The sequence below is a fragment of the Solanum lycopersicum genome, chromosome 5 (genome assembly GCF_036512215.1).
Source record: "Solanum lycopersicum chromosome 5, SLM_r2.1".
NCBI lineage: Eukaryota > Viridiplantae > Streptophyta > Magnoliopsida > Solanales > Solanaceae > Solanum > Solanum lycopersicum.
The window spans coordinates 4,089,801-4,152,710 of NC_090804.1; the positions used below are offsets into that span (position 1 = coordinate 4,089,801).

General features: G+C 31.5%; 7 protein-coding genes, 1 long non-coding RNA gene and 1 other non-coding gene across 10 annotated transcripts; 3 read left to right on the plus strand and 6 right to left on the minus strand.

Annotated features, from left to right (window-relative positions):
- Positions 1-42: 42 nt before the first annotated feature.
- Positions 43-1,534, minus strand: LOC101260046 (probable carboxylesterase 6). The gene has a single exon (XM_004238898.5). It carries the CDS (start codon positions 1,408-1,410, stop codon positions 358-360), a length of 1,053 nt encoding a protein of 350 aa, XP_004238946.1. The 5' UTR covers positions 1,411-1,534; the 3' UTR covers positions 43-357.
- A 6,247-nt stretch (positions 1,535-7,781) lies between these two features.
- LOC101260341 (protein PLANT CADMIUM RESISTANCE 9-like) lies at positions 7,782-9,428 on the plus strand. Its single transcript, XM_004238899.5, has 4 exons — positions 7,782-7,914; positions 8,027-8,098; positions 8,536-8,745; positions 9,099-9,428. The coding sequence occupies exons 1-4, from the start codon at positions 7,842-7,844 to the stop codon at positions 9,176-9,178; spliced, it is 435 nt and encodes a 144-aa protein (XP_004238947.1). The 5' UTR covers positions 7,782-7,841; the 3' UTR covers positions 9,179-9,428.
- Positions 9,429-9,812: 384 nt separating this feature from the next.
- LOC101260638 (putative late blight resistance protein homolog R1B-16) lies at positions 9,813-14,860 on the minus strand. The gene is made up of 4 exons (XM_004238900.5): positions 14,509-14,860; positions 12,986-13,255; positions 10,311-12,579; positions 9,813-10,079 (listed from the first exon to the last, which is right to left on the minus strand). The coding sequence occupies exons 1-3, from the start codon at positions 14,674-14,676 to the stop codon at positions 10,342-10,344; spliced, it is 2,676 nt and encodes an 891-aa protein (XP_004238948.1). The 5' UTR covers positions 14,677-14,860; the 3' UTR covers positions 9,813-10,079; positions 10,311-10,341.
- An 8,475-nt stretch (positions 14,861-23,335) lies between these two features.
- LOC138348458 (uncharacterized) lies at positions 23,336-24,654 on the minus strand. Its single transcript, XM_069297655.1, has 2 exons — positions 23,524-24,654; positions 23,336-23,387 (listed from the first exon to the last, which is right to left on the minus strand). The coding sequence occupies exons 1-2, from the start codon at positions 24,459-24,461 to the stop codon at positions 23,336-23,338; spliced, it is 990 nt and encodes a 329-aa protein (XP_069153756.1). The 5' UTR covers positions 24,462-24,654.
- A 2,971-nt stretch (positions 24,655-27,625) lies between these two features.
- Positions 27,626-29,106, minus strand: LOC112941520 (uncharacterized). Its single transcript, XM_026031002.1, has 2 exons — positions 29,083-29,106; positions 27,626-28,069 (listed from the first exon to the last, which is right to left on the minus strand). Exons 1-2 carry the CDS (start codon positions 29,104-29,106, stop codon positions 27,626-27,628), a joined length of 468 nt encoding a protein of 155 aa, XP_025886787.1.
- A 5,717-nt stretch (positions 29,107-34,823) lies between these two features.
- Positions 34,824-37,350, plus strand: LOC101260934 (uncharacterized). The gene is made up of 3 exons (XR_011221089.1): positions 34,824-35,279; positions 35,894-36,196; positions 37,038-37,350. It is a non-coding gene; the product is annotated as an uncharacterized protein (transcript).
- Positions 37,351-39,515: 2,165 nt separating this feature from the next.
- LOC101261228 (uncharacterized) lies at positions 39,516-40,538 on the plus strand. Its single transcript, XR_011221090.1, has 2 exons — positions 39,516-40,058; positions 40,286-40,538. It is a non-coding gene; the product is annotated as an uncharacterized lncRNA (long non-coding RNA).
- Positions 40,513-46,103, minus strand: LOC101247526 (transcription factor TGA2.3-like). The gene is made up of 11 exons (XM_004239373.5): positions 45,890-46,103; positions 44,856-44,956; positions 44,653-44,738; positions 44,337-44,561; positions 43,095-43,172; positions 42,932-42,991; positions 42,243-42,320; positions 42,057-42,114; positions 41,611-41,882; positions 41,057-41,302; positions 40,513-40,962 (listed from the first exon to the last, which is right to left on the minus strand). Exons 1-11 carry the CDS (start codon positions 45,985-45,987, stop codon positions 40,810-40,812), a joined length of 1,455 nt encoding a protein of 484 aa, XP_004239421.1. The 5' UTR covers positions 45,988-46,103; the 3' UTR covers positions 40,513-40,809.
- A 7,738-nt stretch (positions 46,104-53,841) lies between these two features.
- Positions 53,842-60,589, minus strand: LOC101261516 (uncharacterized). 2 transcript variants are annotated; one of them, XM_004238903.5, is made up of 7 exons: positions 60,301-60,589; positions 58,746-59,212; positions 57,401-57,584; positions 57,060-57,284; positions 56,812-56,928; positions 55,151-55,384; positions 53,842-54,342 (listed from the first exon to the last, which is right to left on the minus strand). In XM_004238903.5, exons 1-7 carry the CDS (start codon positions 60,379-60,381, stop codon positions 54,133-54,135), a joined length of 1,518 nt encoding a protein of 505 aa, XP_004238951.1. In that variant the 5' UTR covers positions 60,382-60,589; the 3' UTR covers positions 53,842-54,132. The 2 variants fall into 2 exon arrangements, with proteins under 2 accessions (XP_004238951.1, XP_069153900.1); XM_069297799.1 differs by lacking the exon at positions 56,812-56,928.
- Between the last annotated feature and the right edge of the window lie 2,321 nt (positions 60,590-62,910).

Below are 62,910 nucleotides of genomic sequence, written 5' to 3' on the forward strand. Positions count from 1 at the left end.
AGAAAATGACAAATGACATGTTACAAATCATACATTGTTATCTAGTAAATATAGATTAGTAATTTATAAAAAAACGATAAATGACATGTTACAAATTATACATTATTCTCCATTGTAAAAATAAATCATAATTCGACAAAAACAATAAAATGACATGTTACAAACCATACATTATTCTTTATGCTAAATATAAACCATTATTTCTTACAAAGACGATAAGTTACATGTTACAAATCATATATTATCTACTATAGTAAACATAGATCAGTAATTCATAAAAAAAATTAGAAAGGATAAATTATATGTATATATAACTTAAATCCTTTGATTTTATTTTGTACATTCTTGTCATCAGATTCAACTGATAAAACCTTTAATTTGTTCAATCAACTCTGTTGTTCTTGTTTGTGCAACTTGAGATTTGCTTAGTACTTGAAATGCATGGCCTACACCTTTAAACATAACATATTCAACAACTTTTTTATTACTAACTCTATTTAAAGTAGCACAAAACTCCAAATTTCTGTCTCTCAAAATATCTAACTCAGATATACACACCAAGATTCTAGGAATATTCCTTGTATCCACCAAATTTACACTCTCTCTCCCAATCGGATTGCACCACGGGTGGTCTCGATTAACCCCCGTGGGCAATGCCAGCCGCCAGTACGTGTCAGCGCTCACATTAGTGAGCGCTGACCGTGGCGACTGGATAATGTATTTTTCGGAGTAAGTCCTTGACTCTCCACCGAAAAAAGGTTGAATTAAAATTATACCTTTTAAAGTTATTGGCTTTAGGTCACCCATTTTTGAACGAAGCATTATAGCTACGTTATAAGCTATGTTCCCACCAGCACTATCACCAACCAAATAAGTAGTAGAAAAATTAACTTTATTTAACCACCGATAATCTTCGTTAGCACCAATTAACACTTTTTGTTTTATCCAAGAAATCGTCTTAACCCCATCGTCGTAAGCCGATGGAAGACGATTTTCGGGGGCTAATCGATAATTAACAGACATAATCACACAATTAGCAATTGATGCTAATTTAGCTAAGAACTCATGGTAACAAATCCAAGATGATGAACCAACACAAAATCCACCACCATGGAAATAAATTAACAAAGGCAATTTATTTCCTTGACATAATGTTTTTGGAACATATAAACGTGCCCAAATATTTGTGTACCTATCGATTACAACATCACTAGAGGTAACACCAAGTTCAAGAGGTAGTTTATTAGTGACATTTGGTACTATTTGAGGCCTTTCAACATGACCATTTTTGTATACTTTAATAAGACCTTCAATTTCTTCTAATAAAACTTTATGTTGTGGATATTCTTTCATTTTTTGTAGGTTGAAATTTGGATCATATTTTATGGTTGTCATTCTTCTTTTTCTCATGAATTCAAGAATGAAGAAAAAAAAAGGATAAAAAGGAGAGTTTTGAGAGGGATTTTTTTTGTTGTTTTTGGTTAATATAATAAGATTATGGTTGATGAGAAGTTGTTTTCTTTATATAGGAGATGAGATTGAGCTAGTATTGAAGGCTTTTGAAGTATAATAAAGAAAAATGATATAATTGTCCACTTATGATATGACAAGTGGCAAATTAGGAAATCGCCACGTGTCTTTACGTGTAGTCTAAAATTGTGGGCTAAGTGGCATTGGCTTCCATTATTCACCCTTCACTCTCTTTTTGAACAGCTAAAGAATTATATCGGTCAAGTGTATAAAGGAATAACTTTAAAAATAATTAGAGATTTAATTTTATGAATATTTTTTGTTAATATAAATATAAATTATTTGTATTAAAAAATAGATAAAGATCAAATTTGATAAGTTTTTAAATATTTTAAAAATTAAATTCATAATTTTATAATTAAAAAACCAAAGCTAACAAGTTTTTAAATAATTAAAGAATTATATAAATTAACTGTATAGTTAAGGAATTATTTTAGACCTATTTCTATATTAAGAAATTATTTATGTTATTTTCTCAAAAAAATTTCGTCTCTGTAAGTTTTAAAGGGAAATGTCGATAGAATTCAATAACTTTACCATTATAATATATATATATATATATATATATATATATATATATATATATATATATATGAAAAATTATATATAAATATTAGATTCAGAATCGAAATTATTGATATTTGTTATTATTGTTTTAATCAATTTATAGATTTATAAAATTTAAATTTTGTCGTTGTGGACCTCACCTCACCCCCTCAACATCAATTTCTTTCACAAGTGGAAAGATGAATCATTTTAGTCAGTCAACTTTTGGATGTTTCTTCGTTTTGAGTATTTGATTGGTTGTTGTGGTTTTGAACGTCTAAACAAAGTGTTTGACCATGTTGAGACACAAAAATATCATATTTAGCTCACACGCATTAATAATTATATAATTTATAGTTCAAAATTATTGAATTGAGTACAAAGATAGTGTAGGTTTAGTCAAACATGGTATTTGTTTTAGCATGTTTAGAATGCTTTAAAATTTATATACATCATTAGGATTAGATATTAGAATTATCAAAAAGAGTCAATTCAGTCCCACCGGATCCAAGTCATACAGGCCAAGAAGTTTGATGGGCTAGGCCGGGTTAATAATAAGCGAGGGGATAAAATTTATCTATTTATTCTAGATACATGCGATTCTGTCTGATAGAGTGTATCTAAGATAAATTAAACCTAATTTTGAAATCATGTGCCTGGATGCACAAAAATCCGATAAACTTCGTAATATTACAACATATCGTGCATCTAAGTAATTAGCTTTACACAAAAGTGAGATTTCTATAAGTTGCCCTTAAATACAACCCCAACAAGTCTCAATGGCCAAGGACTTATATGAGCCGAACTTATAAATCCTAATTTTAAATAAGTTTGAAATATCTATCCCAATCCTACTCAAATAACAAATTAAATTAAATCGATTTTATGAGCTGGATTCATTTTAACAGCTCTAATTAGGATAGAAAATTAACATTTACATTGTTATTTGATAAAATATTTTATTTGATGGATAATACGTAATATATCTTATTTTCAATATATATATATATGATAAAATTAATTAAGATGTACAAAAATTAATTCGAACATCATAATTATAATTATAAAAACAAGACATAAAGTTTGAGATAAGATAGAATTAACGGGACCTAACTTCTGGCTGCATCCCATTAACATCTTTTCAAAGAAACTACATTATTTTGATATTTGACCGTTCAAATATATGAACAATATTCGACATTTTTCTTCCACTACAAAAATGCCTACATGTGGACTTCAAATGGGCAAGTCATTCCTTTCACTATGATGAAACTAAAGTTTTGTTGATATAAATTCAAACATATAATTTTATATGTGGAGTCTGAAAAAGATAGAATGCATATAAATTATAATTTTACATCAACAGTTAAAGTGAAAAATCTTGTTTTCAAAAATAAATTTTATATTATTTATATTTCTTGATCGTTATTATCATTTGATGAATATCAACACTTGACTCATATATAATATCTTCTCATATAAACTATGAAGATCAAACTATATTATTCTTATATATTTTTAAGAATATGTTAATTTATGTTAATTCCTATATTATGCATAGCTGAATATCTTCTATTTTCTGAGATATATAAAGTCTTTATACCTACTATAATAGTTTAAAATACCTTGCTAGTGTAATTTTTTTTTTTTGGAATTTCAGCTTTTGGCTTCTTACCCTTACTTTGATATTTCAGTTGCATTCTTATCACGCAAGGCTCGTTAAAAAAATAATTCTCTCTATAAAAATTTCATTTTTGATCCTGAAACTTCAGTTAAAAATAAAAGAATCATATTTATCGTCCGATTATATACATAAGAGTTGGTGGGATTTCCATGTTTAGTGGACATCCATGGAACATGCTTGTCAATTTTCACATGTCTTTCACCTTAGGGTTTCTAGCTAGGTCAAACTTACACTTCTATCTTAACATGATACACTCAAAAGACTTTGGGATATATATGTATATGCACCAAATATTTTGTCCTTCTAATTAATTCTAGGTTGAATATAAATATTTATTTCTTATTATAGTACTGTGTGTTCACTATATATATGTCCCATTATTTGCTACCAAACATATTAAAAAATATGTTTAAAGCTTTCTCGTGTGTTCTTAAGAAGTCTTTAATTACATTATCCTCCAACAATATGGAGGGTTTTTGGAAACCTTATAATAACATTTTTGACTTATTATTGCACGATTATAACCCTAAGTAATTAAAATAATATTTGGATGGACATAATCTAAAGTTTAATTATTATTATTCGAGCTATGTATGATATTACTGTAGGATTTTCATTATCACGACGTAAACTAATAACATGCGTTGTCCGATTTGCCCCAATTGGTTAAACATATTATTGTCCCTTAGGCTATCTCATCGTCGAGCATAGTAATGCGCATATCATGTGAATTTTTGTTATGTCTTATAAAATTTTTATTTTTTTATTTCATCATGTAGATTCACCTAACTTTTTTGCACTATCTATATATACAAGTTGAAATAACTTTTATGAACTCTCTCCGTCTCAATTTATATGACAACTTTTATGTTTTGAGAGTCAAATAGTTTAAGTTTGACTGAAAATTTGCTCATGAGATCTTCAATCTTTTTGAAATGAAATGTATATATTTATAAACTACGTAAAAAGTACTATGAGTCGCAATAATTGATAATTCAAAATGTTTATAAGATCTATGAATAATTTACGATAAAAAATAGACTTGTTTGACTCTTGAAATCCGAAAGGTGACATATAAAATAGGACGATGATAGTACCACTAAGCCAAGTACTTCCATGCATTAAAAGTTGTGGTGGGACAGATGACAGATCAAATTTAATTCTTTTGTTCTTAATGAGAGACAAATTCGAATCTTTATTAGGAAAAAAAATCTTGATAAAAAATGCTTCATTCTTGTTAAATTAGCCTTACATGAGGCAATTTCAAATTAATCTATATAAATATTAAACACCGAATAGAAAATAAAAATAAGTTAAATCCTTACAAAATGTTATATATTAAGATTTCTTTTAAGAGAACCCCATAAAGTTCTTATGTTCTCTATAGATGTCATAGTAGAATAAGGTATCTTCTCACCTTACGCTCACAATAATTCCTCCTCCTTGCTGACAAAAGCATGTAAATTGTCTATTGGTGATGGGAGAGATGTCCACCAAAAATTCAAACAAATAAATAAAATGCGAAAAGTAAATAACAATAACATATTCAGTGAAATTTTACAGACGAAGTCTGGAAAGGATATATGTTATATGACGCAAAACAATATCTTTATTTTTGTGGAGATAAAAAAATTGTTTCGAATAGACTCCTGATTGAAGTAAAATATTCGAAAGCATTTTGAAATAAAAAGAGGAAAGTACATATCCATTTTCAATCCCTTAAGAATAAAATCTTTTTTTAGTACTTGCAAATTGTGCAACTCCTTCCATTTTATTCTTTAGTTTGAGCTAGGCATCTTCTATGGAACTACTTTATTTTCTAATTTCATCCTTTTTGACTATGTCATTAATGTTTCCAAAAGTAGGATAAGAGAAGACTTTATGTTATGGAAATAATAAGAATTAAACTCTTGCCATCTCAAATTCTTATTCTTGATAGAAAAGGGTATGGAATTATATTCAAATGGCTCATCCATTGGATAGTTTGACATTCCAAACAAACCTCACACGAATGAATTGGAAAAGTCAATAGAGAAATTCGATTCTGACTTCATAGAGTCGATGTTGCTGTTGTCTGCGCATTGGCTATCTCCTTCCTTGATAGGATAAGATGTAAATACTTGGTTCACTATATTTCTTAATCTTCCCATGAATCGTATATGTTTATTTTCATTATGTGCCTATAATTCAAATGTCTAATCAATTAACTCGTATCTAGTCTATCTTTTTCGACCTAATGCTTAAATGTGTCATTATAAAGTTTTACATTGAACTATAAAATATATAGACATGTTTAGTTGATTATTGGCCTGTTAGGTATCATTATTTTTCATTGAATTTGTAATTATTAAACTAAAAAAATTATATAAAATTTGTAAATATTTAGTTTACATCAAGAATTGAAAAAATTAGATTTGTATCACATATGTGGGTTAATACGGATTCATATAAATAATAAATAAACATATATTTTTTATATATTTAATTTGAAATAAAGAAGGGAAGGATATAATTTTTCGATGTTCGTTTATATATATATATATCCTTTCATTCTTTATTTCAAATTAGATATATAAAAAATATATGTTTATCTATAATTTATATGAATCCATATAATATATATATATATATATATACGGTGAAATTATACAAACATTATAAAGTCATAGACTAAGATGGCTTCGTAATTTTTAATTCAAAACAAATTTAATTAATTATATAAATTGCGTTTGGTTAAAGTTGATTATATAAACAAGAGATTAATCAAATCTTAATTAGTTCTCAATTCATACATTAGTGATCTTAGTTGAATAGTACTTGAAATTATATTGCGTGTGGCCACGTATAATATTCAAATATTTTTATTAATTTGATTTAATTAAAGTAGAAGGAATATAAGAGGTACTGTCATATCGTTACTTTGATAATTATATATTAACGTAAATCTCAATGGCACTTAAAAAGAGTTGACAATTATTAATGTAATTAAGTAGATATATGCACGCAAGCTTATGGTTCATTTAAAGTCGAGTTAAAATTTAGAATTTAGAATTTATCAGTTTGAAATTATGACTATTTTAAGTAATTAAATTTGATTATTAATTTATGTGTATTAAATGAATTTCTTAAGATAAATATTAGATTTAATCGAATAATAATTATACTTAATTGTATCGAATTTGCTTCTTACCGTATCTCTTTTATCAAAAAATTTACAGTCTCTCTCAATATATATAAGATTAATTTTTATGTACAAATATTAGAAATTTTATTAGCTTTTCATGTGTATTTTAAATATTTTTTTTTCAAATTCCTTTCGTAAAAATTCTGCCAAATGGGTTAATCTTAACCTGTCAAAATCAAGATATTAATAAAGAGTACTTATTAATTGTCCAAAATTTCGTGATAAGTTCAGGAGAATGATAATAAAATAAAACTTAGATGTAAGTTTGATCAAATCTACTCCAATTTTATATTTATATTTATAGTAATAAATATATATCATAAATCACAATCAATATTATTTTTTTGTTTTCTTCAAGTGACCTTTGAACAATAATTTAATTAAATTAAAGATGCTCTCTTCGTTTGGATAAAAGAAATATCCAAGAAAATGTTGAGCTTTCATGTACTCACTATGATCTTGAATGTAACCACTAAAATATTATAGTCAATATACATTTATAGATAATAAAATAAACTAGCGATCGAGATCGATAAATAACAACAATAATATATTTTATGTAATTTTATTAATGTGATTCGGAAAGAAGTGTTGTATACGTAAATTTTATCAAACTTAAAAAAGATAAAAATATTTACTTTTATAAATCATCGACTCAAATAAAATATTTTAAAACAGACTTTTAAAAAATTAATGAAGAAATCAGATCGTTAGTAAGAGAATTGAAGATTAGAGGAAATATTTATGAAATTTCCTTGTGATTATTTTAGTATACAAATCTTGACATTATCCAAAATCTTGAAAGTATAAAAGGGTCCCTAATGTTACCATAAGTTTATAACTAAGTCTTAATTAATAATCTTCTAACTTTGTATTTCAAAATAACCTATATTCAAAATGACTACAAAAAATTGGCCTATAGGCCAATGGACAACAGATCTCTTTGATTGTTGGGATGATCCTTCTCTTTGTAATTACTTTTATCATAAACTCTTAATTATTATTATTATTTTCTTAATTAAGTTTAGTTATTATTATTATTTAATCTTTTTTTTTGTTGTAATTTTATCTTATTTTTGAAGGTGTGAAGACTTGCTTTTGTCCATGTGTTACCATTGGAGAGGTCGTTGAGATACTTGATCAAGGCACTACATGTAAGAAGAAAAAAAAACTTTTAACATTTAGGGGTTTATTAATTATTTACAAAAATATTTTTTAAGAAAATAAATCTTTTTATAGGTAACCAAATAGGGGCAAACACCACAAAAATGTTTTCTATTAAAAGGAGAAAAACAACTGGCGAATCTCGAATAATTTTTATTGATAAATATATAATTTGAGCTAAAATTAATAAATTTTGCCGAATTTGCACAATACATGATACATTCACCCCATCCATTCGAAATAAATCAATAGAGTTTCTTCTGAATATATTTTTCTTCGTATTAAATACACCAACTGGTCCTTAATTATCAAATTTTACCTAATATCACTAAAAATTAATTAAATACTACTTAATATTTTTTTATTAATAATGATTATACATATTTGCTAACTAAAATGCAATTTATTTTTTTTTTATAAATGGCAGCTAAAGGACATGCTTGTCTTGTTGCTTATGCTATGGGTTCCATTCATTGTGGATGGATTTATGGGAGAAGATATCGAAGAAAATTGCGTGAAATATTTAAATTACCAGAGAGTCCATATTCAGACACTTTAATTAGTTGTTGTTGTTGTGTTTGTGGTATTTCTCAACAATATAGGGAACTCAAAAATCGCGGAGCAGATCCATCTATAGGTAAGAATATAAATTTAAGTTGTATATACTGACGATATAGATACTTATTTATTTGTGAAAGTTATAGAGACTACATGCAATTGTTTTATGAATGACCTAAATTTTGTACAAATGTTTTTGTGTGATATACAACTTAAAACTCTAAACATGAAATTCATATTCATGTAGAGACACCTACTAAAAAAATTTGCTTCAAATATGAGAATTTAGGGGTTTTTTTTAAAGATTTTTAATATCTATGTTTTCCAAATTGATACTTTATTTCTGCTCTTTTCATCATAGTTTAAACGCGATTGCTATAATACATACTTTCTCGATCGGTACAAATTATATGTATTTATTTATTTTTGCAGGGTGGGAAGGCAATGTTATGAAATGGAAACGAGAAGGGGTTACAGTGCCACCAATTCCTACATCTTCCATGACTCGTTAATTAATTAATTTATTTATTTATTAATCTCATCTGTGATGTAATTAATATTTAATACAGTGTGATTATTTTTTGTGCCATGAAGGTTTTTTTGTATAAAAATAAAATAAAATTATATGTACTATCTATTGGAGAGAGAGAGTGTAGAAATGGGTTGTTGTAAAAATAATTGTTTGACTATGTTTGTCAGTGTGGATACTTGCTTAGCTATGTATTTGTCACATTAAATACTAATAAAAAGTTGTTTGTTGAATTAGTGTGACACTATCTTTATGACTTTTTAGTAATTGTTTCGTACGCGGGATAAGATGAGATATTTCAGAATTAAGTTTGTTTGACATCGTCACATATTCCAATGCTCTCCTTACCACACAAAGTGTCCTATTCGAACCCGTGAGGTCACTAAAGATATACGCGAGATAAGATGAGATATTTCAGAATTAAGTTTGTTTGACATCGTCACATATTCCAATGCTCTCCTTACCACACAAAGCGTCCTATTTGAACCCGTGAGGTCACTAAAGATAACTTTACTGTTGCTTCAGGCTTCGAGTCACTAGAGATAATTTAACTGTTGCTCCGGGCTCCAACTTTATTAAAGAGGAAGAGAAAACTAATTATCATCACAATAGAATACATATGTTTCTTATAGTCTCACCTTTCATAAATAAATAAGCAACAATTCTACATCAAAAATTCATTTCAAAGGGGGAGAAAAACAAAGAAAAAGCACAAAACAAGTTACAAAAATGAAGTCACAATCAACAAGGCAACAATAAACATAAGAGTCCGATTGGATTGACTGAATTTAAGAAGCGTTTAAGCTCTGAGGCCAATGAGGTTGCAGCAAGCCGAGGATTTGACTCAATGCAGAGTGAATCCAGTATCAGAATTAACAAAGTCCCTGTGCAAAACGACGTATGATCAGCTGTTTAAGTATCTTAACCAATCAGCCAAAAATGTAACAAAGTGTCGTGCTCTTGAACATGTCATGTGGAAAGTTTTTAGAATAAGAAGTTGTCAAAAAAGGAAAGAGACATTCTTTTTAAAACGAACTGTAAAAGGATAGTAAGACAAGCAAATTGAAACCGAGTAAATAACATGTTTTGAAGACTAAAGCTTACTTGAAACTAACCTGTCAAGAACCAATAAAGCAATATTTGAAGTTACAATCCAAGATCATGAGGGAATATAGAAAGCTTGAATCCAGTGCCTTTATCGCCATCCTGTTCTTTTTCTTGATTCCTTTTTAGTATCGCTCGTGCAGATCTAGCTGCAGACTCACTGCTACTCTGGAGTTCGATTAGCTGGAGGTTTTTCACATCAGCCAGTTCAGCTGGGAGTTCCTCAAGCTTATCACATGATATGAGTGCGAGGTGTTTTAGTCGCGGAAAGTTCCCTGATGAGGCTTTCCAAGAAGTTAGATCAGTCCTTTCAATCCATAAGACCTGCAGACGAGGAAAACCACCGTCCTCTTGCTCCCACGACTGTCCTTTAAACGCATTTTCTTTCAACTTCAGCACCTCAAGTTCTGGTAATAGACCTAATATAGACATATCTTTCCATTCAAACCAAGTGTCTACCAGAGAGAGCTTTTTTAGCTTCTGAGGGAAAATATATGCAGGAGGAAGGTGTAGAGGTTTACTACTTAGACGAGTATCATTTACTAACTTCAGATATTCGAGGCAACCTAACTTACCTATGTTACTGAACAAGCCAGAACCAGACCCGTCTTTACTGGATTCTAAAAGTGCATCTATTTTCCCACGAACGCCTAATTTCTTGAGATTAGGAGTTCTAGTAAAAACCTCTGCTGTGCAACACTCTGGTGCTATAGTTGAAAGTGTTTGTAAGCATCGATTCACCAAGTTGTCCTTGCTGCTCTTGGGGCGCTTAGTAGAAGGCAATGTAGCTGAGGCGTTTGTGCACACATGCCTTAGTCTTGTCATATTCCAAATGTCTGCCTTGATGTCAAGAGTAGCCTGTTGCGTCTCAACGATAAGTGTTTGTATGTTCCAAAGATTCCCAAAATCCGCGGGAATGGTCTTAATCTTGTCAGTTGAGAGAGCAATGTACCTCAAATGAAATAATTTGAAGAACTCACGAGAAAATCGACTGAACTTGATTGATTCAGCATCTAGTACCCTAAGCAATGGAAAGGCTTTCGGGATGGACGGTATTTCATTTGGAGGCATGTCAATTTTCTTCGAGCCAACACATAAGAATGACCTTACATGCTCACCAGAGGGCTTCATTGATAAGAATTCAGGAATCAAGGATTGAATACACAAACGACGATAAGTGGCTAACTCTTGTTTCCCTGGAAAAGATCGTTCTTGCCCTTGTTTGATTTCTTGAAAAAGATTCTCCTCCATCATGGCCTCGTGTCTGCAGAACTCATGCAACATGTCATGAACACGACATGTTTTGATTTGACCACTGCAACTCCTTTGCGTTACCATCACTAAGTTCCTATTGACAAGATCATTTAAGTGGTCCTCTGCTACATCCTCCAGAGCCAATGGTCCTTGGTATTGTATGAATCCTTCCGCGATCCATAAACGAATCAACTTCTTAGCTGGAATTTGAGAACCTCCTGGAAATGCCCCACAGTATAAAAAACACGCCTTTAGGTCATAAGGCAAACGATCATAACTCATTTGAACCAATTTCTTGCAGTTCTCTGGATCTCGATTTATGAGGTGCTCACCGACACTGGCAGCCACCAACTCCCACTCCCTTGTTGTCTTTCCTTTGCCTATCAAAGCTCCGGCAATAACCACTATAGCTAGAGGTAAGCCCATACATTTTTCGGCTATACTTATCCCGGGTAATTCTAACTCAGGTGGACACTTTTCCTTGTGAAAAACCTTCTTCTCAAGTAGCTCCCAACTTTCATCTTTTGTTAAAAACTTAAGATCATGAGGTTTATCATTACAACGCTTCGCCACATTTGATTGTCTCGTGGTCATCAACACTCTATTTCGTTTACCATTATTAGGGAAAGCAATTTTGATACGATCCCAAGCTTCCATCGTCCACACATCATCCAAAACAATAAGATATTTTCCACCTTTTCCAAGAAGCTCCTTCACTTCATTTGCTAAGTCATCCTCTGGTGTATCATCATATTGTTTGGTGTTTCGAGTAAACTTGCTGATAATGTTGAGAAATATTTCCCTTCTCTTGAATGTTTGAGAGACATATACCCAAACGCGGGTGAAGAACTCATACTCAACCTTTGGATCCTTGTAAATCTTATATGCCAAAGTTGTTTTACCAAGACCAGGCATACCAACAACTGGCACAACCTCAACATAGTCTGATCCTCCGATGAGACGATCAATTACAGTTTTTGCTTCATCATCAAAACCAACCACATCATCTTCCTCAACTACAGGGGCCTGTTATAAGATTGTACAGAAGAAATCCATAAAGCATATCAATTTCCTCGAAGTACTAGTTGAGTATACGTGCTTACTAAATCAGCTTCTAAACGCGACCTTCATTACATGTATAGCAACCACATTTCATAATTTATCAAAATCCTCCTTTTAGTTGAGAATACAGATTTCACTGCTCTAAATGCACTTCTCACAAAGGTGGTATACTGAATATACATTATGATATTGTCTAGCTTCTGTATAAGTTAGCTCGACCTTCATTACGTGTATCATTGTTTCAGCAAGAGTTAGAGAGAGTATAATTTTTTTCTATAGTGAATAAGCTTATAGTTATAATGATATATTACTTGAACTATTATTATTAATAATAATAATAACAGAAATTAGAAGAATATGAAAAAATCACCTTCCTCTCTTCGTCACCTCTGTTGAAATTATCATCCAAAGTTATAGCTTGAAGGCCATAAGCGTCATTATCTCTAATTTCCTTCACTCTTTCCCTTATACTTTTGATCTCATCCGCTACCCCTTTGGCTCTAGCCACATGAGTAATATGAAACCATTGAGCAAATTTGTTTTTATCATCATGTCTCTTAGCTTCAACCACAAATTTATCAATCGAATCTTCAGCATCGTTCACAACTTTTCTGATTTTCTTCACCAATTCTTTCAAAACCTGGAAGTAAAATCATTTATTCGATCTTGTATTTATTCCCATCCAAACATTAATATACATTACGAACATGCTTGGCCTTGCACTGTGAACTTGTGGATACACCATTCTTCTATACTCGCAAGAGAGACAGTTATGACACGAGCGATCATTTTAATTAGTCGACAAACAAGAAGAATATTTGCTTTTTTTTGTAGTATCATACTACAGAAGAGAATACCATGTAGTTACTAACTAGAAATGAAAGCACAGAGATTCTTTGATCGAACTTTTGTTGCAAATAAATGGGATAATGCACAAATACCCTCTCAGCCTATGCCCAAAATCTCAGAGCACACTTTCAAACTAGTGTTACGTAGGCCTAAAAGGGATAGAAAATTATTTATAAAATAAGTTTAGGAATAATAGAATCTTAGTATAGTATAAGTGTGTCTCTGATACTTCGGGCATAGATTAATGGGGGTACTTATGCATTTTTCCCAAATAAATTGTTTCTATTACTTTGAACTTGCTTCTGTAGAAATGATATCCTATACTCTGCAGTTACTTTAGTTATGTAAAAAATATTTTCAAAAATTGAGAAATCTTATACAAAAAAAAGTTTGTTCCTTTTTCATCCTCCTATAAAACTTGTCATTATTTATTTCACTGATAAGTATGAATTGATTGTGTTCTAATAAAAAAAAATCCGCTCAAATTTTGAAAAATTATCTTTAAAATTACTATGAAATTTGAACAAATGGACTGGCTCTAAGCCTCTTTTGGGTCCTCCTCTCGCTCGACTTCATTTTTATTCGAGTAAAATGCATATCTAAACACAATCTTAAATTCCAAAAATCACAACTTCAATAACTCAAACTTTCGACTTCAAAATTTATATTGAACCTATTAAATTTAAATCCTAATATTCCCTATATAATTATAACAACGCAAGCCAAGCCTACTTTAACAAATACTTCCTACATTTCATTTACTTTTAATTCTTATATTAAAAATAAATATTTCATTTTAATTTGAACCTATTTCAACAAATCAAGAGAGTTATAACACTTCTTTCCTTATTTCCTATACTAACTACAATAAGCCATTAAAACAAAGACAAAACTACAATTAGCCATAAATAAACTATAGGAATAAGAAAACTCAAGTCAACGTAAGCATAGGTCAAGCAATATGAAACGAACAATAATATTTAAAAAATCAGTTCATATTTTGAATGGCAAACAAATGAAATTATTCCTAAATTTAAGGCAAACCTCATTTTCCCTGCGGGATTTAGCAGCTTCTTTGAGGAAAGCATTAAAGTAATTGAGATCTGTGAGTAGATTTTCAACTTCGCCTTGGATTCCGAGAATCAAATCGGCGTTGTCGATTAGTAACTGCGTCAAATTTTCTAATAAGAACTTTACTGCTACATCCGCCATTGTTGCAGCTCGAGCTTGTTGCAGGTCTTTGGGTTGTTGACTCACAAAGTAGAAAAGTGACGACTAATAATTGGGAATTTTACTATTATAAAATTGATTGGGGCTTTTAGAACATTTTGTCGTTTTTCTTTTTAAGATATTTCTAGGTACAGTTGCTTTAGTTTAATCACATCACATTTTATACAATTTTTGAATCTCGTAAAAATATGTTATAAGCTTTTGGTTTTGAGTAATGTTAGCCGAAAAGTTGAAATTGAATATTATGAAAAAAAGAAGGTAAGATAAACTGTTAAAAAGAAAAATAGTATTATTATTTATCTCAATTTATATGATATTTTGTTTTTTCTAATTCATTACGAAAAGATGTTATCGTTTAAAATTTATTAATAATTTTAAAAAGTTATCTATTTTCTTATTTCTTTGTTTAAAAAAAAATTATGTTGGCAATCTGCATTTTATCCTTGATGACATGGTTTGTTGAGGTGTTCACTATGACTATATCATTTAAAATAAAGTAATTTATTTTTTCATTCAATGTTTTATATTTATATTAGAGTTCATTTGAATTTTTTATTGAAAAGTCACTGCTCCCTAATTAAGATGACTTTATGACTATATTTCGAATCTAAAATATCTTATTAAGGATGAACTTCATCGCAAACCTTGATACATAATTTGCCTACATGCTCTATTATTAAAGGTGATAAATGAACGAGCTGAATTGTATTTTGGAGAATCAAAATGAGTTGAGTTAATAAATGAGCTGATTATTGACTCACTCAAAGTTATTTGGATAAGAACATGCTAAAATTTGGGACGAAACTCATTCCTTTCAATTCTTATTAAGTTTCGATTACTTTATTTGTTGTTTGATAATTTTTCAAATATTAAAAAAAAATAGTTCTTTATCATAATTATATATAATATATCATATAAAAAAAATATATCTTCTCGAAAATCTTTCATGGACCAATATGGGCTAGATATCAGCCCAAAATTGGGCTAAGCTTATAAATGGCCGGGCAAGACATTAAAATGGTCCTGGGCCTGGGCCTTTGAATGTTTTGGAGTTTGGACCAAGAACCCAATCACACATCAGCATGCATTGGAATATATGCTTCTTTTTCTAAAGGGAAATTTTTTAAAATGTCAATATTTTAGCATTTAAGAGGACTCATTAGCAACAATTTCAATATTTAGTAAAAATGTCATTTTAGTTTGTTATGTATATTTTTATTATTTATTTTTATTTAAAGAATATAATTATTTAATAACAAAAAGGAGAAAATTAAGGGGGGAATATTTCAAAAAAAAGCAAGCATCCTTAATTTTTTCATCAGTTACATTTTCAAATTAAATATAAATTTTGTTTTTTTTTCTCCAGAATTTTACCTTTTTAAAATTATATTCATTTCACAATATATTCTATTTATATTTATTATAGTTTTTTATTAGTTTGTACTCATTTCAATAGGTATGCCGAATTTATCTATATAGTCATTTAAGAAATATATTTGTATTTTCATATATTTTTTCCTTATATAGTTATTTTTTTCTTCAAAAATCTTGTATGTATTCATTTCAATATGTATTTTTTTTGTATTTCTATTTATTCTAGTTTTTATTTAGAATTTTGTATAATAATATATAAAATACAAAAAATTAGTATGATGAAAAAGTGAATGAAATATAAGATTGAAAAGAAATAATTGAATATTTGGTGTGCTCATTCTTAAATAAAACACATAACTAGTTGACATACCTTTAGAATAAATACAAATTAGAAAAAAATATCAAATTCAGTTGACATACCTTTGTTAATTTGTATTCATTCCAATATGTATGTCAAATAAAATGTAGCTATTTAAGAAATACATTTGTATTCGTATATATTTTCACTATGTATTTATTTTTCTTTTCAAAATCTTGTTTCCTTTTCTACGTTGTATTCATTCCAATATGTATGTCAAATAAAATGTAGCTATTTAAGAAATACATTTGTATTCGTATATATTTTCACTATGTATTTATTTTTCTTTTCAAAATCTTGTTTCCTTTTCTAAGTCGTATTCATTCGAATACAAATAAACTAATAGAAAGTTGTTCTTCTTATAAATAAAATACATAACTAGTTGACATACATTTGGATGAATACAAATTAGGGACAAATACAAGATTCATAAACCATGCAACATGAAATTTTTAATAAATATAAATATTGATAGTATACATAGTGATTTGAATACAAATTAAAGAAAGCATACCAAATTCTAAAAAAAACTATAAATACAAAACAAACTAATAGAAAATTGTTCGACAACTATCCGATCTTCGTCGTCTTTTTCAAGATCCTCACGAGTAGACAAAGATTCTATATTTGCGTTCTGAATTTGAGAAAGGTTTTGCACACCAATGAGTCTTGCAAATGTTCTTACCCTCTTTCTTCCCTCATTTTAGCAGCGGATCATACATTATATACTATTTGTTAAATAATAAATAAATTAAAGGATGAAAAGTCACCAGAAATTGGTTGATTAAGATGAATACCTCTAGTAAGCCTCTTGGATTCAGCCATTGGAGAGTAAATCATAACGGAAATTGAAACATACACACAATATTTTTTTAAGATTTAAACAAAAATAAAATTAGAAAAGAAATCTGAAAATAGGATAAAGATTAGAGATACCTTAATCAAAGGGATTCTTGTTGATTCAATTTTGGATTAAAAAAACAACCAAAATATATGGCAAAAAAATATTTGCAACTTGAATATTGGAGGAAAATCATAAACGATAACCATGACAGAGAAAAAAAATTAAATGAGAGAGAGAATTAACAATTTGAAAAGATAAATATGAGAGAGAATGATTTTTTTTTCTAAAAAAAAGGATATATAGAATTAATTGAAAAAGAGAGATAAAATAGGAAGAAAATTGGGACACATAAATTTTTTAAAATAATGACATTTTTGACATTATTGCTAATATTTATAAAGTATGGATATTTTTACTAAATATGTTATTTATTTTGACTAATTTACTAATTTTTCCTTTTCTAAAAACAAATAAATAAAATGATTTCACTTATACATAATTATTATATATAAAAATAACACTACACACACATTTAATGTCACGACCCAAATCCGGGCCGCGACTGGCACCCACACTTACCCTCCTATGTGAGTGAACCAACCAATCTAACCTTAACATTTCAATGTAATAACAACAAAAGTAATGCGGAAGACTTAAACTCATTAATAAAAATCAATAATCAACTTCTATAACTCAAAAACTTATCATTATCCCCAGAATCTGGAAGTCATCACCACAAGAACATCTACAATCAAATGACTAAACTAAGAGTATTCTAAAAGCTAAAAATACATAAGAAGCTAGTCCGTGCCGGAGGTTCAAGGCATCAAGACGTGACGGAGGAGATCCAGTCCAAGCTAGAAGTGTTAGCTCACCCTGAAGATCCGGTGTGACGAAGACTGGCTTGAATTACTGTTGAGTCGAAGATGACGGCACGTTTGCTGCATTCCACAATTAAACAAGAAGAAAACAATAAAAGTAGGGGTCAGTACAAACACGGGTACTGAGTAGATATCATCGGCCAACTCAAAATAGGGAACAGTATATATCAAGTATTATCATAAATCAACTATAAAACTCAACATGTAACAACAACAAGTACTATAATCATCAATAAGTACCATCAAATTCACACATGAGGACTCAAGCCCCAATACCATACTCATTTAGGAATCATGTTCGTTAGATTGAGTATATTAACATCTTTCAAGATTCATTATCTTTCCTCCTCTTGTGTCGGTTCGTGACACTCCGATCCCCTAATTCTATGTGTCGGAACGTGACACTCCGATCCCCTACATGTATCGGAACGTGACACTCCGATCCACTAAATCTATGTGTCGGAACGTGACACTCCGATCCACTAATATCATTCTGTAAATCATCAAGCCTTCTCTATACCAAGGCATCCTCAATCACATTACTTTAATTCATCAAGCCTTCTTCTATACCAAGGCATCATCATTAATAATGTATATTAAAGTTTCTTTTCAAGATTTGGGATTCAATATTTTTGATCATGCTTATCTTATCACAATCACATAATCATATTCATGCAAACATACAATTAAGCATATAGTAGGGTTTACAATGCTACCAATACATATCATTCTCTATTAAGAGTTTACTATGAAAGCATGAAAACCATAACCTACCTCCACCGAAGATTAGAAATCAAGCAAGCAAGTTCCCAAAGCTTTGTTCTTCTTCTCGTTTCTCCTCTTTCCCGTTCGTTTCTCCCTCTCTTTCTGTTCTTTTCTTCTTTTTCTTATTCAACCCTCTTTCTTTTACCCTAATTAGTATATAATTAAAAATAAAAGGTGACAATAATACCCCGCTAATTAACTTAGGGTTACCTCTTTTAACCCTCAAGAATTTGAGTTATTAATATAAACCCACGAAGTCTATAATTAAGGAAAGAATAGTCCAAAAACGTCCCTTAAAACTTCACTAGAAATCCGACTCTGCCTGGGATTTGCGCAACCTGTGACGGGCCGTCGTGCCTGCGACGGTCCGTTCTGCAGGTTGTCGCAGAGTTCAGAGACCCAAATTTCCACCAAGGGTCTGTGACGGTCCGTCACACCTGTGACGGTCCGTCCTGCCATTCCGTCACAAAGTTCAGAGAGTTGATTTTCAGTACCCAATTTCAGATTTTCTAAGTATTTTGGGACGAGACCCCCTCGACGATCCGTCGTGCCCATGACGTTCCATCGTGGGGTCCGTCGCTTCTGCTAGTTTTTTCAGAATTGAAGTCTGTTGCTCAAAACGACTAAACGGGTCGTTACATTAGATACCAATTTACCCATCGTTCGTCCCCGAACGGTCAAAAGAAGGAAAACAAGGGCGAAAAGGAGTACCTGAATCTGTAAACAGATGTGGGTATTTTTCTCGCATATCCGCCTCCTTCTCCCAAGTGGCTTCTTCAACCGGTCGATTCTTCCATTGCACCTTGATGGACGCAATCTCTCTTGACCTCAACTTGCGAACTTCTTTATCTAAAATAGCAACAGGCTCCTCCTCATAAGACAAGTTCTCATCAAGCAAAACTAAATCCGAACGGATAATGTAATTTCCATCCCCATGATATCTTTTCAACATCGACATATGGAATACCGGATGTACTCCGGACAGCCCTGGGGGCAAGGCTAACTCATAAGCCACTTCCCCTACTCGCTTGAGTACTTCAAATGGTCCAATGTACCTTGGACTTAGTTTACCCCTTTTTCCAAACCGCATCACCCCTTCCATGGGCGAAACTTTTAACAAGACTTGTTCACCTTCCATGAACTCTAAGTCTCTAACCTTTCGATCTGCATATTCTTTTTGCCTACTTTCCGCCGCTAAAAGCTTTTCTTGAATAGACTTCACTTTTTCCATCGAATCCCTCAAAAGGTCAGTACCCCAAGGTCTAACCTCGAACGAATCAAACCAACCAATGGGAGACCTACATCTCCTCCCATACAATGCTTCAAATGGGGCCATATCAATGCTTGAGTGATAGCTATTGTTGTATGAAAACTCCGCTAAGGGTAGGAAGCTATCCCAGTGACCACCAAACTCTATCACACACGCATGAAGCATATCCTCCAACACTTGAATCGTCCTTTCAGACTGGCCATCGGTCTGAGGATGGAACGTAGTACTAAGGTCCAACCTAGTACCCAATTCCGCATGCAATGTTTTCCAAAACTTAGAAGTAAACTGCGTACCTCTATCTGATATGATGGATAGTGGAACCCCATGCAATCGCACCACTTCCGAGATGTAAAGTTTGGCTAACTTTTCTGCATTATAAGTCACCTTGACCGGAATGAAATGAGCAGATTTAGTTAACCTATCAACAATCACCCAAATGGAGTCATACTTACCCATTGTCTTCGGAAGACCAACCACAAAATCCATTGCAATTCTTTCCCACTTCCATTCCGGAATGGGCATTCTCTGAAGTGTTCCTCCGGGCCTTTGGTGTTCATACTTTACTTGTTGACAGTTTGGACACTTAGCAATAAAGTCAACAATATCACGCTTCATTCTACTCCACCAAAAGTGTTGTTTTAGGTCACGATACATCTTGGTTGCACCCGGATGTATAGAATACCTTGAACTATGAGCCTCTGTCAGAATAGTGTTGATCAAATCATCGACGCGGGGTACGCATACCCTTCCCTTGATTCTCAAAACACCTTCCTCATACTTTATCTTGAATTCTTCTTAGTTTCTCATCATCAAACTGTTTTCCCTTAATTTTGTCAAGAAAAAAAGATCTTGACTCCACAGAAGCCAACAATCCTCCCTTCTCATTTACTTCTAATCTCATCAAGTCGTTAGCTAGAGTCTAAACCTCTCTAGCTAATGGGCGTCTAGAGGCTTGCAAGTGATCTAGACATCCCATGCTTCCCGCTTTTCTACTTAAAGCATCCGCCACAACATTCGCCTTCCCCTGATGATACAAAATGGTGATGTCGTAGTCCTTCAGTAGTTCCATCCATCTTCTCTGTCTCAAGTTCAAATCTTTCTGAGTAAAGACATACTGAAGGCTACGATGATCCGTGTAGACCTCAAACTTAACCCCATATAAATAGTGTCTCCATTGCTTTAATGCAAACACTACCGCAGCCAATTCCAAATCATGAGTTGGGTAGTTACGTTCATGCACTTTTAATTGCCTCGAAGCATAAGCAATCACACTCTTCTCTTGCATTAGTACTGCACCCAAACCCGAATAGGATGCATCACAGTAAACAATGAAGTTCTTACCCTCTACTGGTAAGGTAAGGATAGGTGCGGTAGTCAACAAAGTCTTGAGCTTCTGAAAGCTTTCCTCACATTCGTCCGACCATACAAATGGAACATTCTGCTTAGTCAAGTTCGTCAATTGGGAAGCAATAGAAGAGAATCCCTTGACAAATCGACGGTAGTAACTAGCTAACCCAAAAAAGCTCCTTATTTCTGACACATTAGTGGGTCTTACCCAATTCTTCACTGTCTCAATCTTAGAAGGATCCACCATCACTCCATCCTTAGAAACCACGTGCCCCAAGAAGGACACCGCATCTAGCCAAAACTCACACTTAGAGAACTTGACATAAAGCTTTTTCTCCCTCAACATTTCCAATACCATTCTCAAATGCTCTTCATGTTCCTTCTTGCTCTTTGAGTATACCAATATATCATCAATAAATACGATCACGAAGAGGTCCAAATATGGCTTAAAAATCTCGTTCATCAAGCTCATGAACGCAGTAGGGGCATTCGTAAGACCAAAGGACATCACTACAAATTCGTAATGCCCATACCTCGTTCGAAAAGCAGTCTTTGGCACATCCGTTGCCCGTATTTTCAATTGATGATAACCGGATCTCAAGTCAATCTTAGAGAAGACACAAGCACCTTGTAACTGATCGAACAAATCATCAATGTGGGGAAGAGGATACTTGTTCTTTATAGTTACCTTGTTTAGTTGTCTGTAGTCTATACACATTCGAAAACTCCCATCCTTCTTCTTTACAAACAAAACCGGAGCACCCCAAGGAGATGCACTTGGTCTAATGAAGCCTTTGTTCAATAACTCTTGAAGTTGTGCTTTTAACTCTCTTAACTCCGCGGGAGCCATTCTATAAGGGGGTATAGAAATGGGGCGAGTACCGGGTTCAAGATCAATACAGAAGTCAATATCCCTATCCGGTGGCATACCAGGAAGATCTGCAGGGAACACATCCAGAAACTCACGAACTACTGAAACCGACTCAATCGTAGGTACTTGGGTAGTGTCATCCTTGAGATGTGCCAAGAAAGCTAAACACCCTTTACTAATCATTTTCCTAGCACAAAGAAAGGAGACGATGCGGACCGGATTGGGAGTGTAGTCACCCTCCCACACTAACGGGTCTGTCCCAGGCTTGGCTAACATCACCGTTTTAGCATTACAATCCAAGATCGCAAATTGCGGAGAAAGCCAAGTCATACCCAGAATTACATCAAAATCATCCATTTCTAAGATAACCAAATCTACATAAGTGTTGCTCCCCACAAAGTTCACCAAACAAGACCTATATACCTTTTCAACTACCACAAACTCACTCACCGGAGTAGAAACACGAATAGGCATATCAAGAAATTCACAATGTAAATTTAGACCATTAGCAAATGAGTAAGATACATAAGAAAACGTGGATCCAGGATCAAACAATACAGAAGCCATGCAATCACAAACCAGAAGATTACCTGTGATGACAGCATCAGATGCCTCCGCTTCAGACCGCCCAGGGAAAGCGTAACAATGGGCCCTATCGTTCGTCTGTCTGTTGCCCCTACCATGTTGTGATGTAGTGGCTCCAGTTTGCCCATCACCTCGGCCGTTTTGGTGACCACCATTACCTCGACCACCACGTCCTCCAGAATAACGGCCTCTACCATGACCACCTCTACCTCTAGCTATTGGGGGTCTATAACTTTGTCTGGGACAATTTTTCCTAATATGTCCAATCTCCCCACATCCATAACATTCTCTGGAGTCAATCCTAGGCCCCTCGGAGAAGTGTTGACCGGTCTGAGGTGGTCCCCAACTACAGTCTGTAGTGAAGACTGAATTGGTCGGACTGAGTAACTTCCCGAACCCTGTCCTCTAGTGTAAGAACCATTAAACTCACCTCCCTTTCGAAGCCTTTTTGATGTCGATGTTGGGGTGAAGTCGTCTGGCTTCACTCCTTCCACTTCTATCACAAAGTCTACCACTTCTTGGAAGGATTTTGCCGTTGTCGCTACCTGTAAGGCCGAAATCCGCAATTCTGACCTCAACACCTTCACAAACCGGCGAATCCGCTCTTGAGGACTGAAACAGAGTTGAGTGGCATATCTGGACAGTGCACGGAACTTAGCCTCATAAGCATTAACCGACATCCTACCTTGCTCTAGGCTCAGGAACTCATCCCTTTTCCTATCCCTCAAAGTCCGGGGGATATACTTCTCCATAAACAAGCTAGAGAATGAGGCCCAAGTCATAGGTGGTGCCTCTGTCGGTTGACACTCAACATGGGATCGCCACCACATTTTGGCGTTCCCTTGAAACTGATAAGTCACAAACTCCACACCAAACCGTTCTACTATACCCATCTTGTGTAGTAGCTCGTGACAGTCAACCAGAAAATCATAAGCATCCTCCGATTCAGCACCCTTGAAGACTGGAGGTTTCAATTTCAAGAACTTACTGAAAAGTTCATGCTGATCACTTGTCATTATAGGCCCAGTAGTCAGACGTGGAAACGTGCCTATTTCCAATGGAATATCCATGCGGGGAGCCATAGTAGCCGCATGTTGTACCTCCGGAGCCTGAGGTGCTGGTGCAGAAAACACTGGGGGTGTCTGGCCCTGATCAGATAACCCGCTAAGATAAGTCAGAACCTGATTGATCATCTCTGGGGTAGGTTGGGGTGGCATTTCCTCATTTTGCACTTGTTCATTCACCCCATCCTCCCCCTCTCTTATAACTTCCTCAGTCGGTGAAGGAGTCACCGCCCTAGTACCAGATGGGCTCGGTGCTCGTCTTCTTCCTCTAGAGGACGTCCTCCCACGACCTCTTCCACGGCCCCTCGCCGCTGTTCTTCCTCGAGCCACAGCCCTAGTGGCTGGCTCAGTTGTTTCTTGTCTGGCCGGTGTTGGTGTTGACGTAGTCGTTGCTCTAGTTCTAACCATCTGCGAAAGAGAGTGAAGATGGTCAGATACCAATTTGTATCGCCTAGATACCAATTGGACTCAAGTAGTAGCACGAAAGAAAGAATGAAAGAGTGAAATTTTTTTCCTAAAGTCTTATAGTCTCTCAAGGAAAAGTAAAGGCGTCCCCCTACCGTTCCTTAAGACTCTACTAGACCTGTTCTTGTGTGATGAGACCAACGAACCTAATGCTCTGATACCAAGTTTGTCACGACCCAAATCCGGGCCGAGACTGGCACCCACACTTACCCTCCTATGTGAGTGAACCAACCAATCTAACCTTAACATTTCAATGTAATAACAACAAAAGTAATGCGGAAGACTTAAACTCATTAATAAAAATCAATAATCAACTTCTATAACTCAAAAACTTATCATTATCCCCAGAATCTGGAAGTCATCACCACAAGAACATCTACAATCAAATGACTAAACTAAGAGTATTCTAAAAGCTAAAAATACATAAGAAGCTAGTCCGTGCCGGAGGTTCAAGGCATCAAGACGTGACGGAGGAGATCCAGTCCAAGCTAGAAGTGTTAGCTCACCCTGAAGATCCGGTGTGACGAAGACTGGCTTGAATTACTGTTGAGTCGAAGATGACGGCACGTTTGCTGCATTCCACAATTAAACAAGAAGAAAACAATAAAAGTAGGGGTCAGTACAAACACGGGTACTGAGTAGATATCATCGGCCAACTCAAAATAGGGAACAGTATATATCAAGTATTATCATAAATCAACTATAAAACTCAACATGTAACAACAACAAGTACTATAATCATCAATAAGTACCATCAAATTCACACATGAGGACTCAAGCCCCAATACCATACTCATTTAGGAATCATGTTCGTTAGATTGAGTATATTAACATCTTTCAAGATTCATTATCTTTCCTCCTCTTGTGTCGGTTCGTGACACTCCGATCCCCTAATTCTATGTGTCGAAACGTGACACTCCGATCCCCTACATGTATCGGAACGTGACACTCCGATCCACTAAATCTATGTGTCGGAACGTGACACTCCGATCCACTAAATCTATGTGTCGGAACGTGACACTCCGATCCACTAATATCATTCTGTAAATCATCAAGCCTTCTCTATACCAAGGCATCCTCAATCCCATTACTTTAATTCATCAAGCCTTCTTCTATACCAAGGCATCATCATTAATAATGTATATTAAAGTTTCTTTTCAAGATTTGGGATTCAATATTTTTGATCATGCTTATCTTATCACAATCACATAATCATATTCATGCAAACATACAATTAAGCATATAGTAGGGTTTACAATGCTACCAATACATATCATTCTCTATTAAGAGTTTACTATGAAAGCATGAAAACCATAACCTACCTCCACCGAAGATTAGAAATCAAGCAAGCAAGTTCCCAAAGCTTTGTTCTTCTTCTCGTTTCTCCTCTTTCCCGTTCGTTTCTCCCTCTCTTTCTGTTCTTTTCTTCTTTTTCTTATTCAACCCTCTTTCTTTTACCCTAATTAGTATATAATTAAGAATAAAAGGTGGCAATAATACCCCGCTAATTAACTTAGGGTTACCTCTTTTAACCCTCAAGAATTTGAGTTATTAATATAAACCCACAAAGTCTATAATTAAGGAAAGAATAGTCCAAAAACGTCCCTTAAAACTTCACCAGAAATCCGACTCTGCCTGGGATTTGCGCAACCTGTGACGGGCCGTCGTGCCTGCGACGGTCCGTCCTGCAGGTCGTCGCAGAGTTCAGAGACCCAAATTTCCACCAAGGGTCTGTGACGGTCCGTCACACCTGTGACGGTCCGTCCTGCCATTCCGTCACAAAGTTCAAAGAGTTGATTTTCAGTACCCAATTTCAGATTTTCTAAGTATTTTGGGACGAGACCCCCTCGACGATCCGTCGTGCCCATGACGTTCCGTCGTGGGGTCCGTCGCTTCTGCCAGTTTTTCCAGAATTGAAGTCTGTTGCTCAAAACGACTAAACGGGTCGTTACATTTAAGATGTTAAATATCAAGTTATAAATAAACTTTTTAATAATAAACTACTTATAGCATATTATTATCAAGTTATAGATCAAGAAAAAATATATTATTCTCATTAACTTTTTAAAATAATAATTAACTTATTTAAATAATTACATTTATTATTCAATTACCTTATTTAAGCCAATGTAGTTAATTAAATTTATTATTTTAAGTTACCTTTTTTAAACAAAACTCTTAATTAATGTAATTTAAATTAAATATTATATAGTTACCTTTTCTAAGATAACTACAAAATAAGGATTTTATCAATATCTAAAACAATTACAGTTTTATTTTTAAAACTGTAAAACGTTATCTAAAAAAAAATTATATTCCCCAAATTTTTGTTCTTCCCCAAATCCTTTAAAAATCATTACCTTTGCACGCCTATCAAAATTATTCACCAAATTTCGCACGCCAAAATTTTTATTTTCACCAAAAATTCGCTTAAAATCGCTTCTCTTTTAACAGTCTTCTTCAAGAATTCTCAAATATTTGCATTCAAATCTTCATTTTTAGCACTCAAATCTTCAACTCTTGCGCTAAACAAACCGTACAATGTCGAAAAGAGGCAATGAATACTATACACTTTCAAATACAAACAGAAACAGATATTAATTATATTACTGGTATAAATAATGTATTAAAAATGTATGAATTATATCATACAATTATACATTAATAAATGTGTATCACCTTCTTGCATACATTATTCATACCAGTAATATACATACAATTTGTTTCTGTTTGTATTTTGAAAAAATATATATTTCAAAATACAAACGTAAACAAATTGTATGTATATTACTGGTATGAATAATGTATGAAAACTGTATGAATTATAACATATTATAATTTAATATGTATAACATAAACACACATTATTTTTTTATATGCAAGTATTGAATTTGTATAAATGTATAAATTTTGTATGTAGTCCCCATTATGAATGTAATAACTGAATAAATGTTATATGATTATATGAATTATTATTGTTAAAATTTGTTAATATATGAACAGTTGTATATACAATTTATGACATTTGTATGAAAAGTAATTTTATTCAATAAAAAACATTTTATAACAATGTAAACCCTCAAAAACACAGATTTAACAGTACGACATCATTGTTTTTGTACAGGATAATTTGAACAAGTCTTCCTATTGTGTCCAACCTGATGGCATCTACTGCATGTGCTTTTTGTCCTCTTGAATTTCACATCTACGAACCCCTTCCACCGTTCAAGTTTGGGTCTTCCTGCTACTCTTTTTGGACCAGGCAGCATCAATTTAGGATTTGAAATATAACTTGGTATATCCCATGTACTCTCGCACGGGATAGGCTCGACAGAAATGACATAAGCATCTTTGAAATTCTTGAGGCTATAAAAAGCAGAACAGAAATCTGCTTCATGTAACTTCCTGTACCGGAGAACAACAATTGCATGGCCACACGGTATCTCATAATGTTGAAATCTTTCGCAACTACACATCCTTGTGTTCAAATTTACTATATATTTCTTTGATTTCTCAGCTACAACATGCAGATCAACAGTTGAAGGTATCACCTGTGGAAAAAAAAAATTTATACATGCTGCAGATTAGTATGAATTAAAAATACAATACAGTGAAACACATACCCTCATATTGCACAACAACGTAATACTTTTCTCTAGATAAATATCATATTTTTTTGTCAGATTAGATGTAGCCTTATCAGCCTCATCATTATGCTTGTGAATCCACCTTTGAATTAAAATTACATTCAGTGCATCCCATAATAAAATTATAAATTTATTCATACATAATTAATACACACTTCATACACAATTTATATACAAGTCACTGTTTAACACACACTTTGTACAAAAATAATACACACTTCATACACAATTTAATACACAATTACTACACTGTTTATACACTATTTTAATTTAATACACAATTAATACATTATTTATTACACACTTAATACCATTTTATACAAAATTAATATACAAATCATACACAATTTATATACAAGTCACATATATATGCAATAATAAAATTTTAAATTAATACCAAATTAAAACAATTTTTATACATACTGCATACTACACAATTAACTACTACATACAAACTAAAATACACTTTCATACTCAATTTATCCAATTTAATAAAAAAATTAATATACTGTTAATTCAAAATTTATACAGAATTCATATATATATTAAAAATCAATAATATCTACGTACTACTATAAAAATTGACTTTCGTATATATTGTTCATACACTATTTATATACATTAAAATACAAAATGTATACATTATTAATACAAAATGTCAGATATTGTTCTACTGTTTCAAAAACAAAAAATTTGCAAATTGATCAAAAACTGTAAACTTTTTAATTTTAACCAGTAATCACATTTAACATCATTCTTCGTTTTAATTACACATGAAAATACATTTAATATTAGGAAATATTTATTAGTGGAAACACTGAATAAATGTATCACAAAAAAAAATATATCAATTGAACATATGCAATATAACATGGGAAAAAATACGACACATTAATAAAATATTAGAAAAAACTAACCTGATGAATTTCATTTGCCACCATGTTTAATTAAAATTGACATAAATTTCTCCATCAAATCAAATCTAAACTTTTTCAACCTTCAATTTTAATTGTTTTCCCAAAAAAAAAACGATAAAATATGACAGAATTCGAATATATGAATATACATAAATTTCTGGAAAAAAATGATACACGTTTATGGAAAGAAGATAACAGAATACAATTTTTTAAGGATAAAAAATCAAAACTAATTATCATTAAAAACGGATTGAGATAATTAAGGTGCATATCTATAATTAATATATTTTAAAATCTCTTAAAAGGTGCACATTTTGTTAGCAGTTAAAAAACATTAACTACATTCACGGAAATTATCCAATTTTAATTAATCATTTTTTTATTTTATTTTTCATCCTAATTTTACAGAATAAATATTAACAATATTTTAATTTAAATAAATGCTATAAGTTGATATATTAAATGTTATAGAATGAAAATCAAAATATTATGCCATAACTTGAGAATATGACTACATAATATGCTATATACCTAATTTACACTTATTATATTATATATTCATAAGTCATAATGTACAAAATTTCTAATATGATAAAAGTCGACCTCATAAATTTACATCAAACATAAAATCAATGATAGAGCTAGTATTTTTGTAATCTAATGTAATAACCATTGCAAATCAAATGAAAATGGAAAACAAAAATAGGAAATTTCACACGAATTTCATAGTGTTAAGAGCTAATCACATCTTATTTCTATTTTTTTTCTAAATTACAAAAAATTCTTAAATTTGGTGGAATCCGGATACATCTCAAAACGTCTCAATACATCGAGTTCCGGCCTCAACATCTCGATATGTTTTGTGCATCTCGATGCATCGCGCACGTCCCAATACATCACGTAAGTGATGTATTCGATCGATATATCACGTAAAGTTATCTGACCAATACATCGTGTAAAATTCCATAAATAAAAAGAGTTGAGGTTTTTGAAATTTCTTCGAATGATAGGAAATTTTTTTGAAAAACTAATAAAATAAATCGTGTACTTATATATTTTTTTTCCATAAAAATATGACGAACGAACTTACACTAATAAGGGAAAGGGGTAATTAAATAAAACCATTTATGACCTGTTTGCTAATTAGGTAAATTTAGCCTCTAATTAAGGTTGATGGTATTTATTTATTTTTGTGCTCTTTCAGATTATACGAGGGCTGGCGGCTGTTATTAGATAAAACTCGTTCATTTTTATTTGTTACGATTTATATTTTTCAATTAAATAGTATAAATTATAGAAGAATATTTTAAAGTTATTTTTTAAATTATATCAATATGAAAAAGGTATATCTGTCTGTATGATGTTCCAATATTCAAAATTTTAGATTAACTTAATTTAATTTAATTTTAAAAATTAATTAAATTAAATCTAAAAATATAATTTGACAAATAAAAAAAAAACGTAATATTAAAATATAGAAAAATGTATTTTAGTTTCAATGGCACATGTTGTTTGCCTTTTAATATACAATTATTTTGTGTCCATAAAATATGAGTGATTAGTTACTTTGATGTAAGCATTTCTCATTGGGTATCGTCAGCAATGTCATAGAGTATGATGGAGTTTCGATTTTGGTAATTTATGATTAATAAATAATCTACATTATTTTATTTCCTAACTTGCTGTGACAGAGCATAGTCATATTTTTTTTTAAAAAAAAATGAAAATGGTGTTAAAGAATGACAAAAGTCTCATATTGGTTATTAATGAGATGTGTGAACTCATTCTAAGGCTTGGACAATCCTCCTTCCTTTGAGATAACTTTTGAGGTATTAGTTAGGCCTAAGACCTAATTTCACATGATATCAGAGTAGGATCCGTCTCAACCGATGTTAGGATCCCCAAAATCAAAATTGTCTCACACCAGATGCTAAGTTTTTGGGGTATCAATTAGATGTAATGACCCAAAAGCTCCTCTTTAGAATTTTTGAATATTTGTTTAACTTAAGTTAATTAATTTTAATTGTTGGATCTAAAGAAATAAAATGGGCAGAAGATAATGGTTATTGTGATTTTTAGATTTGAAAAATTAAAAATTATTTCAATTTTAATAAGATAAATGGCAATGTTGCAGTAGTGTGGGTTGTTGGTGTGTTGTGGATAAGATAATCACAAACACGGAGGGAAGAAGATGAACAGTGTTTTAAAAATATTATTTTGGCCTGAAAAAAGCTCCTCACGCTGACTTTAAGTGTATTACACTCACCATATCATGTCAGCGAAAAGTGTCAAAATAACACAGAAATCCTACGTGAGGGGTTTAAAATGAACATTGCCCAATTAAGACGTCTAAATGAAATTTCGTGCCAAATATAAGAATCACCGATGGATAAGGCATTATAATATTAATAGTAAAAAATTTCAAAGTATAGTAAATATGAATAGTTAAATAAATAATTTTTCTTTTTCCTGATTAATTCAGGCAAAAACAATTACTTCGTTTATCTTGTTAACATGATAAGACATTCGATGCATTTAATTTAGTTCCTAGCCTTCATTGATCGATGCAATATTTTTTCTATTTCACAAGCAGAACACATAAAGTCATAATACACGAAAGATTAATTTACTTCTGACCATTTGTATTATGATAGCTCGACAAATAACTAAAGCTTTTTTTAGTTTTATAATCTTAAATATGTCACGTTATTTTATAGGGCTATAAAACTTGTCATCGACAATAAAATTAAAATTTTAAATTAAATTATTGAAAACCATACAGCACTATTAAAAAAATAGTGTTACGTAAATTATTGGTAGAAGCAAAAAACCAATAATTTTGTTTTATTTTTATGTTTCGTATCAAATGGTGCATGGAATAGGGAGCAGGCGGCTAAGGATGTTTAGTTGGATTAGGACCCTACACTAATTATACATTACTACTATTATCTTAAGTTTGTAATTAATTAATCTAATTAAATATTAATCGCGTATGGACTTGAGAAGAAGTCCTATTTAATATTTGTAAATAAAGTCTAAAGTCATACGTCTTGCCAATAAATTATCATAGTATTCAAAAATACTAGGAACATTTGACACTTGTATGATGAGTAAAATGATTTGTTAATAACCAACCTACTAATTTTTCTATGAATTTTTTCACACCTAACTTGAAATTAAACGACTTGCATAACAATATGACATAGATTCGAATTATGTATCTCCCATTTGTGTATTATGGACTTTTGAGATAAAGATTTTTTTTTTAATCGTCGATGTAAAAAGGTCAATTAAGCAAAATTCTTTTTATTGGAAAGTAGGGTGTAGTTATGAAAGAATTGAAATGTTTTCTTAAAAAATAATTGATTTTTTAACTTATTTAATTTCTAATATGTACAATAATAACATCATAACATAAATATCTCAAAATGATTATATCTATGGAATTTGGAAGTATGGACTAGGAGAAATTAATGAACTTGAAATGTATATTTATAAACCTTATTTTTTCTACTAGAAACGTTATTTTCCTAACTAGAGTCAAATATATCTATGTTCAGAGAAATCCTAGTAGTTTAATAGATTGATTTTATAAATTATCACCTTATTAATGAAATTTTGACTTTTTCATTTGTGAAATTAGGTCTTAGGTCTAATGTCACGATCCAAAAATGGACGTGAATGGCACTCGTCTTATCCCACCAAGACAAGTCAGCCTAAAACCCAATATCTAACAAAATGTGGAAGTAAATGACAATCCAATAACAATTTCTATTATGAAACCAAGTCATATTAATTCAACCCCCAAAACCAGGTTGTCACGTGCACAAGCCTCTAATGTAAATATTAGAATTTGAAATAAAATAGAAGTCTAACATGAAGTTGTTTTTCAAGTAAAACAAAGTCATAAACTGGAGTAGGAAAGTTCGCTGAGATGACAAACAGCTACCTCACAATCCTCCACAAGATGCCTCAGAAACGAAGAGAATGGAAGGTATCACAAAAATCCGGGCTTGTAACCTACAAAAATTTGTAGAAGCAAGGGGTGAGTACCAAACCACGCGGGACCCAACAAGCAAACCTCTAAACACAAGTTAAGTGAACAAAATACAGGTACTCCTTACACCCTATCTAAACCTCCACGCTATAGCCTAACAGTTTACCAAACACACCACTCAATAACCACACTCTATCAGTTTACACATTCTCAATAACAACTCAATATTCAACAGTCACAAGCTTCACAGAGAAACAATCACAAGATCAGCAAAACACATGTTCAAGTTCATCAATATTAAAAATGTGCAATGCCATGAGATGCAATGTCAAATATCGTGATGCATGTCTTTCCTAACGATACACACCCGCTGTCTCTCAGGCCAGAACCCATGGGGGACATATCTGTCCATGCATCTGTCGCGGCGCACGACACGACCTTCGATAAAATAGTAACCTTCGCGGCGTGCGATACGTCCCTCGAAATATAATATCTATCGCGGCGCGCGATACGACCCTCGAAAATAGTACATCATTCTCTTACCACAACCATGTCTCAGATACAATGCAAATGACATGTTCAAATGAAAAGGAGGAGATAACCATTTGATAACAAAGCACGCACAATTTACAACAAGAAATACAACACCAACAAATAAACAACAAGTCTCCAAATCATTCTCAACATCACACAAGGAAATACACGAATTTCGTACGCTTAACAAGAGTTTAGAAATCCACTTGCCTCAAATCAACGAACAATCACTCCGGGACTTGTGTTTTCCCCTTTCGTTGAGCTTCCAAACCAATGCAATCTATTCAAGTATATAGTTGGAATCAGATTCCGACACTAACAACACTTACGTTATATAGGTTTAGCTTAGACCGAAAAGCTTATCCAACTTTATAATTAAGTTAATATATAAATTCTCATATTTCCAAATTTCAAGTCTAGGTTAAAGCATAATTTCCCAATACCATAAATTTAATTATATTCATATAACATTTTAATCTAATATTTGATTACTTCTATCACTAACTCATAACTTTAATAATAATGTGATACCATATATATATCTTCTGAAAGTGTTTCTTCAAAAGACGATACAGTAAAAACAGGTTGAAGTTGGGGTGGGTGGGGGGTAAAGAGGATGGACGCTCTAATGGGGTGGAGGAGCGGTTGGGGTTGGGATATGTAGGGTGGAGAAGACGCCGGGGAGAGGGGGTGAAGAAGACAAGAGTGAGTTTCTTGAATTATTTGAGTTTTAAATGCCACATGTCATCAAGTTAGTAATTATTTTTTCTTTTTACTTAAAAGTCATTAGTTTAGAATTATTTTTACATATATGACATGTGTCTTTGTTTAATTCGTCACTTGTGTATTACACACACTTTGTATTTTTGGATGATTGTTAAAATAGTGTCAAAATGACATAACTAAATCCTACATGAAAGGTTTAAAATGAACATCACCCAGCAGAGATGTCTAAGTAAAATTTCGTGCCAATTTAAAAAATCACGAATAGATTAAGTCGTATTATAATATATACTTCAGCTAAGTTTTTGAAAAAATAACATAGGTAAAAATACATGACATATTTTAGTACGATGGACAAAGAAAAAAATGTTGTAGTGAGCGTCAAGTCAACACTTCATACAAATTAAAAGTAGATATATATACATTTAAAATTAAATAGCTACTTAGATTATAAATATTTATATTGTTAAGGGGTAACATCATAGCCGTTTAAGCAACAACTTGCACCTTCCCTTTTATGAAATTCTTTTTTGTAGCACTATAAATCAAAGTCATGATAGATACACAAAATATACAAATTGGCCTTTAGTTTCTCCAATAATCTCTCAAAAAAATGGATGATCTTGCTCTTATCTTTTCTCATCATAATAATGGTGAGTCATCAAGAAAACAACTACATAAAGAAAAAGAAGATGAAAAGGCAAATTCTTTAGCTTGTATAATTTCTTTCAACAATAATTTTGAAAATTCTTTGTCAATCCCAAAAGATGAGGCAAATAATACTATAAGTTTCTCAAATATTAATAACATTATTGGTGCAAAATTTGGAGAAAGAAGGAGTGGGGAGCAAGCACTTGAACATTTGTTGGCTGAAAGAAAGAGAAGAAAGAGGATATCTAAGTTGTTTGTTTCCTTAGCCTCTCTCATTCCTGGCCTCAACAAGGTACGTACTGACTCGATTAATTAAAATTTAAATAATAGTATATGACTCAAGGATTTAGTTGCAGGGTGATCGATAAAGATTTTGTGTGAACTATTCTATAATAGTTCGTAAAGTACTTGTAGAATAATTTGAGAACAATCTAAGGAACACTAAAGTTATAAGGGTTTTATTCGTTATTTATATAAATGTGATTCACTTGATGTATTTGTATCATTTTTAATTGAGAAATAATTAGAGTTAGTGACTGACCGTAAATTTTCTTTTCCTTAAATATTTTTCACGTAAAACTATGTGGTCTTTCTTTTCGTTATTATTCCTTTCATTTGACATTATCTCATAACCTAACATTTAATCAAGGAGGAAAATGACATTACACTTCCTATAAAAAGATGTTCCTTATCATTTTCAAAACTCTTGAGGGGCGTTCAATTAACCAAGTGCATGCAATATATTATTAGTTGTTCATTCAGATATAATAATTTTAGTCAAACCCTATATGTATTGTTACTAAATTCACTAAATACATAAAAATAGTTTTAAACTCGAGCTCATAATATTCTAAACGTTTTGTATCGGCGCATTAATTGAAACTATGTTAAATTATTATATGATAGATGGACAAGGCATCAATTCTTGAAGGAGCAGCCACTCTCATTAGACAACTTGGTGAAAGGGCAAAAGAAGATGATCACCATCAATCTACCATAGGCATGATGACTAAGAATAATTTATTACCAGAAGTTGAAATAAAGAGTTTAGAAAAAGAGTTGCTCATTACAATATTATTATACAAAAACCAACAAAAAAGAAATATTGATGAAATATTAAGTGTGATCCAAAGACTTCATTTAACTATCAAGACCACCAATTTCATGCCATTTGGCACCACCTCAATGCATATCACAGTTATTGCTCAGGTTTGATTTCCTTCCTACTATATTTAATAGAATTTGATGTTTATGAATTCTATAGTCTCGTATTCATCTTAATTTTGAATTAATTTTATATATATTTTACTGAATTTTTCTTAATAGGTGCATATAGTGGATAGATATTGCAAATGAAAATATTTCATTTCTTGAGTTTTAGTGAGAGTTCATATGTTAAATGTAGAAGCAATCTCTCATCTTTTCAAAGAATCTAATAAGAAACAAGGTATGAATCAAAGTGAGTTTTTACATATTATGCGTAGAATATAAGTACATTTAACTTTAAACCAAAATTAAAAATTGAAAGGATCGTGTGTCACTTTCGTTGAGAAAGCACATGCCCAAAATTTAACTATTGATCTATCAATTACACATAAAAGATCCGTTTGATGTACGAAGTATCCTATGTTAGTAGAATCAAAGAAGGATTGTACCCTAGAGGTTACGATATAGACAGACGAAAGTCTTCCCTAATACAATGGCTACTTCCATAGCTCGATTACATGTCAATTTATATTTGATGAAAATATTTTTAAATAGTGAAATTCAGTTTATCCGAATGAACTTCATATTGATATTTGATTCGTTGGTGAGTAACAATGAATCAACTATTTACGGGTTAAAAAAAACCAATAATCTCTAGTAGAAATTTTATATTTGCGTAAAACAAATTACTTAATATTATATTTATAAATAATTTATCTCATACTCGTGAATGTCAATGAAGTACATCATAATTCATAATACATTAATTGCATGGTGTTTCATATATTTCAATTTGTTATATATAATAATATTTATTTTCTCTCCTAATATTTTTTTTTAACAGATGAATGATGAGTTTTGTGAAACAACAGATTTTCTTGCTGAGAAATTAAGATCATTGATAAGTAAAGTGTGAAGACTAATGTCTGGACAGCAGACAAGTTATACATTTGTTATTATATATGCAAATAATAATTAATTAATCACTGATCACATGTATTTTGTACATATGTCTATCACTGTATCGCATAATTTAAAACATGTGTTTCTATAAATATGAGGAGAATAATTAATAGTGTCATCCTTTCATGTAACGTAAATTCATATTAATCAAAGACTTCAATCCAGATAATAAAATTTATTTTACATTAAAAAAATAATTCTACGATTTGATTGTGGTAAATTAAACAAAATTTGTTGATATTCAATACTTGGATCCGTTCTATAACCATTAATTATAGTGTCATTCCACTATTTCAATACAATAACATAATAATTTGAGATTGGTTAAAATTGAAAGATGTTTGGGATAATAGCATTTTTTATTCATAAGTTATTGGTGAATTCCTTTTTTTTTTTTTGATATATGATATTAAGCAAATTTAGTTTTCTTAATGAAGTAAAATGTCTGTTTTTTGGTCCTTTCATATAGAAAATAGTCATATTTTACTATTTATAGAATTATTTTACCGTTTAATATGGAGTAATAATATAAAATTAACACAAGATACGAGTAATTAAAATAGTAAGATGATATAGTATTTATGTGATTTTAGATAAGAGGTTATGGAGATTGATGATTAGATAGAAAATAATTAGCACATAGTCGAGCATTATTTAGCTTCCTTATCAATATGCTATTATTATTTTCTTACTATCTTGTTCTTCGATTTATTACTAACATGTTTTTTTTTTTACTTTTCTTACAGTATTATTTGTTATAACTATTAATCTCTTCTCCTTTACTTTTAGCATATTCTTTCATTACGGTATATCTTTTTCATACTAGACTTCGATGTACTTTATTAATCTATCATCACAAAGACAAGGATAAAACTATACACCACACTTTTTAGAAATTAGAATTCACTTATGAAATTACATTAATATTATTATTATAAAGAGATGTTTAGTCAAATACCGTAAAAAATATAATCAGAATTATGAATAACCAAGGGATTTAAACACTGTTAATCCAAGATATTTTCAACAAGTATAATTATTAATTAATTGGAGTGGATTTAAATAAAGTACCAATATTCCAAGAAGTGGAATGCAAGCAGAAAGAACCAAGAAAAAATACCCCTTTTTTACAAATAAAATTAGTTTGGCATGGAAAAAAATAAAATAAAATAAATGGCGGCTAAAAGTCAAGTCAAGATAATTTTAAAACTAAAATGTCACTTTTACAAAACTCCAAATATTTATAACTGAAAAACTAAAATTTAATCATAATGCCGCGTTTGGATGTCCCACTAACAAAACAAATAACAAGTCAAACTAAATTGGTAAACTAATAATCTACCTAGTAATTACCTTTCAAAAAATGATTCTTCTAATTGATTTTTATTGTATAGTTGTATGGTGTCAATTAATAAACATTATTGTAATACTTTGAAAAATATATTGGTTGATAAAGTTGACCAAGAGTCGATAGTGACTAAAAATCTAACATTTCAAGGGTCATCATGCCGTTTGAGCTACTTAACTAACGATGAGATATTTTGAGTTATAAACTAAACCATTTCGAATAGTTTACGAGTAAAATTAACCTCTTTTCCTTCAAGTATGATCAATATATACTCCTTACGTTTTATATTATTTAACTCGAGTTGACAGTTAACAACATATTCTATAAGAAAATATTAATTAGAAATGTATTTTATTAATATAATAAATTATTTTTGACTTTAATCTATCAAACAAGTTTATCAAAATGACTATTCTCATTATGCGGATCAAGTATTTTGAAGCGGAGAAAATATATAACTTAAACCTTTTAATACTAAACTCACTTTTCAAGTATTTGTTTTCAACACTAATTGCCTATCACAAGTAGGTAGAAAACATTAATGGTGAAGAGTTTCATATTTGAAAAGTCAAAAAAATACAAATCCTTCTAGGTTGAGTAAAGTATCATTTTCTTAACTTTGTGGACTAGTACAATAATTTACTTGAGAATAAAGGGCCCACTCATACATATTAATTGACCTAAATTCAAACAATATACGACTATTTAAGCAAAATAAATGACGAAAATTCAAAGTGTAAACAACTAAACATTATAATAAGTTATCTTTGATTAAAATAATTAGTGTTTAATTTACAAAACGGAACATATTCTTTAAATGAGCTAAACTTATCACGAATAGTAATCTTATACGCTTCAAATTGTGACTGACTCTACTTCTAAAGGTAAAGATATGAGTGAGCCAAACTTACCACGAATGATAAAATTAAAACTTTTCGTAGAGTTAAAAAAGGACAAATCTTAACATTATTCCTTGAAATAATATAAGGTTAAGGTTAATATACAAGCATTGACTAACATACAAAAAATAGGACATATTCTTTAGATTTATTTCCACTTGCAGACGTGTTGAAAGACCAAATTCTTATCACTAGTAACTTTGACCACAAACATATAAAAAAACTCTATAAATACAAAGCCAAAACTCAAAAAATATACAAAAAATAAATAAATCAAGAACACATTTTTTTTTCAAAGATTCATCAATGGAAATATTCAAGAGAAACATGGGGACTCTTCGAGACGAATTCGAAGGTGACGATTTTTACGATGAGTTAAGAAGACAAATGTTAATACTAACAACAGAAGATGAAGAAGATTATGTTCAACAATCAAATGATCAATTCAAGAATTCAAAAAGAGTAGAAATGAAATCTTTAGTGTTACAACAACCTAAAGGAATTCAATTTTATTGGTATGGAGATAAAGAGGATTATAATAAAGTTCCAAAATGGTTATTGGATTTATGGAGTAAAGGAAATAGAGATGAAGTGTTAAATGGAACAGGAGTTTTTATTCCACATATTGTCAAATCAAGAAGAAGAAATAAATCAAGTATGTTCCCCTTTATCTTGTATTATATTAAAATAATTTATAGTTACATACCTAATTTTCTCTTGATCGTTTGATCGAACGCCTCAAATATTTTTTTCAAGAAAAAAAATAAATATTTTTGACTTCCCAAAACCTCGATAACACAGTCTATTAGTCTTATTTAAACAATTTTTTCCTTGAATATCTTCTATGGCTTATACTTTTTATTTTCTCATTTCTGTCTGCAGGAAGGAAGAATACTGAAAGAGGAAAAATATACAAGCCAGTGTCAACAGGAAACTGTTGATCAATCAATAATTATAGTTTTAATCATCAAAAATAAATTATGAAGTTTTGATGTATTGTATTAGCCATGTAAAATATTTATTAGATTTATTTATGAATTTAAAAGGCACGTCTCCATAAGATCTACCGTAGAATTACACAGAATATATTGTTATTGTAATCACCTGAATATATGAAGTTTTTTTCATTAACAAACAACAATTGCAACCAACAGAGTTGTACATACAACGACCAACGTTTTACTAAGGACTATCTTCAAATAGGTAACTGACATACCTAGTACAAGAAAATAGCTAAAGCTAAGATAATAGTATACAGATCACACTATATGCTGTCATAGTGTGATTTCGAGTGAAAGACTTTTGAAAGTTGTGAACTTACTATATAATGACTTATCTTCACAATTTCAAAGGTGTAGGAAAATGACTACGAAAAGGAGGAACCTTGTAGAGATGAATACGACGTACTAGAGTTGGTCTTTGGGGCGTGCTAACCACAACGAGCTGAGTGCTCGAAGCCTTGACATGTAATCACTTATGACAAGGAGGGCTCGAGCAGCTTGACGAGTAGTCAAGATTCGATGCAATTGTTGCAAAGTACGTTGTCGCAGAAGATCAGCCTAGCAATAAAGAAGGCATATAAATGTGAATTTCGTTGCATAGAGAAAAGTTTGAAGTGTTGTAAAGTACTTTGAACAGAGGACAGTTAGTTACCTGATAAAGGAAGTTCTCAAGAGTGGCAAGCTGGTTCATTGCAATCGCCATTTGCCCCATATAGTCGGCTACATTTCCCGAGCCACTAGGGCCGAGAGACGTAGACGAAAGTGTATCAATGAGTAATTGTTGCAGGGCTTCCATACCTTGTGATAGCGCGTCCTCGGCTTGCTGAGAAGACTGTTGCAAGTTACATATGCCTATGAGCTGCTGCTCTGTAAACGGTTCAAGATGGTTGCCAAGAATCTGTATTCCCAATGTCAGCACATCAGTATACGAAAATAAAACACTACTCGGAAATGACACTTAGGTCGTAGTGTTACTAATGTAGTTTCTTGTCCTTCAATTATTATTTCGATGAAGTTACTGTTCAACATGTGTCGTTACACTTTCATATCCATCACTTCTTTTTCTAGATTTCTTTTATTTGTTTTCCTTGACTGTACACGCTCTCTACCTCTGATCCCACTGTGTAAAGACTACACTAGATATATTGTTGTAGGAAATGATACTTTAAACATAGTATGGTAGTTGAACGGAAGGGCCTGATTTACCTTGAGAAGCTCAGAAGAACGAAATCCACCTAACCACATGAAACACCTCTCTACAGGAGTCTTCCACATGCCTGACAGCATATGAAAAACATCTGCTTTTAAACCTACACTCTTTAGCTTGAATTTTTCGTCATAATGTGACATTACTCCATCAACGAGATGACGCAGTTCATTATCGCCCCTGTGAGAATTTACAGCTGATCGGAGATCACTGATAAGTCGTTGATGTTCATCTAGCCAACGTGCATAATCCATGTCAAATGCCAATGCCCCTGTACAAGTATCACAATTACCCCCCATTCATGACTAACACAACGCCAGGTCATAAATCGATCAAAAATACTCTTGATAAGTTCTTCAATCAGATTGAAACACAAGACCAAAAACATCAATTTCCTCGTGAAAATTTGACATGTAATGAATGCTAGCAAGGCCAGAAAACTTACCATTTCCACCAGCAGAAAGACTCTGATCTCCTGCATATCCATTAGCAATAAATATGCCCTGCATCCAAGCAATTCATTTTTACTACGTAGAAGTTTCATAAGTTTTGAAACTTCACTAGTTTCTTTCAAGATAACGGATACAATAAAACGGTCCTCTACTTACAAGTTGTAGAGGAAGAGGTATACCTGTTGGCGGGCTCGTTTTAACTCTTGCTCTAACTGTGACAGTTTGAGCCTACTATTCTCCAGCTGTTGAACATATGCCTGTGCAAAACAAAAACCTAATAATCATTTAAACATCAAGCATATATAGGTAGACGTATGAATATATTGATCATCAATGATCAACATCTCGGACTGCCTAACATTAAGCTATAAGCTTAAAATATAACCATGTTTAACAATATAATGCTGTCAGCCAACCACCTCACTTGTGACAATATCTTGGTAATTTTGCATAAATTGAAAATACACCCCCACCCCCCTCTTTCCCCTGCATGATATGAAACCATACGAAGCATATCGTGCTATTTATAATTACAAACAGTGAAACTATTACACAAATTGCATCTGTTTCTCCTACTTATAGTGTTGAACTATATCTTGGACATGTAATGTGTGAGTGAACACCTTATTTGTTTGTTGCAAATGTATGCATCTATTTGACAATAATATAATTCTAAATGCGATGTACACATTAATGTATACATTTTCTGATGGAAGTTATACGACACAACACAGTTGCAAACTAAAGTGAGCTAAACACAAATACAATTACAGAACTGTACATAACAATCAGAAGGACGAAAAGTATCAGTAATGGGAATGTGCCAAATCAATCTCATTTAAAATATTGCAAAAGGTAAATATATTACTTTTTTCCTTAATCGGCTTTTCCTAGCAGCTTCTCGATTCTGAGCCAGCCTGCGAAGTGTCTGCAAATAAGCTAAGTAAAGTAAATACGGTAATAATATGTAACAACTGATGCAATAGGTTAACCGTTGGAATAAAGAGATAAGAGTAAACCAGTACAACAACCTTCTGGTCTCCAAGCTTTACTTTGGACAGGTCCATGGAGTCCACAGCTATTAATGCACCATGCTGAACACCTTGGCCCTACAACACAAAATGAAATAAATGCAAACAGTTCATATAGAGATATCAAATCATTTCCAGATGCATCAAATCCCCCTTGCGTCGAGCGGTCCCCTCTAGGTGCGAATACGATACACTTAATTCGTTCAAACAAATTCAAGGGCAAAACAACAGGTTCATTTATAGAAGATTTCTCAAGTCACTTTCCAACCCAACAATCCATTAAATTCCAAAGATATTATTTACACAGGCTTGTTAAATTAGTCAATATTATATTGAATTCATTAACACGTGATTTTGGAGCGACATTCGATACAAATGATACCCTACCAAGCTGAGTTAGTTCAACCGCAGATAAGTGAAATTAACACATCTCCATAACCCAAAAAAAGTGTGAAATCGATAATAGAAACTTGAAACTCCACTATAACTTGAGATTAAATAATTGAACTGGAGTTTCAAGTTTCTATTATTGATTCTTGAAATCCAAACTTTGCTGCATATATTAGGACAGAGGAAGTACTTTGTTATCTGAATATCTTGGGCTGGTGAGTCACATTCGCATTATCCCTCTTTAGAAGTGGAAAAAAGACAAGGATCGACTATTGCTTAATGCCAGAAATTGCACCTTTCATTGTGTTAAACTATCCCTCCCATTAAGGGGAAAAAAGACGAGGACGGACTACAGCTAAATGTCAAAAATTGCAACTTCCATTGGGGTCGACTACATGAACCTTCATTGTCTACATCGCATTATCCCTCCCTTTAAGAGAAAAAGGAAAAAAAAAGACAAAGGATAGACTATTGCCTAATGCCAAACATTGCAACTTTCATTGGGTGGACTACATGAATCATATTAGGTTATATCACAATCACTTTATCCCTACTTTTCAGGTGAAAAAAGACAAGGATGGACTAATGGCTTAACGCCAAAAATTGCAACTTTCATTGGGGTCGACTACATGAATCTCACCATCTATACCACATTGTTTAAAAAAAAATAGGGGTAGGGGAATCAAACCATCATCAATAACGTGAAAGTTAAAGTAATCAACCAATATAGCTACTAAGATTCCCGCTGTCCGTAACGCATTTTCCCTCCCCTTAAGGAGAAAAAGACAAGGATGAACTATTGCTAAATGTCAAAAAAAAATGCAGTTTCCATTTGGGGTACGGGCTAAAAACCTGATGGTTTCTTTCATCAGTATCAACATCTGTTGAAGTGTCAGTCTGCTGGCTATGGTCTGCAATACCAGAATCACCCCAATTCTCAAAATGCTGCACATTTCCCAATGCCACACCACCACCTACAACACCCCCACCCCCTCCTCCACCACCCACCATTCCTGTTTGTGCCTTCTGCAACATAAACCTCCCTGTCTCCACCCCTGTCTCAGATGAACCAATACTCTGCAATTTCCATTTTCAAACACGTCAACCTCATAAATACAAAAATTAAAAAAATCCACACACTACAAAGATTGATCTTTTTTACTCTTACCGTATTAAGTTCACCAAAGTGTAAGTTATTGTTGTTACAAGAAACAATACCAACATTGTTTGGCCTCATTTCACCATATACAGTACCTATCAAGAAACCAAAAAACAGCAAAAATATTGTCTTTTTAAGGTCACAATCAAAGAAATCAAAAACAATTGAGACATTGTTTGGTGGGGAGATGATAAAAGAAAAAAAATGTATACTTCTACTTAAATCAACAGCATCATCTTGAGTGAATCCTGTAGACTGTTCAAGTTCTCCAATATCAGCAAAGCGTGCTGCAAGTCTACTATCTTCATCACCTCTGTATAAAACACATAAAAATTTGTATCTTTTAATCCCTTTTAACACACAAGAACCTTAAAACCCAAGAAATCATCAAACACATGCACAAATCAAGCTGAAAATAGGGGAGGAGCTTGGATTTTCATCCAGAGATTGAAAATATGAAGAAGTAAACTCACTAAGAAGCCAAAGAGGGACCATTATCTACTCTATAGACATATAAAAAATAATTTTAACAATGTAGAACCGGTGTAATTTTCCACCAAAAGGGATTCGGATGAACCCCTCGGTCCTGTCTGGATTCGCCCCCAGTTGAAAACATATAAAACATGAAAACACAAGAACTTAAACTCCATAAACATGCATAAATAAATCTCAAAACAATAAAGATTGAATCTTTGTATGCCCTTAACTCATACAAAAACTGAAGAACCAATAAAAACATGAAGCCCACATAAAACATGCACTAATCAAGCTGAAAAAAAAATATATAATTTGAATCCTTTTAACCCCTTTACTAATACAAGAACTTAAACTCCATAAACATTCACAAATAATGCTCAAAACAATAAAAATTGAATCTTGTGTATGCCCCTTCACTCATACAAGAACTTAAACTCCATAAACATTCACAAATAAAGCTCAAAACAATAAAAATTGAATCTTTGGTATGCCCCTTCACTCATACAAGAACTTGAAATCCAAGAAAACTTAAACCCCACATAATCAAGCTGAAAAAGACATGTAAAAATTGAATCTTTTTAACCCCTTTACTAACACAATAACTTAAACTCCATAAACATGCAAAAACCAAGCTCAAAACAATAAAAATTGAATCTTTTTATGCCCCCTTCTCTCATACAACAACTTAAAACCAAGAAAACACAAACCCCACAAAAACATGCACAAGTCAAATTGAAAAAAAAAAAAAATATATATATATATATGATACCTGAGGTAATAACTTGAGTGGCAATACATACTAGAGTTACTATTACTATTACTATTATTATTATTATTAATAACAGCTGCTTCTTTGAAAGCTTGCATTTTTTTTTTCCCTTCTCCACTAACTTCAACACCTTAAAAAATAAATTCTTCTTTCCCAAAATAAAATTGTCTGTATTTTTCTTGAAGCTAAATTTTTCAATAAAGAGATTGCGTATGAGTACAGTTTTTATATTAAATTAAAGTATAGTAGTAGTACTACTAGTAATTTAATATAACGCCTGAGTTTCAGATTTAGCCTCTCAGCTTTTTTCATTATTGTAAATTTGACCCCCTCTGTCAATTTGGGCATTTTAGAGTCCCAATAAAATCTTTTTTAAAAACATCTTTACAGATTCCAACATTTTTTTAGTAGTACAAATACGCAAATTAGTATATTTTAGTCATATAATAGGTTAATGGATAGAATCCACATGCTTAAATTGCTATGGTATTAGTGAAAAAATAAGATTTAAATTACGAAGAAAAAAAGGATAAATATATTTTTTAATTAAAGTTAGTATGCAGGTATTTTTTTTTATATTCTTGGGATATTGATGCTTTTATCGTTCAAAAACTAGCGTATATATACCTTTTATGTTAATGGGTATACATGAGTCATAATTTTGTTCACGAATTCGATATTTATTAAATATCAAATTGAAGGATAGAATTATGTTATGTGTCCTTATTTAGTCTTATTTAGATATTTTTAATTTTGGACAACTTTCACATGTAGCAAACATAAAATTTATATTTGTTAACTATGCTTCATAGCAAACATATAAATGTATAATTCGTTATACCTATATAATTGAAGTGAATTGTATAAAATGAGAAAGAGAAAGAGATTTGGCAGAGAATTGCATAAAAACAAAGCGTATAAAACAAATTGTATAATTAGTGTGTAGAACGATTATATACAATTTGTATTTGTATAAAATGAGAAAGAGAGAATGTCAAAAGAGACTTGCGCACGGAATACACAATTGAATCGAATTGTATAAAACGAAAAGGAGAGAAAGACAAAAGATACTTGGGCAGATAATTCACAATTGAATCGAATTGTATAAAACGAGAAAGAGAAAAATTATATACAATTTGAACTTTTATAAAACGAGAAAGAAAGAAAGGCAAAAGAAACTAGGCAGAGGAATAATTTTATTGTATAATTATAACTGTATAGAACGAAAATATATGTATCTTGCATGTGTATGTACAATTTTCTCTCGCTTTATACAAACAGAAATACAATTTATACATTTCACTTCTGTTTGTATAAGCGAGAGAGGCGAGGGTGGCGAGTGAGATTAGGGAGAGTGGCGAGCGATATCTAGGAGAGGGGAGAGAGGAGAACAAAAATATACGTATTTATACAATTTTCTCTGATTTATACAAATAGAAACAGATTTTATATTTTTATACCGTTGTGTTTGTATAAAAGTGAGAGGAATCGGATGAGAGATGAAGCGACAGAGGAGACTGGCGAGCGAAAGATGGAGCGAGAAGAGGAGAGTGGCAAGCGAGAGTTTGAGGGAGAGAGATGGCTTGACAAATAGTTTACTACGATACATAATTAAATCAAAGGATGATTATAACAATTAATTTAATTTATTAATTTGTCATTATATACAATTTTTTCTTTAATTTATTATACCAATAGTAAATTTTACTCTATAAAATATGATATTTTCTTCAAATATACATATCAATTATCATAATCAAATGAAACAGGCCTCAAGTTTCACAACTTATTACGACTAATCTATACGAGGAAAGAAAGTGATATATTTTCATTAATGGTTAATTTATTTATGTTATGATTAAGTGTTAACACACGTTAAAATTTTAAAAAAATCAATCAATGTGGAATCGTATTAAAATTATTTGCCTATGTCAGGTTTCGATTTATTATTAATGTAAAATTTTTATAGATAAATTCAAATTTATTCAATTTCGTATGAATATAAATACAACAATGGAAAAAAAAAACCCTTAAAAATTCAATTTATAATGATTGAAAATTTATATCATGATATACCTATATTCCGTATTCATTAATTATAACATAAGATTCTCTGATCTTAATTTGGATGAGAAAACAGTGTTATAGATTTTATGTTAGAAAAATAAATGTGAAATATTTAATGTAATGTAATGATGCACTTCCCGAGGCAAAAGAAATACCATTAGGGCTTTAGCCTGTAGCACAAGTACTTAGTAGCATTTCGTGAATAATCTTGCCATTTTTAAATGAGGACTCGTTTGGCTGAAACGAATCATCGTGAATTAGCTATTTTAGAATAATTTATTTTATTATATTTATCTTATTATATATATTTAAAAAAATTTATTTCATCACTATAATTTAAATAGCGTGATAAATTATATTAAATATGACAATTAAATATAGGATAAATGGTGTGATATATATATATTTATAAAAAAGCAGTTGGGTGTATTTTATTTAGGAGTAGAAAGGTAAAGATAGGAAAATGTATTAACTTTAATCTTAAATTTTGTAAATAACATTTATTTTAGAACAAAGTATATGTGATTAATTAGACTGGCTTATTTTAGAGCGAAAAAGGAAAGTACCCAAATATTGTGATAAAATAATAAATATTTATTTCGTTCTTAATTAAAAGTTTGAGTTTGAATTATATTGAATATGAAATTATTTTTATTAGATGGTAGCAGTATTTTACCTCTAGGTAATACAATATTAATTTAAATTTAAGAATTTGCATGACTAGTATATGTATAATTAAATCTTTCATAACTAATACATATATAAAATTTCATAAATTTTCTCGTATCTCATAACTCATTCATATATTTTTAAGTTCTAACCAACTCACAAACGGTCTCTTACTAATTTTCGGAGAAAATGACAAATATCTTTATTCATACAGATACACTTTTAATATACACTTTTCATTGTAATTTAAATTTAATTGAACTTTTCATACAAATATAAAAAATGGGAGAAGGGTCAAATGTGCCCCTAAACTATTCGAGAAGGTTTAGATATATCCCCGTTTAACGTTTGGTCCATTTATACCCTCGCCGTCCAACTTTTGGTCTACATATGCCTTTTTTGGCGTTAGTTGACCAACTCGAAATATCCAACTCATTTTACTTTTATTTAAATGCCAAATGGATTTTCCACGTCATTTTTATGTATTATCACTTGAATTTATATTCAAGGAAAAATGGTCAAATATGCCCCTAATCTATTCAAAAAGGTCTAGATATACCCCGTTTAAAGTTTGGTCAATTTATACACTCGCCATTCAACTTTTAGTCTACATATGCCCTTATGGGTGTTAGTTGGTCAATTCGAAATATCCAACTCATTTTACTTTTCTTTAAATGCCAAATGGATTTTTTCCACATCATTTTTATATATTTTTACTTGACATTTATATTAAAAGAGAAAGGGGTCTTTTATGCCCCTAACTATCCGACTTAATTTTAAAACACATATACAACCCGTCTTTTAAATAATCTATACAACCCGACCCCTTTTTTCAAATGTCCTATACGAGTCGGATTAGGCATTATTGAAGTATTTAAATGGCAAACATTATCGTGCTCTGATTGAAACCGCCGAGGAATCAATGGCACGACAACTGAAGGAAAAGGAAGTCGAGGTTTGAAAAGCGTTTTGGCGCAACGCAGAGCTGGAGGCGCAAACCTGGCAGACAAGGGCTAGAGCGGAGAAATTCACCGCAACAACATTACAGACACAACTGCAAGCTGCAACAGGCGATGATGATGTAACTAATAGAATAATTCACACATATATGAGTCGGATTAGGGGCATAATTGAACCGTTTAAAAGATGGTCGTATATGTGTTTTAAAATTGGGTCGGATAGTTAGGGCATAAGTGACCCCTTTCTCTTTTAATATAAATGTCAAGTGATAATATATATATATATATATATATATATATATATATATATATATATATATATATATATATATATATATATATAAATGATGTGAAATCCCATTTGGCATTTAAAGAAAAGTAAAATAAGTTGGATATTTCGAGTTGACCAACTAACACCCATAAGGGTATATGCAGACAAAAAGTTGGATGCGAGGGTATAAATTGACAAAACTTTAAACGGGGGTATATCTAGACCTTTTGAATAGTTTAGGGGAATATTTGACCCTTTTCCCTTGAATATAAATTCAAGTGATAATACATAAAAATGACGTGAAAAATTCATTTGACATTTAAATAAAAGTAAAATGAGTTGGATATTTCGAGTTGGCCAACTAACGCCCAAAAGGGCATATTTAGATCAAAAGTTGGACAGCGAAGATATAAATAGATCAAACTTTAAACGGAGAATATATCTAAACCTTTTCGAATAATTTAGAGGCATATTTGACCCTTTAAAATAAAATTACAAAACGTTGTTCAGTACAGATGCTTTTGTTCTGTCTATGAGTATTTCATTATGATTATTAATATTATTATTATTGTTTATTATTATTATTATTATTGTGTGTAGAAAAAGGTTTGCAGTGTTTTGCAGATACTGTAAATATATATTTGCAGGCTTTTCTTGAAAATTGTTTGTTACGTGTTATAATGGTTTTTTACTGTGAGTAAAACTGCAAGTGTAAGTCCGTAAAATTACCAATAATAGATATTATGACAATATTGCACGTTGAGAAAATAAAACTGGAAAATTCACTTTCTGTTTTTGCTAACAAACAAAAAGTATGGTTTTTTTCTACCATATTGTAAAAAAAAATAAAAATAAAAATGATTGTCATTTTCAGCTAAAAAACAAATGTGTATTAGATTATTCTTACTTTCTATTTTTCCCTATTAGAAAAATATGGATGAATTTAATTATTTAAATGAGAAAAATGAAGTAATAAAGAGCTACATAGTTAATTCATACCCTTTTATTTATTAGGTTAAAATTTTATCGACGATGTTTGTACGAAATTGTATTTATTTATATGGTTATATCAAAGCGATACTATGATTTATTGTTATATATATATCATATATAATTCACGATTTTTAAAAAAATATTTTATAATTAAGAACAGATCAGAGCTAGTTATCATATAAGTTTAATTAAACTCATTAAATTTTATTCAAATAATATATTTATTTATTTCAAAAAAATACCAAATATATATAAAAAAAAAATAATTGGAGAAAAAGTTATCAAAACTTAAAATTATCATTATTAAATTTAGAATGGATAAATTGAAATTCAAACTTTGTCAATATATTGTATTATTCAAATTAAATATTAGTACTTTTTTTTTAATGCAGTTACTTAAATATTCATTCATATAATTGAAATTTGTTAGATTACTAGTAGCACTAGGTCCTTGGAAAGTTGTGTTTTGTGTTAGTATTATTAAATAGTGTGTTGAAAAGTTTAGTGTATAATTGTTATTTTTATAATATATAGGGAGAAGTGATTAAATAATATTATCAGAATATTTAAGGCACAAAAGATGATGTGATGGTGATGTGAGTGAAAAGCTTTTGGAGGTGGGGGGATTTGAAGGTGATGGAATTCTTATTTTCCTTTTTAATTTTATTCGTGTTGATCATGCTCGTCTTCGATTTAAAATTTAAAATTTATAAAGTTTCTTTATATATATTTCTTTACTTGAATAATTGACATAGTTTATTTCATACGTATTTTAAACTTATGATTTAAAACATGATATTTTTATATATCAAAAATTTAATTTTTTTATTTTCAGATCTCGAACGTGAAACATGCTCATTATTCCTTGGAAGTGTGGGAGTTGGAGAATTAAATATAAGATAGGATGTGTAATAAATTGGATAATAAGTGGAGGCCCTTCTTTACTGACATAATGGCTTTTACTGGATTGTGAATCTTTTCTCTACTTTGGCTTTATAATGTCTTTATTTCTCTATCTATATATCACATGACCTCTTCAATTTTTTTCATAACTATTTTTTATTTATTTATTGAGAAAAATGTTAATTAAATGTTTTTGTTTCCCCCACTAGATACCAATAGTTAAAAAAGAAAGTATAATATAGTGTTAGTTGACTTAATTAGAATGTCTTAATGAGCCAAGATTTTTACGATAACTATTTCTCTATAGTTAATTATGAGGAAAAGATAACACTCTTCGTAAATCTTATATATCTATGAGATTGTACTGGATATGAGTCATTTTTTCTAACAAGATTAAAGAATCAAATAAGCATTTCAACAAGAAAATTGAATATTTAAATCAAATCAGAGTTCATGTCACTCGTCCTGAACAAATAAGAGGATAGGCTACAGGTTGCATATAAGATAAGACAGCGAGTCGCAAGTTGAAAGAACATTCAACATAAATATTAGATAAATATGGATTAATCAAAATGTTTATCCAAAGACATCATGAAAAGTTGAAAAAAAAAGTTTTGAGATATTGAAAATAAAATTTGTAAGAACATTTTTTTTTTACCAACTCATATGCGTGTCAAACTTGAATTAGAGCGACCAGCAAACTCGAATTTTAATGGTTCTATAAATATTTTTTTTAAAAAACTAATGTAATATTGTTAATGAATGTGTCCTTATCCAAACTTAGATTTTCATAATTCCTAGGTTGAATTGCAATGTGGTCCATATTTGATAGGAAGATCCAAGCAAGTTCACAGATTCGAATAACAATTTATTTATTTAATTTAAAGCATATTTTTGATCGAGAATATTAAGAAAATTCAATATTTAACTATTTTAGTCCCCACAAAAATATATATTTCTTTACAAAAAACGATAAATCCAACGATTTTATTGTCCTTATTACTAATGTTCTGACAGTTAAATATAAGCCCTAATTAATATAGAAAACATTTTTAGGATTTGTTTATAAACTACATGGTCATAGATTGGACAAAATTGTTGATGTTTGTGACTATGGATTGGTCTTGTGTAGTTGATTGATACAAACACTAATATTATATATGGCTGTCGTTTATTTTTAGTGATTCATTTAAAATTTTACACGTCATGTAAGAAACAACAATTAATACACATATTTTATCCATATAGCTCAGGATGGACCTAAACACCTTTTAATGAAATTTTTAACTTTGTTATTGTTTATCACAATATTCATATTAATTGATGTATAATTGTTAAACCCAGATACAAATTAAGGAGCAAGCTTCTTGTTTAGTATGGAGGAGAATCTCAAAGTAATGTAAAGAATATTAGAGTCGTTTAGTTTAAATTCAAGTTATGATGGGATTAATTATGATGAGATTAGTTATAATGTGATAAGTTATAGTAACATTATTTTTGAGTGTTTGATTCGTTGTATTCAAAATGATAAATTTTAAGAACAATTTATTGGTTTACAAAAATACCCTTCATGAATGTAAAAAGTGATTAACAAAAGGGTTGAAAGAGATTTTTTTGTCATTTATTATTTTATTCAGGATAAATTATCCCCAAATTATTATACCAACCAAAGGGAGGGATAACTTATTCAGTTACTAATTATTAATTTCCGAATAAGCTATCTCGAACTTGCCAACTAATCAACAAATTAATTGGTACTATAATTTATTCTCAAAACTATTTGGCATTATTGTTCACACCAAACGACCCCATTGTATATTAATTTTGTCTCCCAACACCCACCTGATTCGAATCGAATCGATCTTCCCTGTCATCTTATGGTAAGATTCATTGACTACCACCATTGTCAGCTTAAAGATTGTGCTTCATCAAACAAATAATTCCTATTACACCATATTAAATAAATCAAACTATGATCAACAAACAAATAATTTCTATTGCACCATATTGAATAAATCAAACTATGATCATCAAACAAATAATTTCTATTACACCATATTGAATAGATCAAACTATGATCATCGAAAATGTTAAAGAAAACAAATAATCTCGTATACTCACGTCCAAACGTCTTAATCTCAAAAGAAACAAACGATACATTAGTTATAAACACAAATACAATTTCCCAAATGGGATGTGAAATGTTCTCTCTCCCTCTCAAGATAGAGAACAAACTTAAAAAGTATTCTATTTCCCTTCCCTTTGAGATGGGAAATAGACCAGAATGGATTTTAATCTATATACAGACCTATTGACAAAATCAAATACTAATACATGAAGACAAGGAGCTAAGACATGAATGTTCTAAAAGTGGTGGAAATTTAGACGGCATTTTCTGGCGTTTGGTTGTCGAATCTGCTGGTGAATACTTGTGTTGCCCGTGAACTTCTGTGTTGTAATCGCTGGTGTAGCATCTCCGACATCTTGTTGAAAAACTCTGCATCCCATCTCTGTATTAACACAGGATCTTCCGCATAACAGATATATATGGATGTAACCGCGCTTTCCACCACAACTGTAGCCAGCCCGACCTGAAAACCAATATCATAGTGACATAAATAATAGGGAAAATTAAGAGCCATGGTGTGTAGTGGTGATCTACAAGGCAAACTAACTTGGCAACTAATAAGCTATGGTGTCTCTCGCATCTCAACTATCTCGTAGAGTAGTACCTCTCCACACCAAGAACTTACATAATAAAGAAAGAACAGACTACGTTTTATGATATAGATCATTCATTGATCACATATCACAAGATTCAGCCAAAGTCTCTGTAAAGAAATGGATCTTAAGGCCTGAGTCTAACTCGAAAGCTAACTCTTGACGGGAGGATTACCCAAATCCATATAAGGAGAGCGTCCATCATTTTTCATTTGATGTGGAACTCTTTAACAGTTCCTAACTGTGTTCTGAAATAAAATTTGATATGTATTCCACTAGATTAAAATTTGGTTCATAAAAGTGTGACCTTAGCTGCAACATCTCAGTATCACCTATTACTGTGTTAAAATCTCAGTAGAAGTAAATATATTTCATTGGTGCTCAAGCATATTCAGATTGAACTCCGACTTTGGAAGCACATCAGATGGAAGCGCAAGTGAGCAATGAGCCCGTAAGCAAGTACATGGTAGATTCGTAGGAGTAAACAGGGAAGGCTGATGAAGGTAATCACTTGTAACGAAAAGGTCAGTACCATTCTTATTTCTTTGATCCATTGATCTTTATTTAACATCAGATCATTACAAAACTTGAGGACCATTTAAACAATTAAGTTTCAAAGGCACTCACAGCCAAGCACTAAAAGTAATACGAGAGGTAAGGCTGCTGACTATGACTTACCAAGATCATTCCCATCAACATGGAAGTAGAACCGACCATCATCACTCTGTCAGGATGCCTGATCCTTGTCCAAATTCCTGCACAAGTTCCGGCGACCAGCCCACCCACAACAGTTCCCATCAATATAACAGCACCTGAGCAATCATAGGCAATAAGTGCTTCAACTCCAGTTGATTGGAACAACTCCCATGCATCTCGTGCAGAGCAATTAAAGTTTTTACCATAAACTGCAATCTGCAAGGAGTATGTTTTTAAAATAACATCAAATTCACTAACTAAATGACATCTGCTTCTGGTGAAATTTTTTTAAAAATTCACTTCAATGCATAATTTCTTATCTGTTATGGGCAGCAATAGACCAAATTCAACATGAATTACTACTCAGAGAGAAATAACTGATTAGGGATTTGCTACTTTACATCACATATTTCCTTAAAATCCTTGTCTCACCCCTAAGCAGGACAAAGACTTGAGATATAACTTCTAAACCGTGTCACTCACTAGCTACTCCAGTGATTAATTACTATCCATGCATGCAATACTTACACACTTAATTGCCAGAATATAGCGCATACTCATAATTGCATCACTGACTTGTCATGTGTTAAATTGAACACATGTAAGTGCATTGCGCTGAAAAGAAGATTAATGAAGAGTTGGCACAGATTTGGCAAATACGTTGTCTATTTCACAAATCATAGAACAACCAAATACTATAACTTGATGAAATAATTGTTTTATTAAGGCAGCATCTAAGCAAATTAGCGCACATTTCAACTAATATGGGGCAGCATGCTATACTCCACAGGTACAGGTGTTGGCCCTGATCCTCAAGGATAGAGCAGATAGGCTCATGATGAGTGTTGTAGCTAGGAAGTGAACGTTGGATCTGCAGGTTCATTACCCCCTGTGCCTCAACCACTCAGTCATCCCTGTGGAGATTACTCACATGGATGATGTTACAATGAATATTACAAAAAAAAACAAAGTCAAGCTCACTGGAGACATCAATATCAAAGCAGCAGCTACACTCTACCCAATCAGAGATTATTGATCTCTATGATTAAGAGAGGATTTCCACTCAGTCTCTTTCAATATGAGTAAAAAGGAAATATCACTAGGTAAGATATAAAGGAGAATAAGCAGGGGCAGGGTTAAGGGGGTTCATCTGAATCCCCTTAGCTGGAAAATTATGTTGTGTGTACAAGGTCAATTATTTTCTAAAGTAAATATAGTAATAATAGTAGAGATTGAATTCGTTAGCTTCTTCATGTGTTTATTCAATTGTCGTCATCTTCTTCATTTTAAATGTTATAAGGAATTACCGAACACTGTTTCTGGGAGGTGGCAAGGTGTTGAATTGCAACTTGCTTAGTTGTAGATAAGGAACTGCTACATGTTTTAGTAAGTAGTGACTATGCATGACTTAAGAGGGTACCCAAGCTGGAAGCATAGATGGACAATCAAGGAGGAAAAGGTTAACGTGAATCAGGAGTTTAGTTGTCTGGACAAAGAGATATCCCTGAATGGTGATCAGAAGTTGGAAGGTGAAGTAACACCTTCATATGAAGAGAAGGGACATATTTTACAGATATATTGAAAAATAAACCACAACTTCAAGAATAGACAAAAATATGGCTCTTGAACTATTAACAACCTACCAGCACATAAGCATACTTATTGAAGAAACGGACTAAGGTCTCAACCAAATGAAAGAGAAAATCGACACAGCAAAGCAAACACTCATTCTTCCCAATCTTTGATCTGACTCCTCTAATCTGCATTATACGAAACCACTAATCAATCAAAACTGTTCATACATGCAGTTAAGCAATATGTAAGAGAAAATCTTACTCTTCATGTGAGAAGTTAATATAATGGACAATTAGACAAGAACAGGCTGACCAACCTTCCACCGTAATGTCCGGATGGCGGCTGTAAAAAGTGATCCATAGCAGATGCTGCCAAATGAGGTTGTAACAGCATAGCGTAAGGATTTCTTCAATGGTTTGGGAGGCATTGAGGTTGCTTGCCGACCACCATGAATGAGAACGAGAAACACCATGCCCGACACTATTACATGAATAATGTTACACAGAACTGCGCCAGTCCAAAACAAACTCACACAGAATACCTGTACAAAACACATGCAATTGACAGCTCATGTTCTTGGCAACATAACCAATATACTTGATAGAGACTGAACCCTAGAGTCAGAATCAAATAAAGAGCAAAAACTTGCCAGCTCACCACAAGAAGCCACCAGCGACCACCATCACCGATACTAAGTGCTATAACACCAGCTACTCCAAAAGACCAAAGCACTAGCCATGAAAGCATCACCAGCATGAATGCAAATGAGACTCCCATAACTTCAGGAAGGCTGCACACCATCTTCACACTTCTTTGTAAAACCAACATGGTAAATGGAAGTCTGCGAAGTTGGGAAAAGAAATATTTTCACAAAACTGAAACTTATACTACAGTTCCTTATCTGGAAAAAATTATCTCGACCTCTCTATTTATATGCTGTCTGAGCTTCGATATCCTTTTTATACACTACACTTCCAGAGTTTAGAAAAAATTTGTACAAACCTCTCCATAGCTTTGTTTTTAGAGTTTATGAGGCCATCAATTTTTTTTTCATAACCGAGAAATCTGCAAGGGCTAGTGGTGCTTAACTCAAAACTTGGAGGATTCTTCCACTTGATTACAGGCTTTTATTTGCCTCAGGTCAAACCCATAAGTTTTTAAACGTCAATCTAAACTATATCCTAGAAGTTACCAAGAGGAAATATGATGTAGGAATCGAATACTAAATTATTTTACTTCTAGCTCTCCTTCAGACTTAATTTAGGGTCAATCTCACGGATGGTCAATCAACTTTCAGTTTATAGTACCAAAATTACTGAACTATTTTTCAGTAACGGAAGTTAATTAACTTTACCAAAATGTCACAAAAATCACTAAACTACTTTTTGTAACAATAAAGCCATTTAACGTATCCTAAGTACAGATAACACTAAAAGCCATTAGAAGGAAACGAATGAAACATTTTTCATTATACTTAGACAAAGTTGAGTGACTTTTCTGTGGCACAATAAAGTGAAAGCTTAGTAACCATCCGTAAGACCACCCCAAATACATATAATCAGGGAGAGCAACCTCCTTAAAAATGGCAGGATGACTTTCAATCCTAAGAACCTCATGATTGCTGCATTAGTATAGACTTTGAAACCTGCTTTCATTCAAAATCAGGATGACAGGGCTGACTCCAGATAAGATTTCTTTCAAGAAAGTTAATCTGCTGATGCTCCAGCAGAAGACAGACATGTAAATTACAAAGTAAATATTAGAAAAATTCTCACTTTATACAATCTCACAACAACAAAATTTTCTCCAAACTGACTTAACAGAAAGGAGAATTTGGGTAACAGGTTGCATATTCACTAAGAAATACTAGGCCAACAGATGGATAAAGATTAAATATCTTGTAAAAGAGAATTGAACTCAGATAGAAATCGATAAACACATAAAAGCAAGATTCTTTTCTGTTTTCTTATTTTTAAAAAATCATGACTATTTTCAGCTATACCTGTCTATGATTGATATTACGTACAAAAACTGCAATGCTGCACCAACAGAAAATGCAACCCCCCAGAAAAATTGCTTCTGCCAGAAACATAGCACACTGATCACAGCAAGATATGTTGTCAAGATGTGAACCGATAACTTCATCATGTTACTAGCACTTGAACCAAGCAAAACCAACCAAGCCCATGCCAGAACTGTTCCCACCGCACCACCTACTATATACAAAGGCCAAAAATCTTCAGTCAAACCAGGCTGATTATCAAGGATCATCTTCGTGAACCTATCAATTTTGAGCCTATCCTTTTCCCTGAACCTGTTAAACCCCAATACCGCAAGTGCCCCACCTATCAACACTAGATGCAGCATGAATACCCCCATCCAAAACACATCTCGCCAATGCCGTGAAACTTGTGAAGTGAGTTGTCGAGATCTAATATCATCTCCACTAGCACTATTCCCCACCATATTCTGCAGTCAAATACATACATAAATAATAATTAAAATCTGAAACTTCTCAATGTCTGCATTGCACAAGTAGGACTCGGTACTCCCGGCTTGATTCCATTTTATATGGTGGTTTTTATGTGGTTTAAGATGCTGAATTCATTTAAGTAACATATAAGTGCAAAGAGAAGAAAATAATAAAGTAGGATTTGAACAAGAGATAGACATCATAAGCAAAACAATGAATTTAGAACGAAAAACAATTTAACATTCATAGAAAGCACAAAACAATGAATAATCAGTACTAAAAGCTTGAGATAGACAGGATTTGAACAAGAGATAGACATCATAAGCACAAAAATGAATTTAGAGCGAAAAACAATTTAAAATTCATAGAAAGCACAAAACAATGAATAATCAGTACTAAAAGCTTGAGTACTGATAAACATACTAATCTTTTATTCTTCCGTCGTCCCATCCCAATTTATACATACTTCCTTTCCAAAACGTCCAAAATTCTTGAGTCATTCCAATTCTTTTATACAACTTTCATAAACTAATATTCACTTTTAACTATTCAAAAAATAAACTTTTCATGAGATCATTTCTCCACTAAACTAATTTTACAAACACCATTTCCTTCCTCTACCAGTAATTAACAAGTCAAATCAACATATTTATCCAGTCAACACCATCATATCCATGAGAATACAATAAATTAAATATCATAAATTCCAAAAACTCAAAGCAATTTAACATTACAAATTTATCCAACACTAAATATCCACATCCGCAGCAAAAAATTCGAATTCTTTTTCGCAAATTCAACCACTTAAAATCACAAGCACACTTTTAAATACATCAAATTAAACAACAGTAACCACAATATTCACACAAATAAGTGTAAAATTACACTAATTAACAACTTATTTTAACTAAACATACTTTAAAAGGTTGTAAATTCAATACAATTTACTTCACATCTGTTAAACGTCGATTTAAACTACAACAACCGCAATATTCACACAAATAGCATAAAATTACACTAATAAACAATCAATAGTTAATTTCAAAAATTGAAAAAAAAAAAGAGCGAGTAGTTAAATGTTTACCGGCGGCGGAGTAACGGCGGAGGGAGAGCCGTAGCCGTCGTATGAGGAGGACGAAAGTGAAGAAAACTGAGAATCACTCATGGATAAAATTTGTTGATCTAGGCGACTATTACAGAGAGAAGAAGTAACATAGGTGGTATAAATTCTTCATAGAGAAAAAGATTAGTTTATAAATTAAAATTAACTTAATTGAGAATTAATGAGGATAAGAGTCAATGGAAGTTTAATTTAGGGATTATGAAAATTGACTAATTACAAAATGTTTGGATTTATTAGAAATGAAACTGATAGGTAACCGTTAATAATTGGGAAATATAAATGTTTCGATAAATATTTTTATATAAAATATCTTTTTATAGGTGATTGACTTTTTAGGTGAATTTAGATTCACTTAATTTTTACAGAGCAGCGGATAATTATAAGGAAAAAAGGGGAATATTTTTGCAAAATGCCAACGTTTCTTCGTTGGATAATCTTTTAAAAAATTTAATTAATATTTTAATAATTAAAATATTAAATCTAAATTATTGGGACCAAAGATCCTGTTTCCTTTTTGTTCGTTTACTATATTTTACTCTCGTTATGGGGAAGGTGTTGTATTATTTGTTATTTATTTTCTATTTTAATCAATTATTTATATAATAAAATTGTAATAATATACCGATAGTGTTTATGAGTGAAGTTTAAAAAGATTAAAATTGTAGTGAGATTTTATTTAGTTATTTTAAAAAATAAAAAGATTAATCCAAGTAGATTTTTGACTTGAGAAAAATTTGAAACACATATTATAACACAAAATACGATAACAAAATAACAAGAGATAGATGGCAAATGAATTAAAGCTCACAACATATATAGTAATATATGTTGATGAAAAAAAAATATTTGATCACTAGAAAGTACTAGTGACGAAGCCATCTTATAGTTAGGGGCTAGGGTTCATTCGAATTCCCTCAACGAAAAAATATATTATTTTCATATGGTTAAAATAAATTTTAGGTATATATAGCAGATGTCGAATCTCCTTCGACTACTTCATGTATCTACTTTTTAAAATTTTAAACCCTTTTATTGAAAATCTTGGCTCCGCCACTGAATAGTACCACTAATATGAGAAGAGAGCACAAAATATTATAAAAATCGAGTTTCTACTAATCTTCTAAGTTAATTCTCGTTTTGTGTTTATCTTTATAATAATCAATAGAATTTTCAATTTGAAATAGATGAATCAAACATATCCCATAACCCTTAAACATATATGCCAGAGTCTTTTTCTTTTAAGAGGTTAAATGTTTCTCGCCATTATAATAGTAAACAAAGATTCAATATATGAAAACGTAAATATTACGAATAAACAAAGAAAATTCAACATAAGGTTGATAAAATTGTGTTTTCTTTACCCTAATAAAGCCAGTAAGATGGACAGGACAGTAATCATTTTTATAGTGTCATTTTGGTTGCATATATGGTGGTTAAGGTTCATTTTCCATAGAATAAGATATAATGATAACGACTTAATAAATATTTATATTAAATCAATCAATTTGATTTTACTGTTTCAAATTAAAGTAAAGAATACTTACTTGCACCAAAATGTATTAAAAAGTTCATGTTCTTCTTTAAATTTTTTTAATTTATGATCCAATTAATAAAAGTGAGTAGTGTGAGGGAATTAGATAGATAGCAACACTAAACCTATTATATAATATATAGGGGCTTTATATTCTTTAATTAAAACCGTCCTAGCTACTTTCTAACATTTTTAAAAAAAATAATAATAATATATATATATATATATATATATATATATATATAATACTAGTAATTTATATGATCTTATTAAATCACTTTTGCATTGAAAAATCTCTCATTAAGAGGTTATAAAGCGTCATAAAGATAATTTTAAGCTTAACATTTGAAATTTCTAATAAAAAATAAAGAAATAATTATCATTTCATCGCAGTATTTATATCAATAATATTTAATTTTTTCAATACTTTGACTTGTCCTATGTTCGATTTAAGTGGAAAATGGAAATGGTTCCCTCTTATAAGGTAAAATAAAATGCAAGTTTTTCCTTTTTAGCTTCTCTGTTTGGTCCAAATGGAAGAAACAAAAGGTGTAGCCTTTTTTTTCTCTTTAAATGACTTTTGTACCACAAACTTTAATGAAATACGAAAAAGGTAATTTCAAAATTTCAATTTAATAAATTTGACCATTCAAAAATGTAATAGTAATAGCTCAATAAACTCATTCTAATTATAGACATAGTGTATTAGAATCATGAAGCGCGATAAAATGTCATCGTCATATGTCAATAATCAATTTTGATTTCTTGACTGTATTATTTTTATGAAATGATATATTTAGCTTCGCAACTAATAAAAAAGTAATAACAACCAATATATATGTCGTAAAAGGTGTTAAATTTTTACTCTCAAGCCTGTTGCAGTTCAAATAGTATTGAATTCAAAAATTATTTTTGAATATATGTTAAGTTAAACGTGAATAAATAAAAATCGATAAAAAAATACGATTATAGAAATTGAAGGGGGAGGAGTAGTATTTTGATAGTATCACACTGGACGTGTCATGACCGGAACATGCATA

What these genes read in the sequence shown, in the direction of transcription:
- LOC101260046 (XM_004238898.5), bottom strand. Translation starts at nt 1,410, where the DNA reads ATGAGAAAAAGAAGAATGACAACCATAAAATATGATCCAAATTTCAAC.
- LOC101260341 (XM_004238899.5), top strand. Translation starts at nt 7,842, where the DNA reads ATGACTACAAAAAATTGGCCTATAGGCCAATGGACAACAGATCTCTTT. An exon ending in TTGGGATGATCCTTCTCTTT is followed by an intron (nt 7,915 to 8,026) that starts GTAATTACTTTT and finishes TTATTTTTGAAG; the next exon opens with GTGTGAAGACTTGCTTTTGT. An exon ending in ACTTGATCAAGGCACTACAT is followed by an intron (nt 8,099 to 8,535) that starts GTAAGAAGAAAA and finishes TATAAATGGCAG; the next exon opens with CTAAAGGACATGCTTGTCTT.
- LOC101260638 (XM_004238900.5), bottom strand. Translation starts at nt 14,676, where the DNA reads ATGGCGGATGTAGCAGTAAAGTTCTTATTAGAAAATTTGACGCAGTTA. An exon ending in AATCCCGCAGGGAAAATGAG is followed by an intron (nt 13,256 to 14,508) that starts GTTTGCCTTAAA and finishes TTTTACTTCCAG; the next exon opens with GTTTTGAAAGAATTGGTGAA. An exon ending in GAGGTGACGAAGAGAGGAAG is followed by an intron (nt 12,580 to 12,985) that starts GTGATTTTTTCA and finishes ATCTTATAACAG; the next exon opens with GCCCCTGTAGTTGAGGAAGA.
- LOC138348458 (XM_069297655.1), bottom strand. Translation starts at nt 24,461, where the DNA reads ATGGTTAGAACTAGAGCAACGACTACGTCAACACCAACACCGGCCAGA. An exon ending in GCCTTACAGGTAGCGACAAC is followed by an intron (nt 23,388 to 23,523) that starts GGCAAAATCCTT and finishes ACTAGAGGACAG; the next exon opens with GGTTCGGGAAGTTACTCAGT.
- LOC112941520 (XM_026031002.1), bottom strand. Translation starts at nt 29,106, where the DNA reads ATGGTGGCAAATGAAATTCATCAG. An exon ending in TGGCAAATGAAATTCATCAG is followed by an intron (nt 28,070 to 29,082) that starts GTTAGTTTTTTC and finishes TTTTTTCCACAG; the next exon opens with GTGATACCTTCAACTGTTGA.
- LOC101247526 (XM_004239373.5), bottom strand. Translation starts at nt 45,987, where the DNA reads ATGCAAGCTTTCAAAGAAGCAGCTGTTATTAATAATAATAATAATAGT. An exon ending in ACTTTGGTGAACTTAATACG is followed by an intron (nt 44,562 to 44,652) that starts GTAAGAGTAAAA and finishes TGGAAATTGCAG; the next exon opens with AGTATTGGTTCATCTGAGAC. An exon ending in TCTTTCTGCTGGTGGAAATG is followed by an intron (nt 41,883 to 42,056) that starts GTAAGTTTTCTG and finishes ATACTTGTACAG; the next exon opens with GGGCATTGGCATTTGACATG.
- LOC101261516 (XM_004238903.5), bottom strand. Translation starts at nt 60,381, where the DNA reads ATGAGTGATTCTCAGTTTTCTTCACTTTCGTCCTCCTCATACGACGGC. An exon ending in CCGCCGTTACTCCGCCGCCG is followed by an intron (nt 59,213 to 60,300) that starts GTAAACATTTAA and finishes ATTTGACTGCAG; the next exon opens with AATATGGTGGGGAATAGTGC. An exon ending in GTCGCTGGTGGCTTCTTGTG is followed by an intron (nt 57,285 to 57,400) that starts GTGAGCTGGCAA and finishes TGTTTTGTACAG; the next exon opens with GTATTCTGTGTGAGTTTGTT.